The following is a 72,089-nucleotide window of genomic DNA, read 5'->3' as shown; positions in this document are numbered from 1 at the left end:
GATAGAGGACTGCAAAGAAAGGAGACGTGTATATGATACACTACATTAAGTGAAGTTAGGGACAATGACCAATCCTTGTGCTATGAACCCACGATAAATTGGCTAGATGGGTCATTAATACCATTTTTACGGATATGAAGTAATGTTTATGTTATGAACAAAAAACTAGATTCGTGCACAACGCATAGTTTAGGTCTTTTGAATTATTTTTGTTTTAATAACGTCAAAGGTGCTATTTACTGTCATTACTATTAAGGAATTTCTAGATCTCTAATGAGGAAGTAGGGTGGAAAACGTTGAGCAAGAAGGTGAACAGATTTAAGAGATATGTCTGCCAACTATATGGAGAGAAGGTTTCCCCTTTTGGTTGTGTAGCAACATCGATGTATCGGTTGGCTGTTTTGTAACGAGAGTTCACTGAACAGTTCGAAATTTGATTATTTTCAAGTGATCTTAAATCTAAGATTTTTATTTTCCTAAAGGGTCAATATCTGTGCGCTTCAGCCTGAAGGTCTACTTGAATCAGTGTAGACAATCTGTGGGCTACAGTAAAACTTTTAGTTCCTATTAATTTTATTTTCATTTATGTAGCTAATAGTTAAATGTTTCGTAGGAATGATAGTTTCCAGTTGCCTCAGTTTGTCGTTAACTACGATTGTGTTCTAACGTATCTTACTCAGTAGTGCTCATAAATTCCACTGAATCTTCAGGGATGCATTAGCAGCAGGTGTAGTTCATGTTTCTTCTTTGACTCCAATGTTGCTTGCAAAAGAACGAACCATCTCCTTCTCCTCCCGTCGATTCAAAGAAGTTGTGGCGCGGTATTCTCGATCAAGTCGAGAATTCGCTCTTCGCGCGCCTCTTCTCTGTCTGTATTTCCATTATTACATTATGTATTCCGAAAGTTTCTCACTTAATATTCCAAGCCTTTGATAAATTTACAGGGCGTGTAGATAGCACACTCTGGAGACTGCAAAAGGAAAACTTAAAGACTCGAACGCTGTATTAGCATATTGTTGCCAGAGATCAGCTCTCGTCGTTTCTCTTAGATAAGATGAGGCTTCCGTTGTACGCCAGTCTTACATTTTTTCTCCATGAGATGTTACTGAAATCCATGAAAAATTAAATGTGAGGCGGCATCAGATGTTTTCCATTTTCGTTGCAAAAGTTCTTGGACTTATCTTGGGGTACCAAGTATAACATGTATTTATGCCAAGATATCTCAATCATAACGCCTGATTGTACATATGAAGGAGAGTTTCTGATTCTGTACATCGACGATTGCATGTATGGTATCGTACTCACTAATCAAATTCTAGTAAAAATAATGGTAACTGAAAAAAAACACGTGTCATAAAATAATACCTGAATTGTAGAACAGACATCACGATATAAATGGAACATGGAAAGATGATCCTTGCAAATACAACGTAGGACACATTAAATCTAGAAGAAACGAGGAAGGAAAAGCACAGTATCGCTAGTAGCCGAAGAGAATCGTACAAATGGAGCATGAGGTAGTGTTTTCAAGGATTAGAGAGGAAATCGTTCGCCTTTTTTTCACAGCAACCAGCTTGCTATATACCTTTAGTAACTTAGGAAATCGTAAGGAATTTATATCAGTCAAGGGTGAGGTTTCCTATAACGCTATTTCCATATTAAAGTCCAGTGTCTATTGTCTGTGCCACTTCACAAAAGTGTTTGAGTCTGTTTGGTAAGGTACAAGAAATGTCACTACGGATTGTTATTACCTTGAAAAACAATACATACATGATTCATTCTACTAAAAATGGTATAAAACAATATCATTTTCAGTTATAACCACAAACAACTGCTGCAGCTGTTACCGATTTAGACGTTTTAGCTAAAATACAACCAGTCCTATTGTGGCTGAATTTGCAATGGACACTACGATATAACCGAAAACGGGTCAATGACATTTGGAAACGTCTAGGGGCAAACCGGATGCATGTCCCTGTACATTCCAACGAATTGAAACTCAGCAGGAAATCTTTATCTAGCAGTGGACATGAAATAGTTGAAGAGGATATTTTGAAGAGTTATTTTGTACGTTTCTTTTACTTTTTTCTGCAAATCAGTGCATTTGAAACAGTACATACTTTCACGTTAATAACGTTTTTACTGCGGATTAGGTTCGTATTGTTACAACGGAGCAATTGTTACAATACAGACAGCTTGTTACAATACAGCAACGTACAATCTTGAAATGACTAATGTCACTGTGTCGGCAGTAAATGTCTCCTTTTCCTACTTTCATCTGCCTCTGGTCTGCCATTGCGGTAAATCGACTCGTAAGGTAATTAACATATTTTCTTTCGTGTTTCATAGATAGTTAAGTAATTAGCACTAATTAGCCTGACTCAGGAGAACTGTTAATTTATTCTATCTTATCTCACGCGTTGAAGGTAGTTCCGTTGTACTGTTAAAGAGGTGCGACAACTGAAATGCAAATGGTATTGCAAATGTATGAGGCACGACTAAGTTTGTCAGAGAACAGAACTTGGCCAACCACCAATATTGCCTTTTCTTTCGTTTAACACTGTTACGACGAAGAGTAAGAAACAGCTTACGCATGACTTACGCGTGACTGGTGGATGGTCTTTAAACACTTCGCTGCACAGACCACCCGGTGAGATAACAGCTCGTAAAATAAATAGCAGACTGGCGGTTTAACACAGTCCAGGGATATGAGAAAGCCTCCATGAAGAGCCTGCTCAGACCGACGACACTTCTGCACAGCTAGGACGTGCCCATCACCTCACTTAGTGACTCGGAATGGACTTCACCAGTCAAACTGTTCAGTATGCAATATTTTGACAACCGCTGTAGTCTCCGAGTAACGACACCGCCTCACACTGAATGGCATCGCCACCTCACAAAAAGGAGATGGTCTAAGTTATTCACACTTTGGTCGTGAACACGCAGTGTATGTAAACTTCTGTATACGGTACGGCCCAATATCTTTATTACATTTACCCTTTGAGGATTATGCACGCTACTAATGTATGGATGTGCCAAGGTATCCAAAGAACAATGACGTTTCATCTCAAGCAAGTGCAACAAAAAGAAGCTTCAGAGTTAAAAGAACACCAAGATCATCCTGATCTGATAATAAATAACAATAACAGTTTCTTAGTAGGTGAGAGCCACAGCGTTCATGATAGTGTAGTCACTGAGCTAAGTGAACTGTCGTTCCTAATAGGGTAGCAATATGTAGTCAGGAAATGCTCATATGTGGACATAATCCGTGGTTGATGCACTCACGAAGACTCGGCGGTTTGGATGCTGTATTCTGGGCTGATGATTCCGATGAGTGTCTACTGATTTCTCGGCAAAGAAAGCTCTGATTGTGTGAGCGCTTGCGCAGTTGACGTCAGTCACAGAGTACCGTAAATTGTCGTCTGACTGACGAGCCGTTCGGCTGCGCCCCATAAAGCCGTCTGGCGGAAGAATACCAGGATATCGTAGTAATGAAGCGTGACTCGCGGAGGCGAGTAAATTCCGACGATAGCAGCGGTGCGCACGACGAACGTAACGCAGCACCAGCAGATAACGAAGCGGCTGCAGAAGCCGCCATTACTCGTGGTAGTGTTGAAGGCGCCTTGAGTTGGCGGCAACCCGCGGTGTATCTCTATGTGGGTGGTGGTTGAGCTGAAGGCGCCAACCAAGGTTGCAGCACTTTTAATGTTAAAATTTTACAAGTGATTAACATTTTTTACAAACGTAACAACATTCATAATACACTGCAATTTCACCCCACAGCAAATATTCAGAGAGGGAACCGACATTCTCAGAGCATGCATATAACTGAAACGCTCTCCTTGGTTAATGTTAGATATATGAGGCACATCATGGCTCTAAGCACTGAGGGACTTAACATCTGAGGTCATCAGTCCCCTAGGCTTAGAACTACTTAAACCTAACCAACCTAAGGACATCACACACATCCATGCCCGAGGCAGGATTCGAACCTGCGACCTCAGCAGCCGCGTGGCACATTATGACCACCTGCTTAATAGCTTGTTTGTCCGTCTCTGGAACGAAATACAGAGTGTCCATAAAGTCCCTTTACAACTTCGAAATTTTATTAAAACGGCAGTTGTTGAAATATTTTATCAACATTTCTTTTTTTGTAAACAATGTTTATAAAAGTTTTCTGGACAGTGTTTAATAGACCTCTATATGGGTGCCTTTAGTTCCACGAAGCACATCAACATGGTACTCGATTTCTTGCCAAGTTCGCTTTAGCACAGTGTCATCAATGGTGGTAATGGCATTACGAATCTTTTGCTTCACTTCAGCAATGTCCCGTATCTGTGTTTGATACACAATATCTTTCATATACCCCGATAAAAAAAGTCCAAGGTAGTGCTATCTGGCGAAGGAATTGGCCCATCCCTCCAAATCCATTCGTCTGGAAATGTTTCATTGAGGAACCGACGGACATGCAGTCCCCAATGTTGTGGTGCACCATCTTGCTGGAAAATGATAGTTGGTTGTAAGTCAGTCAGTTGTGGTGCTACATATTCTGTTAGAAGGTCGAGGTAAACATCTGCAGTAATTGTTGACTCGTTGATGAAAATGGACCAATTATTCGGTTGCACATCATTCCATACCACACATTCACTTTTGGACTATCCCAGTGAAGCTCCCTAGTCACATGGGGGTGTTCAAATGCCCAGATTCTCACATTGCATGTGTTTAATGTCCCAGAAACATGAAAAGTTGCCTCGTCACTGAAATAAATTCGCCTGAGGAATGCTTCATCCTCCGAAAGGCGTTCCAGCATGTTGAGTGCAAACTCTGTCCGTTTTGGCTTATAATTTGGCTCAAGTGTCTGTAACAGTTTCACTTTGTAAGCGTACAACCGTAAGTTCTTGTGGAGGACCATATGCACAGTTGAACGTGGTAGTTGCAACTGTCTGACAGCAGTGCCGATGGACATCGTAGGTGAACGAGTGGAGACGTTCAAAACGCGATCGATGTTTTCCTCGGATGTTGTTAGTCGCCCGCTCCTCCCTTTATCCAACACTGTCCCTATCTCCATAAATTTTTTGTGCCGTGCACGGATTGAAGAATGCGATGGTGGATTTCTTCCATACTTCGTTCTGAAGTTTCGTTGAGTCTGAACATCCTATTTTATCTCAATAAACCAGGACACACGTTGTGCCTTCTCTTGAAGAGTTGCAATTTTATATAAGTTCAGTTGCTTCCATCAACAGAGTATATGAAACACCAAATTGTATTATATATAAAAACTTTAGTAAACAATGATTACAATAAAAGAAATTTTGTTAAAATATTTCATCAGCTGCTGTTGTAAAAAAAATTTGAAGTTGTAAAGGAACTTTATGGACACCCTGTACATCACTTATTCTGCGTATCAGGGATACTACCGTTTGTTGGCGGGTTTTTGGAGGTATGTGGCATTATATGTCTACGCACAGGTCATGTAATTCGCCAAAATAACGGGCCGCTGATTTACGTATACGGTGATGGTGTCCGACAGAAACCCAGATGGGTTCCAAGGATTTACACCAGTGAATGTGGTCGACGGACATTAACGTGAGTTCACTATGATGCCCCGCAAACCACTGTAGCACGATTCTGGCTCTGAGAAGACATGTAGCATGAAGGGATGCAGGTGGTTCACAGCTGTCAGCGTGTCTTCGATTACTATCACAGATCCCATGCAAGCGCAGGAAAATGTCTCCCACAGCATAATACTGCTCCCACCAGCCTGCGTCCGTGGCGCGCTGCACGTTTCAAACCGCCGTTCACCTCTTTGGCTGAGTTTCTGGAGTAGACCATCCGACCTAGTGTAGCAAAACTGTAATTTACCAGAAGACCCAACCCGTTTCCATTGATCGACGGTCGAATCGTGATGGTGCTGTGCCCACTGTAATTGTAATTGACGATGTCGTTGGGTCAGCATATGAACTTGTAGGGGTGGTCAGCTGCGGAGTTCCATGTTCAACAATGTACGATGAACGGTGTGCTCCGAAACATTTGTGCGTGCAGCAGCATTGTGCACTTTCGGCAAAAATGCCACAGATTATTATCTATGATACTGTACAGAGAAGACAAGCCTTAGAACCCCGCCTTTTGTGAAGAATCGTAGACGTCCGACCATCAACCATTTAGCTCCTAGTGGTAGTTTCACTGTCCTAGATGCTCTCGACAGTAGCATGGGAAAATTCGACCAACTTCGACCTTTTCGAGATATTCGTTCACAGGTTCTGCGTAACAATAGTCTGTCATTTGTCAGAATCGTTTATCCAAATGGATTTCCCCATTTCAAGCCCATATCTTCGCCAGGGCGATTCCTCGTCAATTTGCACTGCTCTTACGTACTGTTGTTGCCGTGTCACGTCTCCGCAATATCACCAGGTGGCATCCAACGTCTCGGTGAGCAGTGTTTATGATGAAACTTCCTGGCAGATTAAAACTGTGGGTCCGACCGAGACTCGAACTCGGGACATTTGCCTTTCGCGGGCAAGTTTGGAAGGTAGGAGGCGAGATACTGGCAGAAGTAAAGCTGTGAGTACCGGGCGTGCGTCGTGCTTCGGTAGCTCAGATGGTAGAGCACTTGCCCACGAAAGGCAAAGGTCCCGAGTTCGAGTCTCGGTCGGACCCACAGTTTTAATCTGCCAAGAAGTTTCATATCAGCGCACACTCCGCTGCAGATTGAAAATCTCATTCTGGAAACATCCCCCAGGCTGTGGCTAAGCCATGTTTCCGCTACATCCTTTCTTTCAGGAGTGCTAGTTCTGCAAGGTTCGCAGGAGAACTTCTGTAAAGTTTGGAAGGTAGGAGGCGAGATACTGGCAGAAGTAAAGCTGTGAGTACCGGCCGTGAGTCGTGCTTCGGTAGCTCAGATGGTAGAGCACTTGCCCGCGAAAGGCAAAGGTCCCGAGTTCGAGTCTTGGTCGGACCCACAGTTTTAATCTGCATAATAATGATATTCAAAAAATTATTTAGTTTTTTGACCGAAACACTGTCGAACAGTTCTGTTTTTAATCCTCATAAAACTATATTTAACCTTTCAAGAGTTAATGAGGCCCGGGCTGAGAAAAATTGGATTAGGACCTTATTGCAATCAGTGACCACTCGTAACGACTCAATCACAACTGCCTCGAAGATCGCACGTGTGGGGTTTTAAGTACACTGAAACGTTCTTCTTTGTTATTTATTTTGTTATTGTTTGCTTTAACCTGTGGCAGTCTTCTGTTGTAATTATTAAGGTCATTCAAACACAAACAAGCCGGAAGCTGTAAAGTGAAAACCGCTGATGGGATTGTAACACCGTTGCCTACTGATGAAAGGGTGTTTCCTAGAAGAGCGCAGAGGCTCCAAACTCGCTGTTAGAGGAACAAGCGAGCAACGCAATTACTCTATTGCTCAAATCAGCTTCTCACATTTGGGAATACAGACTGAGCTCTCTACACTTCTGCTACTTTGAAATAACACAAGATCTTCTTTGCCTTGAATATTTAGTTGGTGAGCTTCTTCTGTTGAGGTGATATGGCAGATGCATTTTGTCTTCAGGTCTCATTACGGGTGTCCATTACTGAAACAAGCCATTGTGCTTGTGGACGCCATAATGGCAGCACCCAATGTTTCCGTCAATATTAGTTTGGAAACTTAAACAATTGAGACGACTTTTCCCCACCGTTCGCTGCTGCTGCATCTGAATATTAGTAATGGATGCATGAATTCATCATTCTCAACATCACTGAAAATATAAAACTTGAGTTGTGTCCACACTTCTGTTCTGTCACTCAGCAACTGTCTTTTCCTTCACTTTGAAGTCAGCTCGGCCACAAAAAATCACATTATCTGCCAAAAGGAGCGAGCAAGTGTACTTGCCGAACCCCCAATGCACTCAGTAGGCCTGAAAACAGAGAAATGAAAGTCTCAAAAGAAGAGCGAAGGGGTGTAATTCGATTTATTATAGCTGAAGGAGTACGAAATCGGAAATTCATCGAAGAATGGCGCTGAACTTCCATTGCAGTTCTGGGGTAATGGCTGCCATCGCAACTCGTCGGTGTTCAGGAATGAGGGCATCTATCTCCTGGACGACGATATCGGTACCGCGTGCGTCATCGACCAACGATATCCGCCTTATGTTGTATCGCTTGTGCCACGCTTTGGCCCGTGCAGCGGACGTGTAGTGCTTACCGGACACTTGTGCCATTCTTTTATTTATTTCCGTTCAAAAACTCATTCAGCTGTCAGGAAACACACTCATATGCTCTTCTTCCGAAACCTCCATTTGTCTAGTTTCAACGTTACTGACTGCAGTGGACGGTGCTCCAATATCCCTGTAGCAACGAGTTTTGGGCCTCGGCGCTCGTATATGGGCAACAGCTTCTTTCGAAGACAGTGGCATTACGTACCCTTCAGTAGTATTCATTTTACAGCCTCCGGTTCGTTCCCTTCTTGTTGTTGTTGTTATGATCTTCAGTTCTGAGACTGGTTTGATGCAGCTCTCCACGCTACTCTATCCTGTGCAAGCTTCTTCATCTCGCAGTAACTACTGCAACCTACATCCCTCTTAACGACCCGAAAATGATGCTTGATAACCTTTTGTAATGACCCTACTATGATCCTCTGGCGAAAAAGAAATGCTACGGGACCAAGTAGATTACAGATGCAGCAGATTCACAACCAAAGCCCCAATAAGCCACGGCGAATTATTTGATAGAGGAAAAATAACAATAATGGCATTAAGGGGACTGGTTCATGAAAACAACTGGAAATTTTAGAAATGTGTGTCAGTTTTATAAATAGTGTAGAATAAGAGTTGTAAGCCCGTGTAATGCTTAATATTTTTAACAGATCTCTTGGGAAAAGATTATGTACATACAACAGATTTTAGTCTCACATCTTTTCTGATTTGTCTTCCCTTTTGCAATTGAAACAAAACATGTCAATTGTTTGTGTACAGCACAGGTACACAAACTCGAAACAAAAACAAAGCAGAAGCTTCATTTTTTCTGGAAGTTACTGATACTACAACGTTTAAAGTAGAGTTTTGAACAGATGTTGCTGTCATAAATTATGGCTCACACTTTTTTAATAATTATTATAAAAATTTCAATAATTAACTCATAGTTTTTCTTTAAACAATTCTTTAATTTTCAATTTTAACTAATAATAATAATAATAATAATAATAATAATAATAATAATAATAAACGACTTAGAAGATACAAAAAAAGTGAAAATAGAAGGAAACAAAACCAAACATTCAACACAAACCAAAAGAAATTTTACCAAACAATAGATAACACACACATAAAAATAGACAATCCACCAAACATAAGAGACATGGAACACTTCTGGAGCAGCATATGGTCAAACCCGGTACAACATAACAGGCATGCACGGTGGATACAAGCAGAAACAGATACATACAAGATGATACCACAAATGCCTGAAGTGATAATTTTGCAACATGAAGTCATCCGAGCAATTAATTCTATGCACAATTGGAAAGCCCCTGGAAATGATAAAATAGCAAATTTCTGGCTAAAGAAGTTCACCTCAACACATTCACATCTAACTAAATTATTTAACAGTTACATTGCAGACCCATACATATTCCCTGATACACTTACACATGGAATAACTTATCTGAAACCTAAAGATCAAGCAGACACAGCAAACCCAGCTAAATATCGCCCCATAACATGCCTACCAACAATCTACAAAATATTAACTTCAGTCATTACACAGAAATTAATGACACATACAACACAGAACAAAATTATAAATGAAGAACAAAAAGGCTGCTGCAAAGGAGCGCGAGGATGTAAAGAGCAACTGATAATAGATGCAGAGGTGACATATCAAGCTAAAACTAAACAAAGGTCTCTACACTACGCATACATTGATTACCAAAAAGCTTTTGATAGTGTACCCCACTCATGGTTACTACAGATATTGGAAATATACAAAGTAGATCCTAAATTGGTACAGTTCCTAAACATAGTAATGAAAAACTGGAAAACCACACTTAATATCCAAACAAATTCAGATAATATCACATCACAGCCAATACAGATTAAGCGTGGAATATACCAAGGAGACTCATTAAGTCCTTTCTGGTTCTGTCTTGCTCTGAACCCACTATCCAACATGCTAAATAATTCAAATTATGGATGTAATATTACTGGAACATACCCACACAAAATCACACATTTGCTATACATGGATGATCTGAAACTACTGGCAGCAACCAATCAACAACTCAACCAATTATTAAAGATAACAGAAGTATTCAGCAATGATATAAATATGGCTTTTGGAACAGACAAATGTAAGAAAAATAGCATAGTCAAGGGAAAACACACTAAACAAGAAGATTACATACTTGATAACCACAGCGACTGCATAGAAGCGATGGAAAAGACAGATGCCTATAAATACCTAGGATACAGACAAAAAATAGGAATAGATAATACAAATATTAGGGAAGAACTAAAAGAAAAATATAGACAAAGACTAACAAAAATACTGAAAACAGAATTGACAGCAAGAAACAAGACAAAAGCTATAAATACTTATGCTATACCAATATTGACCTACTCATTTGGAGTAGTGAAATGGAGTAACACAGACCTAGAAGCACTAAATACACTTACACGTTCACAATGCCACAAATATAGAATACATCACATACATTCAGCAACAGAAAGATTCACATTAAGCAGAAAGGAAGGAGGAAGGGGATTCATCGACATAAAAAACCTACATTATGGACAGGTAGACAATTTAAGAAAATTCTTTCTAGAACGCGCAGAAACTAGCAAAATACACAAAGCAATTACTCATATAAATACATCGGCTACACCACTGCAATTTCATAACCACTTCTACAACCCTTTAGATCACATAACATCAACAGATACGAAGAAAGTAAATTGGAAAAAGAAAACACTTCATGGCAAGCACCCGTATCATCTAACACAGCCACACATCGATCAAGACGCATCCAACACATGGCTAAGAAAAGGCAATATATACAGTGAGACAGAAGGATTCATGATTGCAATACAGGATCAAGCAATAAACACCAGGTATTACAGCAAGCATATTATTAAAGATCCCAATACCACAACAGATAAATGCAGACTTTGTAAACAACAAATAGAAACAGTAGATCACATCACAAGCGGATATACAATACTAGCAAATACAGAATACCCCAGAAGACATGACAATGTCGCAAAAATAATACATCAACAGCTTGCCTTACAACATAAATTTATAAAACAACACGTTCCTACATACAAGTATGCACCACAAAATGTACTGGAGAATGATGAATACAAATTATACTGGAACAGAACCATTATAACAGATAAAACAACGCCACATAACAAACCTGACATCATACTCACCAATAAAAAGAAGAAATTAACACAACTAATCGAAATATCCATACCCAATACAACAAATATACAAAAGAAAACAGGAGAAAAAATTGAAAAATACATCCAACTGGCTGAGGAAGTCAAAGACATGTGGCATCAGGATAAAGTTGACATCATACCAATTATACTATCAACTACAGGAGTCATACCACACAATATCCACCAGTACATCAATGCAATAGAGCTACATCCAAACGTATATATACAACTACAGAAATCAGTAATTATTGATACATGTTCAATTACCCGAAAGTTCCTAAATGCAATATAACACATACCATACAGTTAAAAGGAAGTGACGCCTGATCAAGGTCCGCGTCACTTTCCATTTTTAACCAGACTTAACGTCTGAGAAAGTAATGAATAATAATAATAGTCTACCTTTTAGTTATCTATGTTTCAAAACAGTACACAAAATTTCAGACCTCTATCTTCAACAGTTTTAACCAGTGTGTACCTATCCTCAAAAAAGTGAACTCCGGAAAATTCAGGTTAAAATTAAAGGTAGTTTTTCTACCTATCTCTAATAACACTAACGCATCCCAGGTTTATATTCATCTTGCTTCTGTTGCTTCTGGTGCTGTTCTACCACGCTTTCCTTTATCAGACTTCTTCGCCTTCTTCTTCTTCTTCTTTTTTTCCTTGTTCTTGCTGTTTTGGTGGCTTCCAACACTGGTCTGTCTGCTTCTAAGAGTCTCCTACAGTCAGCTTCTTTGCATATCTAGTCACTAGGCACTTTCATAAATTCCATAACTTAAATCATTTCCACTGCAGCGTCATTGAAACATAGCAGCGCATCCAGCACACCTATTTTCAAATGATTTGAACCTAACAACAGTTTTTGGTGTCAGTTCCCACATACAGTCGTCAAAATTCTCATTTGGTTGATGAGTCCTACCAAGTAATTACATCTCTAATAAATTTTGTCATTAAGACATTAGGGATAAAAATTCATAAGGAACTATCAAGACAGAACAAAATTATCTTTTTAACTAAGCTGTCTGCATGACATGGTGTCATTGTCACGTGTGCAGAAACTTTCAAATTCCTCGAATTTTGGGCCTTTCTTCTGTACAATTTCCTCGAAGTAATCTTTCCTCTTTTTAAGATAAAAATTGAAAAAAATCGACTTTTAGCTCGTATTAACGTGCTAGTGCCATTAAAAGGAATAAGAAGAGAAAGGATTCATTTAGACAGTTTCTCAGCATCATTGTTTATGAAAGCTAAAGTGAAGTTGATTCCACTGGAAATCTATCCTTCAATGCCGTGCATTCGTCATGTTAGCGTTACTGGAGTATTACGCTATTTAGAGAAGTGAAGTGGTTAACGGGCGGAGAGTTCCGCTGGATTACGGCTGCCTGCTCCAAACCGCCTACACGTCAACATGTAGGCAACCCGGTGTACGCTGATGTAACGTGTAGCTGTCAGGCAGCTAATGGCGCCACGTCAGCCTTGCTGTTCCGAGAATACACCCTCAGTCCTCGCGGCGCAGATACGCAAGTGCAACGTAAATTCAGTTCCGAGGGATGTTGTCTATCAATATCTGCAACGTTTATGTCTGAAGCACACTCATTTCAATTTGCTTAATCACTGGTGACGAACACATTTCTATTTTCAAAATTGTAAGGGGGGACGGGGGGGGGGGGTTGAAAAGGAAAAGGAAGGAACTAATATCAGCTGCATCGAAAATTTGTGCGGAATCAGCGGCGACAAGTGAAAATGTGTGCTGGATCAGGAATCGAACCCGAGGTCTCCTGATTACTAGGCAGCTGCATTAACTAGTGCGTCAACCGGACACAATGTTTGGCGCAAATGCGAAGACTATATTGGCACTGTCCCTCGTCGATTCACACTTTCACCCAACTCCACCTGTCCTCAGGTTCCGTCCATGTCCTCCATGCTCACTAATTTTAGTTTCCCAATGGATATCGAGCGTAAATGTGCGTTTACATTAAAAGTTGTGGATTCATTGCCCATCGAGGTGAATTATATGACTTCGTGGTGTCTGTTCTCTCGAACCCAAGTCGGAACAGCATGGAAGATGATTGATGACAGTGAATCCCAGTGATTGTTAGAGACGTCGCAGCGTTAGTATCTGGTCTGGCTTTTTCGTGCTAACGGAGAAGGTGCTCAGTATGTGGACGAATTCTTAGAAATCGAAAGTTCGTAACAGCACGCTGTTTCTCACGCACCGACATACTTACATCTACATCTACATCTACATCCACACTCCGCAAACCACCTGACGGTGTGTGGCGGTGAGTACCTTGAGTACCTCTATCGGGTCTCCCTTCTATTCCAGTCTCGTATTGTTCGTGGAAAATTAAAGATTGTCGGTAAGCCTCTGTGTGGACTCTAATCTCTCTGATTTTATCCTCATGGTCGCTTCGCGAGATATACGAAGGAGGGAGCAATATTCTACTTGACTCCTGGGTGAAGGTATGTTCTTGAAACTGCAACAAAAGCCCGTATCGAACTACTGAGCGTCTCTCTTGCAGAGTCTTCCACTGGAGTTTATCTATTATCTCCGTAACGCTTTCGCGATTACTAAATGATCCTGTAACGAAGCGTGCTGCTCTCCGTTGGATCTTCTCTCTCTCTTCTGTCAACCTTATCTGGTACGGATCCTACACCATGAGCAATATTCAAGCAGTGGGCAAACAAGAGTACTCTGACCTACTTCCTTTGTTTTAGGACTGCATTTCCTTAGGATTCTTCCAATGAATCTCAGTCTGGCATCTGCTTTACCGACGATTAATTTTATATGGTTGTTCCATTTTAAATCATTCCTAATGACTACGCTCAGATAATTTATGAAATTAATTGCTCCCACTGTGTGGCTGGTCTCGGCGGAGGTTCGAGTCCTCCCTCGGGGATGGGTGTGTGTGTTTGTCCTTAGGATAATTTAGGTTAAGTAGTGTGTAAGCTTAGGGACTGATGACCTTAACGGTTAAGTCCCATAAGATTTCACACATTTAAAAATTGTTCCCAGTTGCTGACCTGCTATATTGTAGCTAAATGATAAAGGATCTTTCTTTCTGTGTATTCGCAGCACATTACACTTGTCTACATTGAGATTCAGTTGCCATTCCCTGCCATGTTAAATGCTACAATTCGGAGCCGTCTAGCGGCAGAGGGCAGCAGACATGCGCACATGAAGAATAAAGTTGTAGAATGTTAATAGCGGTTGTTTCATTTCAAAAGCTCTAACGGTTTTCACATAAAAAATTCGGAGGCGTTACTTTTCAGCACGCTCACATATATTGCATGCTGAATGCTGAAATGTTACTATGCTTTGGATGAACTGCTTTGCTGGCGTCATATAATAATGGAATAAGGAAATGAGCTGTAGAATCCGGCCGTGCAATTGAACAGATATAAACAGCGTGGTCGGAAACGGTCTGGAAAACTTGTAAGAGTGTTGCCGAGTACGGGGTGCTGAGAAATAATTGTTAAGAAAAAATTTCTGTACTTTGCGCTGTTTCCGAGTTAAATAGCATTGAGTTAGCCAATAAGATCTCTCCGCACGCTAATTGAAGGGGCCTGCCACATGCAATTAATGTCAGTTGTTCTCATAGCGTGGACGTCAGCAAACTAGACTGCTCAGACTTCAGCTCGAGTTGATCTCTACTATCGTCCTACGTCCAATTTTTGTGTCGCTCTGTTGTTCGGTTTCAGGAAACCAAACGAAGAACACTTTTGGCACTATCTCTGGCGGATGGCTTGAATTTGCGCGCTCAATCATTATACTGGGGAAGTTCAATGCTAATTAACTCGTAAACAGCTAATTAGCTCGTAAACAGCGCACGTACAGATTCTTCTCCCCAGGACAATATATCCTGCAACACCCTTACAAGCTCTTTAGACTGTTCCTGAACATCTTGTGCAACCCGAATGGATTATAATGGCCTCATACGAAAACAGCCGCAGCAGTCAATATAAGCAGTGCTTGACGCACTTCTCGTCACTGTTGCCATTTTAATCTTGCAATCTTTTCACAAAACTGTTTCATTCATACCTACGTGAAACACATACTAGATTATTAAACTTACTTCTACGACCACTTTTAATTTCTCACGTTTAGTCCTTCACTGTTTCCACAACCCACACTCGTATCAGATATGTTTCCCGCGACGACATCATTGTGTAAGACATTCTCGGTTTAGATGCTGAGTCAGATCTGGATAAAGCTCGACCTTTCGACGAAATCCTTCATCGTATTCAGGGAAAACAACTGACTTTCGCGGTTGCTGTTTTAGCGACAATTTGTAGTACATAGACATCTTGTAATTGGTCGGCGTACGTCGTCATTACGTCATGCTGCCAGAGAAAAGCACTGAACTGTTTTCTTTTTTACGAGAGTTGTGGTACCATCAGTGCAGACATGTACACAATTTCTGACAGCATGACGTAATGATGACATGCGTCTATCGATCACAATCCATGTATGAGTTATGAATCGTTACCACAGTAGCAGTCACTTGTTCCTGGTGAAGACGACGGAGGAATTACTCAGGTCTGACGCGCCAACTAATTCGAGAATGTTTTATAAACTTTCATGTCTCCAGTCTTCTAAGCCCTACAAACCTCGCCTTGCCCCTCGAAAAAACCGGCACGGCCTGTCTCCCCCAGACGGCGGTGTTCATCCTCGTAGTTACCCTTCTCGTGATCGGACTGCTTTATTTATTCTCAAAACATCCTTAGGCATATTTCCACACTTTGCCTGGGTTCCAGTTTAGTATGAGTCACCAACTTCCGCTATGTTTTCTTATCATGACTGTTCCACCTACACTTACTTTTCTTCCAATTTCCATCTCGTCAGCTCATTCAAACCCCTGTACATTCTATTCTACATTACAGCAACTTTTCTGTCTTAAATCTTCCGACTAGTTTTATGTCATGCTGCTTTCTAAACTGTCGGATAAAAAGTATACAAAGACCCTTATTTAATGCGGAATTGATGAAAGGAGACAGGTAGTTCTGTGTTGTCAGTAAAGAAGCAGTAACAGAAGAATGGATAGGTCAGGAGAGATCAGCCACTTCCAACGTAGAGTACTTATCGGATGTCACCTGAGCAACAAACCCATCACACACATTTCAAGCCTTCTAAAACTGCACTTTGCCTGTCAGCTATGTGACTGAACTGAAGATGCAGAGGAGCAACTACAGATAAACCAACCCCTGGCAGACCTCATGTATTGATCCACAGGTCCAATCGAGAATTGTGAAGGGTAGCTTTGCAAACGAGCTTGAAATCTACCGAAGGAATCATTCGTGAAATTCAGAGTGCTTCCATCACTCCATCTAGGATAATGTTTGTGCGTGGGGAGTTAAAAATAATGGGGTACAATGGACGAGTAGGTCCTTATAAGTGATACATTTCTGTATTCATTGCTAAGCGACCCGTGATGTTGTCTAAAGAGGCACATCTCGTGTTAATCTTTCGTCTTTGTACAGGAAATGACGGATATAAATGCAGATATTTTTATTGTTGTCTGAGGACAGAGTACTGAACAACATTATATCAGTATTTATTTCATTAGCAGACTCAGAATTATATCTATTACGGATAGTATGATTTTATGTTGGTTAGTACCTGCAAGTACATGTGGTAAGAGCAATCCAGTATTGATTATTTTCCGAGGGGCAGCACGTCAGATGTTAAAGTGTGGATGCATGGACGCAATAGGGTTGGTCTATACTGGAGGCTTAGTCCACCTATTGACGCAATTACGACTGCGAAGACAACATCATGTAGTAAATTAGGTAATGTGTTTAAGGGACAACTGTTTGACAGGTAACTCACTGATGTGTGTTCATATTAAGAAGCCACATATAAAATTATTTGCGCTTACGCCCTTTACACCCTGTATAACTGCTACATACAACGTCCCATATTATCCGTTTACTATATGTTAATCTTTGTACTCCCCTAAGTTTTTCCCGTATATCACACATCCAGTGGTATGTGATCTGTTCCCTAATACCGTAGACGATGGCTCACGGTCTTGCCCATTCTTCTTGACTGGATTTCACAACTACTCATTCGTCTACATTAGTCTGAAGAACGTATCCGTATATGGGTGCACCGAGAAGTAGGTACGTTGGCAGAGTGTATTCTTCCAGCTATAAGATAAGCTATGTACAGTAGTGTGTATTCTAAAATCTGTCTCGTGCAGGCCTGAATTATGACTGTACAAAGTACCAAATCGGTGACTGCTGATGTAACGATTCATTTATGACAGTCTGTTGCAATGGTAGCAGGTGGGGCAGGAGCGCTCACTTCAGCGGCTTGAAACCCGGGTGGTGCAGGACTACCAAATCACTGCCCCCTCACCGCATGAATCCCAAAATGACACAACAAACCGTTTTCAGACAATGACTGCGATGATTCGTCTTGGAACCACTTAGCTTCAGTTAGATGAGAAATCTCTATTTATTGATAGGGATGGACGTCCACCATGTCTTTCATGTCACAAGCTAATTAATTCTGATGAGAAGTACATTACACTCATTTTCATGCAATCTGTTGTTAGTGGGGCTTATCGTAAAATCGTGTATGGGACCATTGCTATCAATTAAAGGGGTTTGCCTGTCGTTGCGAACAGTGTCTTGTGGAATCGCGGATATGGCTGAATCATCCCTGTAATTTAAGTCAATTGAATTAAATGCTGATTACATGATATCAAGTGCATTTTCTCCGGCAATTAGGGACCTTCGTAGGCTTGGCTAACCACGGAACTAACGTCTCGTGAAGAGTTTTTAATTTTCTGACACCTGATTTAATTACTATAGAAATTGTGCAGTAAGGCGTACTCCAGTAAGACAAAGGTGGCCAATAGTTTGAATTTCATTCGTTCTTCACCAGCAGCTCAAGGACACACACCCCAGCCATTTTCGTAGAAGACTTGCTATTTAAGGCCAGCCAACCCGTAGGCCGCAGGCACTGCCTTCGAGGACTGCAACACGTTCACAAGAGGCCCACCTTTTGGGTTGGTCACAGAGCTCCTCACCTATCCGGTGAAAGCATACATTGGCATTGGGACTTCATACACGCAAGTGACGAGGGACACTATCGACGTCCCAGACGAAGTCAGTTCTTAGTTAGAGCACGTACGTAACCATCGTCAGCTAATGAGTTGCCGCCAGTATGCACAGTTGTGCATGCTTCTTGCATCAGTAGCGGCGATTTATCGTGCAACTCTCTACAATATGGTCAGTGATCAGTTTCCACGTGCTAATCGGTAATAATATTCCGACACAAAGCAAAAGCATGTGTACCGAATCGTAGGCGTGGTGGACTTATCGTGTTCCCAGAATAGCAATCTAAACCGCCTCTGCCTGGGCTGGTCTCCTCAATTATCCTGACTATTAGTATTTCAAGTATCTCTCAGCGTACTAATTCAGGGGTTTGACCATGAAACACGATATCCATAATTTTTTCCTTTTTTAATTTTTCTTGTGTTTTAACCCGCAGCGAGACTAGTTCTCGCCAGTTCTTTGTGCATTAACCATTATTCACTTGTAACAGGCTACTTCTCATTTGATGTGTTCCTCTGAGGTAATATAAGCAACATTTTATCAGATCTGTCTGTTGTTTCTTGGTCTGTGGCTTCCCCCTGTTGTCACTTTTTATTATCAATTGAAATGGCTCTGAGCACTATGGGACTTAACTTCTGAGGTCATCAGTCTCCTAGAACTTAGAATTACTTAAACCTAACTAACCTAAGGACATCACACACATCCATGCCCGAGGCAGGATTCGAACCTACGACCGTAGCGGTCTCGCGGTTCCAGACTGCAGCGCCTAGAACCGCTCGGCCACACCGGCCGGCTCAGTTCAAGTACTGAAACCCCAGCTAGACGTGATGTAGCCTGACGACAGCTGCAAAAGGGACAACTGCAGTTGAGATTTAACATCACCAACTCATTAATCTCATCCCAAGAAGCATCAGTCACATATGTATACCAATATAGACTATGTTCTGCAAAGAGGACCATTGATGACCTGATATCCACAGTCTATAAAGCCGTAGTAACTGCCAAATACTGGGCCTAAGTTGCTTCGATTGTCTTTATTCCTATTGGTTTAGCATTCTTCAATGCATACTTCAAATTTCAAATTAGCACTAGCTTATAAGCGGTCGTCACTGGGGAGTTCCACAAACTATGCCACTGAGTAGAGTGTCCTGTAAGGAGTAACATTTCGTTAAATTTTTAAAGTAGCAGTCAGTTACAAATTGTTTTGTGTATAAAAATAATAATAATAAATGAAAAGCACCAGTTTGCTTTTGTTCTACAATATATTTTTTTTATTGTTAACCGGTTTTCGGCTTACAAGGCCATCTTCAGACATTTACTGAGTATTATCACCAAAGAAGTTAAATGTTAGCAGACAACATTGGAAGAGAAGTAACACATCTAGAGTGTAGTAGAAACATACAGTGTCTAACATCTTTGCAATGAAATAGTAAAAACTGAACAGTACATAAATAACAATGGAGTTGACAGGAAAACCTTTAGCACAAAATAGGAATAGCATGCCTACATAACAGTTTCTATTAATAAACAAAACTAATGAAATAAGATAAAATTAGTACTAGACAAGGCTGCATCAAGAGGTATGAAACATGGAGAGTGATACACAACCAATTAGAAAAGAAGAGACAGTTGTCAATGTAAACACAGAGTACACGAGGAACTTAAACAATATCAATAAGATAAATAGAAATTAGTAAATGAAGGAAAATTGAGGTGTTTGAGGGAACCTACAGTTTGAGAGTGTGGTGGTACTGCATTTTAACATTAACACTATAATCAAAGCAGTGGCTGTATACCAGTTTACATTAAATAAATGAGCAAAGTAAAATATGAACAGTATTTGATGAGACAACTACAAGGGGAGTTAAACATGGACAGTAATACAAGTACAAGTTAAAAGCAAACCCTTAAATATTGAAACTACAGCATATGTGGAATACAAGGACAACTTCAGTATGCTGAACTTTGGTGGTTTTGATACGAATAAATCAATAGCTCTCAGCTATGAAAAGAATATAAACCAGAGAACGATATTTTCTTGAGGATGCGACAGTGACGAGCATCCTCCACATTAACGCTTCTCGTTCTGAAAAGCAGTTGTCAAATTTCAACAGCCCAGTATCTTTAACGAGCCAAAAGTTACTCGAGGCTACAACTCAGTCGTCTTGCACCAAGCCGTGGTGCAGGTGGAATGTCGTAAGGTGTCGCTCCCTCCGAGTCGCAAGCAGAGCTGTGTGTGCAACAGGTGCAGTGGTATGTGTGTGTTCGCTAAGTCCTGGCCCGGCGCGTCGACAGGCAGAGGGAGGGAGGCGGCGGTCAATATTGGTGCCCCGCGTGGCAAATGTTGGCGCAGCGCCGCTAATGATCGGCCGTGAAAAATCCTCACACCCAGACTCCCCTAATAGGCTGCCGCCTTGGTTGCCCGTAGAGACATTGTAGCTGAGCGCTTCGGAGTACAAGTCATTGTTACTTTGTGCTCGAGACTTGAAAACGGCAGGATTTCACATTTTCATGAAAGATTTTTTATTTTTTATATTTCAATTTTCAGAGTTTCGTGTCTGTTTCTTTGTCTGTCTGTCCCATTGTTAAGACCTCTTTTTTCTCTTGAACCGGCTGCAGCATCAAATTCAAATTTGTGTCACATATTAAGGTATTTGGTCCCTTGACGATGTCAATACGATGAAAAGATTCGGCCATGTACGTCACACATTTTGATATTCGCAAACTCACTTATCAAAACCTATAGGGTACTTCCAGTTGATCTAGAGTCATGAAGTTCAGCAAGAAGTAAGATTTCACGGTACAAGTAAAAGAAAAACTCCGAGAATTGTTAATTATGTAACACGAAAAAACATTTTGTTGTCACTTTTTATCCGTCTGTTGTTTTGTGTGTTCGTGTGTTAAGACCCTTTTTCTCTGGAAGTTCAAATTTATGTCACATACTAAGGTCTGTGCTCTCTTGGAGGTGTAAACATTGTAAACTTCCAAGTCAATACAATCAAAAGACATTGGCCGATTTCCGGCAAGTGATGTAAGCGATGTGTTGAAACAAATGTGGGTGAAAGAACTCCTGAAATCGGCCAGCTGGATAATGGAGACTAATGAAAACATTTCCAGGAGCACTAACATGGGCTAGCAGCACGGGAAGTCGTACGTAGCACCGAACGATAATTTTGCATCACAGAAATGGTGCTGCGAAAGTTTAGTCCAACCTGAAAAACAAGAGAACAAACATCACAAAATGTCACATAGTAACAAATTGTAACTACCAAATAATATATTTATTATGTATATAAAAGGAAAAATGTATTACAGGACACTGAAGATGATTGACAAATAGAAGAAACGACACGAGCATGTTAATAAATAAACTGCTTTCAATTAGTTGCATGGACGGAACAAACCTTCATGAATCCATGAAAATATAAAGTATTTTATAGAATTTCAGATGATCCCATTCAGCCATCAACAAACGTAATTGACCTGAAGGAAATATAATAAGATGGTCGGTAACGTGGTGGATTAGTAAACATTTCACATGGGCTGCTGGAGTGGAAGGCTGAACCCATTTGAGGATAGAAAAATTTATTTTCACCACATTAATTAAAACAGAGCACTGGTAACAACCCAATAATTAATTAGTATTCGCAAATGGCGATGATCTACACCGATTATTCAAATGTATAAAAGCAATGAGAATAATTCTAAAAAATTCCATGAACTGAGCTCACTAGTTGCGAATATGAAAAATAAAAATTTGTGACAGCTATTAGGTTTAAACAATACTCAAATAGCAAGATGTCATAAATACGTGAATTAACTATTATGGGAAGCTTTCGGCAATTTGATGTTATGATAGCTTGAAAGATCGCAATCGGCACATTTTCGATGTTTGGCGTTCACATGGGCCGCGCGTCTGAATTCCGTGCAAGAGAGCTCAAGTGAAAGCAACAGACAGGAGGGCCTGCGCACAGCAATAACGGCTTCTAGATCACACAAACTCAGTCCAGAATGAGATTTTCACTCTTCAGCGGATTGTGCCCTGATGTGAAACTTCCTGGCAGATTAAAACTGTGTGCCGGACCGAGACTCGAACTCGGGACCTTTACCTTTCGCGGGCAAGTGCTCTACCAACTGAGCTTGTTCTGCAAGGTTTGCAGGAGAGCTTCTGTAAAGTTTGGAAGGTAGGAGACGAGATACTGGGAGAAGTAAAGCCGAGTTCGAGTGTCGGTCCGGCACACAGTTTTAATCTCCCAGGAAGTTTCATACAAACCCAGTATTCACTAAAATACTAAAACCAACAGCCAAGCACTGGGTAGCGCCACATACAGGAAGAGATGTTAAACGTTATAGTTTGACAACGGCAGTTACTTATTAAAGCAATAGTTGATTAAACTATCTCCAGTGACGTGAAATTTCACTTTATAAATGTATAAACCACAACTAGCTCAAGGTGATAATGACCAGACAATTCGCACACAACCTTAAATACCAAAGCACCGTTTGACGGCGGAAAATTTTTACTATGATGATTGGCAACAAGGAGTTTGCAATTCCATTTTAAATTGGTGGCTGAAGTTTTATACAGAGAATAAACTTTGATTCATAAAATTCGTCACTTAACATATCAATAATAACAAATAAAAAAGGGAATCGCCGAATATCGGTCACACTTTTAATGCAACGGAACCAGGGCACAGCGCAGCTATATGGACTTGCAATACCAAGTATTCCGGGCTCACGTACAAGTGGTTTAAGGATTGACTAGCGAAACTCAAAGCGACTACACGGAGCAACGACATCCAAAGGTTCCACCATTTAAAGTTAGCCCAGGAGCTCGCCGTTAACATGCACGCCAGGGTAAACTCCCGCGCACTCCTCAGGATTCGAGATAGACAGAACTCTTAAACAGAGCCTATGTTGACCGGTGACTGGTTCCGCACTCCAGTTCCGTTCGCAGCCAGACCCAGGCGCCGGAACGTCAACACCATGTAAAAATTAAGAAGCTAATGAAATGAGGTTTTTTTAATTAATTTTTGTTTGGTGATAACTTAATTTCGTGATTTTTCGGACTATGAATGTGAGACCTCAGTTGTTTCCTTTTAAGAACAGTTTTGACAGACGTCTAGCTTCGTTGCAAACTAAAAAGTCATGACGCACGTATCGTCGCGTGGAGGCTACGAGGATCCTCAACGTTGTCAGATAGCATGTGTGATCATCGTATACGCCCAGTACCTGGCGTGATGGTGCGGGGTTGCATTAGGTGCATAACAGGACCATGCCTGTTTCGTATCTTTTATAATCTGGACAGAAGGCGTTTCACTTGTCCTGTGCTACGGTCGACCTCTTCAAGCTCTCAGCACTGTTCTCTTTCAACAAAACGCTGCGAGGCCACGTGCTGGCCATGCCGTCCCTCCTACCGCGATGGAAAGGGTTCAAAATGGTTCAAATGGCTCTGAGCACTATGGGACTTAACTTCTGAGGTCATCAGTCCCCTATAATATAACTTAAAACTAATTAAACCTAACTAACCTAAGGACATCACACACATCCATGCCCGAGGCAGTATTCGAACCTGCGACCGTAGCGGTCGCGCGGTTCCAGACTGTACCGCCTAGAACCGCTCGGCCACACCGGCCGGCGATAGAAAGGGTGCTCGACTGTTAGAATATTGTACAGATCTCTCAACCACTGAAAATATCTGGTCACGGTTCCCTGATAAACTGGCACTCCACCACTCTTCGGCTTCTACAGTTTACGAACTCTGTCTCACACAGTTGAAGCAGGCTGGAATGATGAATCCATATCTGTCATCTAAGATCAGTTCCACTTGATCCTCAGCCATATCAGAGCCTTTGTTACTGCCAGAAGTGGCGGGTTTGTGTGCTCAAGTTCACACCCAGCGCACGCCAAATCGCCTACTAATTTAATGACGTCTTCTTCCTGCTATACGGTATATGCAGAATGTATAAAATCTGGTTATTTCTGCAGCTGAAATTTTAATGATAAGTGGTGTGGACAGGCAGATTTTAATCATACCAGTCGCTTTTGCATGTCAAAAATAAACATTCATTATTGCTGCAAAAACCGCTCTGTCAACAAGCAAGGAGCAACGTCTAGACTGAACTCGAATTTACCGAGACAGAATAAACATAAAACGCCTAATAGCGTTTTGTATCAAGGAGTAAAACAGTACAATAAATTGCCCAAGGAGGTTAAAGAGACTACCAAAACGAACATTTTTAAAATGCAGTAGGAAAGTTCGTCTTAAGCAATACATTCGAACAGTGAAGGATTACTTAGATAGCGTAGGGCTATGGTGAAAAAGGGACGCAAATAAGTTATAACAACGATAAAATACATCGATTATTTCACACTATCTCTTCTATTCTCTTCTCTTTTGTTTTCTGGGAAAGCTTATTCCCAGAGCAATGAAATATTTAATATTAGCACCTTATCCTCTTCCTGAGATCTCTGTCTCGCTCATTGAACAGAGACGCTAACGCAGTTTTTCAGGCTAGCAAATGCGAAGTTTCGAAACGCGAAATGAAAACCAAACACTGCCATTATTGCCCTGACGTCAGATGAAGTATGTATAGTGTTACATTACGAAATAACGTTGTATAGTATATATAATGTGTGGAGTGACTAGGAATGAGAAATAAATGAACAGTCTAACCTTAGTGTCTTACATTATTACTTACTTACTTATTTACTAGGTTGGCCACACAAACCGCATTCGGTGACTGCCCTCGCCAATCAGCCTCTTCCACTGTCCTCGGTCCACGTAGTCTTCTGTAGCTAGTCCCACTGTACTCACACCTCTCCGATCCCGTCAATCCATCTCAGTCGCGGGCTGCTCCTCGGCCTGTTGCCTCTGATGTCTTCTTTCACCACCTGCCTGGTGATTGGCCTTCTCGGCGTGTTACGTGCCTGTACCACCTTTCTCCTCTCCCTAATCGCTGCCACAACGCCCAGCGACTTATACAGCTCCTGCAATTCGCGCTTACTTCTTTCTTATTCTTTATCCAGTCGTCTCCATCATTCACTAGCCCAAAAACCTGTCTCAGAAAACCATTCTCAAATGTCAGTACTATTCCATCTTTTGGGTCAGAGTCCAGGTCTCTACTCCGCATACAAAGACGTAGTATTACAGTCCTGTAGATCCTAATATTCCTGGATCTCGATAGAAGCCCGGGCTTCAGCAGCTTCCGAGTGCAAACCTTGACCTGTTTCCTGCCTGGATCCTTCCATTGTTTCCTGGCCTCTCTCGTGCCTTTCACTGAGTACTGCTTCAAGGTATGTGAAATCCTTTACCCTTTCAAAGATGTTACCATCTACATCTAAAGGTTTATCATTGTTCTCTCTGCTCACTACGATGTATTTAGTTTTATCCATATTAATCTCCAATCTTGCCCTCTCTGCCTCTTCCACTAACACTCTCGCCACCTGAACCAGTTCCTGCTCATCCTGTACTATTAAAACTACATCATCTGCATAGGCCGGAGTGTTGAATCTTTCATCCATCTGTATTCCCGTCTCCCAGCTTGTTACCTTTCTCGGTGCTATTTAATCAGAAGGGTGGACCGGCAGTCTCCCTGTCACGCTTTACTCTTCAACTTGAATTTCTCTGACAGTTTTCCGTCCACTTTCAGCGTGCGTGTTGTCTCTTGTATACAAGCTTGTGATATTTTAGATTATTAAATAACTTACTTGTGAAACAGTCTTGCATATTAGGGATAAAACTAACGTGGCAGCCGTATTTAAAAAGACTGGGCTTATCTTCGGGAGGATGGAAGCTCCATTCCTCATTTCACCATTCTGATTTAGATTTCCTACGGTTTCCGTAAATTACTCCAAGCAAATGCCGAGATGGTTTCTGCTTTAAGGCAACGGTCGCTTACCAGTTTCGTCCTTGTGTAAGATCTGTTGCTTGATCTCTACAATTGTAATGTAACACAGCAGAGCATTTTCATTTATATCAACAAAGTAGAAAGTAACTTCCTATGTTGACAGTGCAAGAGTATGCGGATGGTAACCGCCTCTGCGCGCCAGTGGCACTTCTTCTGTCCGAGCTCTGTTGCTTTGGCGTGGCACGCTCTCGGTTTGATGTCTGAACCACTTTCAGTAGCGTATCCGGTATAAATATTTATAGAAATGTTTCTTTCCTCTTAAACAGTTATTTATTTGCACAATATATGACCGACGGATGTGGCGCAGTGGTTAACACACTGGACTCGCATTCAGGAGGACAAAAATGGTTCAAATGGCTCTGAGCACTGTAGGACTTAACATCTGAGGTTATCAGTCCCCTAGAACTTAGAACTACTTAAACCTAACTAACCTAAGGACATCACATACATCCATGCCCGAGGCAGGATTCGAACCTACGACCGTAGCGGTGGCGCGGTTCCAGACTGAAGCACCTAGAACCGCTCGGCCACTCTGGCCGGCTCAGGAGGACAACGGTTCAATCCCGCGTCCGGCCATCCTGATTTAGGTTTTCCGCGATTTCCCTAAATCACTTCAGGCAAGTGCCGGGATGGTTCGTTTGAAAGAGCACGACCGACTTCCTTCCCCATCCTTCCCTAATCCGATGAGACCGATGACCTCGCTGTTTGGTCTCTTCCACTAAATCAACCCAACCCACAATATATGAAACTGACCAAAATTGTTAGTAAAAATCGCAATTGTAATTGTACTACAATGCTTCTCTTCTTAATCAACCCCAAGTTATCAAGATTCAAGTTATAGGTACTACAAATCATCCTGCTGTGGACCTTCTGAACGTAGTCAACACATCTGGGAGGATTAGGGGGTTTAAGCATGTCAAATCAGATCTGTAAGCACGTATATGCCCATGTACAGGGTGTCCAAAGAGGAATCGTCAGTGTTCAGGTACGTGACAGGAACGATCATTTCAAGGAAAACCGTCTTTTAAACATGGGCTCTAAAATGGATACCTTTAGGGCTATAAGCACTTGTTCAGTAGAAGATATGTGTTTCACAGTAGCGAACACGAACAAGTGCTTGCGACTCATAAGTTGTACACTTCAGAGAATATGTTTACTGGACATTTGGGTTTGGTCCATACTACAACCAGGAAAATTATGGAGAGCAAAGAGAAGATGAAGAAGTGCTCATAATCTCCTGAACTGTGCAGTTTAGAGACCATGATTACTACGCTCTTTTTTCTTCGAATGTTTTTTCATGTCATATCCTTGAGTGTTGACTACTCCTCCTGTGACAATCAGTATATGAATTATGTAACTTCAGTTATTCTTAGCCGGCCGGTGTGGCCGAGCGGTTCTAAGCGCTGCAGTCTGGAACCGCGCGACCGCTACGGTCGCAGGTTCGAATCCTGCCTCGGGCATGGATGTTTGTGATGTCCTTAGGTTAGTTAGGTTTAAGTAGTTCTAAGTTCTAGGGGACTGATGACCTCAGCTGTTAAGTCCCATAGTGCTCAGAGCCTTTTCAACCATTTCTTTGTTGTTCTTAAATAATAATAGCATGAGATGTGCAAGATCCTTGTAAAAGTGATGTATGGATGAATGAAGCTACTGCTTCTTCTAGCACTATTCCATAGAGGGTGACTCATCTGCAACCTGTAACGCCTTCAAAAAGCACTTGCGAGGTTTTCATATTCCCTCGCTCACTATGTGCAAACTATTAGTCGTACAGAATAAAATGAACAGGACCTTTTTATATAGTTAAATCTTCTACTGGGATACGTTTTCGCTGGTGGTCACGGTTTTAGGATTATTAAAGAAAAACGCACGTGAAGGTCGCTTTTGTACGTTTTTCTTGTATAATCCTAAAATTACGGTGTCTAGCGAGAAAGTGCCTCTGTAAAAGATTTAACAACATTAAATCTACTTCAAAATGTCCTGTTCATTCTTTATTGTATGAATAATAGTTTTCAGTGAACGAGCGAGAGAATATGAAAATTTCGCGCATGGTGTTTGAAGCCGTTGCGAGTTGCATAAAAGCTATCGGTAGGGGCAGCTAAATCACGCAGTGTGTTTAGAGTGATCGAAACAATGGATGACTGACAGAGCAAATGCAGAAAAGGAAGTCAGTGGTATGAAATGCGACAAGTGAGCTATGATCACATGTGGGGAGTGAGCGTGATGGCGACGCCATGTGGTGATCTACTGTGCAGTGGTTCCTGCGCCCGGCCACCAGTCCGTCAACGGGCCGTGCGCAGTGGGAGGAAGTGGCGGACCTGTTGGCGCCTGACGGGAGCGCATTATTCATGCGGCCTGCCACCGTCGCCTCATCTACCACTGCCACCGCCACCGCCACCGCCGAGGAGCGCTCTGCCGGCAGACAAATTCAATTACGCGGACCGGGTGGCAGCAGCGCTCTCTCCTCGTCTCGTTTCCGGCCGGCGGCATGGGCGGCTGCCACGGTTTTACGGATTGCGTGACGGGCCCCTGTTGTCGCCCTGCCCTGGAAACGAGTCGCGCGGAAGCAGCTACTCCACTTCTCCATTAGCGCGCGGGTGGCCGACGTCGCCGGCAGAAATTTCACGCTTGCCCTCATACGTGCAGCGAGGAAAACAAATCACTATTCTGCTCGCGGCGACAGCCCTTACGCCACGTCAAGCGGCACGCAGTCTCTGCTCTGTACGCCGCAAGTGTGCTTATCGATGCGATAACCTAGACCTCGTTTAAGAGCGATTGACACGTTGCTGGAATGGCAGTGGCAGTACGGGATAGGATCGAAAAAGACTGAAATTTCCTCGTGGATTAGAACTGTGTGCTGAAATGGGACTCGACATGCGAACCGTAACCTTTCTCAAGCAATGATCCTGCCCATTGTGCTACTCAGCTACGGCTGACGAGGCGCCCTTACAGCTTCCACCGCTAGCTTTCTTCTACCATCCAAAATTCGCAAAACTTTTCCTTCATTCGCCGCCTGACACAAAATGTAAGCACTGAGAATACATGGTCGCCTGTCAATGTAACATCGTTCACTGCCGGTGGTATAAATGATTGGAGTTACAGTTCTCAGTGCCAGGTAGATCGGTCACAAGAACGCAGTGCTTAAGCAGCCGCGGACGAGACATACTCCCATAGTTGGCTTGCTATAGTTTAGTGATTGGTTTACAGCACTGTAAATTGGAGATTCGTACTGATTGTGGATGTGTGATCGCTCCAAGTTGGCTGAACATTACTGGCCTTGCCTGGAGCGAATTATCGATGCCATCACGCTGCTTGGGAACTTGGCTGTCTTGTACCTGACCGTTGAAAGAAGCAAGCCTGATTGGGAAACTGTTGCCAGTCCGTATTGTGGGCTATGGTGAGGTCGTTTGGTTAATTTTGTGCATACCTGTTTCTGTCGCGCCTTCTTAATGTTTATGTCATTGTTCCGGTTTGATATTGTGGCGTCAAAGCCGCTCGTTGGTACAGGGCGACAATTATTGAACTACATGAAAAAAATAAAAACGTAAATTACGAGGGCTATTCCGAAAGTAAGGTCCGATAGGTCGCGAAATGGAAACCACGGTAAAAATCAAAAACGTTTTATTTGCAACAGTTAGATACACCTTGCAGCTACTTATCTCCATAGTCGCCGACCCGACTTAGACGTGTATCGTAGCGTTGTACCAACTTTCCCATACCCTCGCTATAGAAGGCAGCCGCCAGTGCTCTCCGCCAATTCTCTACGCTGGCCTACGGCTCGTTGACTTGTGCCGAAATGTTGTCTTCATAACCAGCGGTTCATGTGACCTGAGCTGAAACTCAGAGGGAGACAATTACGGGCTGTATTGTGGGTAATCTCACATTTCCATTTGAAAACGATGCAGGAGCATCTTCATTGCCCCTGCAGAATGCGGCTGAGAATTGTCTTGAAGACGAAACAGCACGACAGTTATGTAATGTTAGCTGCATAGCTTCAGGGGAAATTTCTCACCAGGCCCCCGTACTTGGCGGCAGACACTATTTTCTAGACATCTTTACGCACTCACTGCGAGCTCAGAAATGAGAAGAGCGACGTGATGCTAACTGGGGTTATACTAGAGACACTACCCAACACATCTGTGCAAAGCTTTATCGGATTTTCATAGTCGTTTCCATTTCGTGACCGATCGGACATTACTTTCGGAATAGCCCTCGTAGTTACGAACTATGGCACGCACACACCGGGCATTCGCCATACCCACACCCTGCCATGCCATCGGATCGCCACATTGTATACCGTGATTCTTTACTCCATACAACGTATTTCCACTGTTCAATAGTCCAATGTTTACGCTTCTTACACCAAATGAGGCGTCGTTTGGCATTTGCCGACGTGATGTGTGGCTTATGAGCGGCGGCTCGACCATGAAATCCAAGTTTTCTCACCTCCCGCCTAACTGTCATAGTACCTTCAGTGGATCATGTTGTAGTTTGGAATTCCTGTGTGATGGTTTGGATAGATGTCTGCCTATTACACATTACGACCCTTTCCAACTGTCGGTGGTCTCTGTCAGTCAACAGACGAGGACAGCCGGTACGCTTTTGTGCTGTATGTGTCCCTTCACGTTTCCACTACACTGTTGCATGGGAAATAGTGGACCTAAGGATGTTTAGGAGTGTGGAAATCTCGCATACAGGCGTATGACACAAGTCGAAGTCAGTGAGTTCCGCGGAGCGCCCCACTCTCTTCTCTCACGATGTCTAATGACTACTGAGGTCGCTGATGTGGAGTACCTGGCCAGTAGGTAGCAGCACAATGCACCTAATATGAAAAACGTATGTTTTTGGGGGTGTCCGGATACTTTTGATCACATAGTACATCATCTGAAATTTATTGCAGAATTCGAGCTTTCTTTCTCTCTTCCTACCACCAAGCTCCTTTTCTCCAGAAACCCGCTCGTCTAATGTTTTTCCCTAAAACCGCATCCAAAATCCCATGATTAGTAGATTTTTATCTCCCTTTAAATACTGAACTACACTTTCTATATTCTGATACATTTTCTCTGTCTCTTCAACTTCTGCCTGCGAAGTCAGCACGTATACTTCATCTATAGTGGTCGGCGATGGTTTTCTATGGAATCTGATGAGAACAACCATGTCACTGAAATGATCACTGTAGCTCTGCCTACTTTCCTATTCACGAAGTATCCTACTCCCATTATACCATATTCTGCTGTTGTTGGTATTACTCTATATTCATCTGACGAGAAATCGTAATTTTCTTTCCAATTTCACTTCATTGAAGACCAATGCATCTGGATTGAGTGATTTTCATATCCATTTTAAGATTTTCTAGCTTGCGTATTCTGTTCAAACTTCTGATATTTCACACTCCTACTCGTATCCATCTCTTCTTGGTTATTGTACGTTTTTTCTGATGGTTAGCTCCCCCTTGGAAGCCTCCTACAGGAGAACCTAGTGAGGAACTTATCCGGAATCCTGTGCCAAAGAAGACATCATGATGACACTTTTTCAATTACAGGCAACTTATCGTGTAGATACACTTTATCTGTATTTAATTCAGTGGTTTCCATTTCCATCTGTGTCCCCATAACATTGATAACTGCTTCAATCAAAACAAATTGCAAAACGATTTAGATAAGATATTTGTATGGTGTGAAAATTGACAGTTGACCCTAAATAATGGCCGGCCGGAGTGGCCGTGCGGTTCTAGGCTCTACAGTCCGGAACCGAGCGACCGCTACGGTCGCAGGTTCGAATCCTGCCTCGGGCATGGATATGTGTGACGTCCTTAGGTTAGTTAGGTTTAATTAGTTCTAATCTCTAGGCGACTAATGACCTCAGAAGTTAAGTCGCATGGTGCTCAGAGCCATTTGAACCATTTTTGAACCCTAAATAATGAAAAGTGTGAGGTCACCACGTGAGTGCTGAAAGGAATCTGTTAAACTTCAGTTACACAATAAATCAGTCGAATCTAAAGGTCGTAAAATCAACTAAATGTCTAGGAATTACGATTACAAACAACTCGGAAATAACACACACAAAATGTTGTGCGGAAGACGAACCAAAGACTGCGCTTTATTGTCAGAACACTTAGAAGATGCAACAGTTCTACTAAAGAGACTGCCTACACTACGCTTGTTCGTCCTCTTTTGGGGTGCTGCTGCGCAATGTGGGATCCTTACCAGATAGGATTAACGGAGTACTTCGACAAAGTTCAAAGAAGGGCAGCGCATTTTGTATTACTGCGAAATAGGGGAGAGAGTGTCAGTGATATGATACAGGATTTGGGGTGGACATAATCAAAACAAAAGGGTTTTTCTTAGCGGTGGAATCCTCTCACGAAATTTCAATCACCTACTTTCTACTTCCAATGCGAAAATATTTTGTTGAGACCGACCTAGATAGGGAGAAACGATCATCGTAATAAAATAAGGGAAATCGGAGCTAGCACGCTATTCGAGATTGGAATAACAGAGAATTATTGTCAATATTGTTTCTATGAACACTCTGCCAGGCACTTAAATGTGATTTGCAGAATGTTCATGAGACGAACGTTTGCTTCAGACGATCGCAATAACGTTTGCATTTCACGTTGAGGATGGTGTCACTGAAATTGTTGATGGGTGTCAGTGAATTTCCGTCATGCAAAACCCAACTGGGGCTTTTCACAAGTGACATTCTATGGACCCTGGATCAAGGCAATCTGGTGAAGACAGTACGTGATCATGAAACCATGCCGCACCAACGCTTATTAGTGAAATTACGGATATACCGAGAATCGAACGTCAGTTGGGACTGAAACGAGAATTTATGGGTAGGGAAGAAGCAGCATGTCATCACGGATTGATAGTCATCGGCAGATGCAGAACTAGTTCAGACGTGCGTCAGGGTAGTTCGTTGAGAGTCTTATTATAGAATTGAGCTGACAAACAACATGGTTTCTTGTAGGTGATATTTTTTATTTATTTTTATTTTATTTTATTTTATTTTATTTTTACTATGGGACTTAACATCTGAGGTCATCAGTCCCCTATAACTTAGAACTACTTAAACGTAACTAACCTAAAGACAGCACACACATCCATGCCCGAGGCAGGATTCGAACCTGCGACCGTAGCAGTCGCGCGGTTCCGGACTGAAGCGCGTAGAACCGCTTGGCCACCGCAGCCGGTGTAGGTGATGTTCGCGTGATGTGACAGTGCCTAGTAATATAGCTCGATGAAACTTGGGTCATACATGGAAATAACCGCTACCGTACAGTACAAAGGCAACAGAAAGAAATACTCAAGGAAACGAACGGAAATGACACTTTTGTTCAAAAACAATAATTGCACTGAAGTTACCGCGATTTATGACGATCCCCTGGACAAAGAAAAAGACGGGACATAGTTCTTTTAATAGGGTGTGTAATTATCACGGAAAGAAACGTGCTAACGTGCTGGCCACATGCTCGGTATGGACTTTTTGTGCTAGCACGTTTCGTTCCTCCACGAGCGCGGAAATACTGGATGATCGTTGGTGCATGTATACCCGCTCCAGCACGTCTCCTAATCTCATTACAATGTTGCTAGATGACATTTAAGTCGAAGGAACGCGCAGGTCAGTCCATTAGGAGAATATTGAAGAATATTCAACAGCACCTCCACGTTTTCTGCTTAATGCGGTCGCGCATTGTCGTTCATAAGAAAGAAGACAGGGCCGAATACCCCCTGAAAAGGCGCAACATGGGAAGAAGTACAGTCTCAAAATAATGCTGATCAGTGAGTGCACCGTGTTCAAAGATTTGGATGTTAGTAAGCACATGGAGTATTACGCCTCTCCACATCATAACACCTGGACAACCAAAACGATTATGTTCAACAACCTGGATGCATTCTGCCTCCGCACCTCTCGCCATGTAATTGTACGTCCGGGATCACTAAACTGACTCTGCTCTCAATCGAGCACGGTACCCCAACTCTCGTTGGTCCAGTCACTATGCTCTTGGCACCATCGCAAACGGTGCAGTCCAGTTAAGTGTGTTTCTAGCTGTACCGGCTGTTTGACGTGGGTTCCTTCTTCCTGCTCCACAATGTAGCGGCCATCTCCTGCTGTAATACACCGTAGCGCGGCGACTGCATGGGGGTAGTGTGTTTGTCCGACGACTAGTACCTTGCGTTCCATGACGTCCAGTTTTCTATGCACGACTGGGAGACCTCTGGCAACATGTTCCCGCACATCAAATCGTTTCCTTCTAGTTGTTAATATATTATGTTACTTTATCTCGTCCTTAAGGTCTGAAGAACAGTGTACTTATCCACACTGAGGTGAGAAAAGCCATGCGATAGCGATACGCACGCATACACAGGGTTATTACAAATGATTGAAGCGATTTCACAGCTCTACAATAACTTTATTATTAGAGATATTTTCACAATGCTTTGCACACACATACAAAAACTCAAGAAGTTTTTTTAGGCATTCACAAATGTTCGATTTGTGCCCCTTTAGTGATTCGGCAGACATCAAGCCGATAATCAAGTTCCTCCCACACTCGGCGCAGCATGTCCCCATCAATGAGTTCGAAAGCATCGTTGATGCGAGCTCGCAGTTTTGGAAGTGCGGTGGTGCACCATCCTGTTGAAAGATAAAGTCGGCGCTGTCGGTCTCCAGTTGTGGCATGAGCCAATTTTCCAGCATGTCCAGATACACGTGTCCTGTAACGTTTTTTTCGCAGAAGAAAAAGGGGCCGTAAACATTAAACCGTGAGATTGCACAAAACACGTTAAGTTTTGGTGAATTGCGAATTTGCTGCACGAATGCGTGATGATTCTCTACCTCCCAGATTCGCACATTGTGTCTGTTCACTTCACCATTAAGAAAAAAATGTTGCTTCGTCACTGAAAACAAGTTTCGCACTGAACGCATCCTCTTCCATGAGCTGTTGCAACCGCGCCGAAAATTCAAAGCGTTTGACTTTGTCATCGGGTGTCAGGGCTTGTAGCAATTGTAAACGGTAAGGCTTCTGCTTTAGCCTTTTCCGTAAGATTTTCCAAACCGTCGGCTGTGGTATGTTTAGCTCCCTGCTTGCTTTATTCGTCGACTTCCGCGGGCTACGCGTGAAACTTGACCGCACGCGTTCAACCGTTTCTTCGCTCACTGCAGGGCGACCCGTTGATTTCCCCTTACAGAGGCATCCAGAAGCTTTAAACTGCGCATACCATCGCCGAGTGGAGTTAGCAGTTTGTGGATGTTTGTTGAACTTCGTCCTGAAGTGTCGTTGCACTGTTTTGACTGACTGATGTGAGTGCATTTCAAGCACGACATACGCTTTCTCGGCTCCTGTCGCCATTTTGTCTCACTGCGCTCTCGAGCGCTCTGGCGGCAGAAACCTGAAGTGCAGCTTCAGCCGAACTAAACTTTATGAGTTTTTCTACGTATCTGTAGTGTGTCGTGACCATATGTCAATGAATGGAGCTACAGTGAATTTATGAAATCGCGTCAATCATTTGTAATAGCCCTGTAGCTGGATGTCACATCGCCTACACATGGTATGGAAGGGTAGTGCATTGGCGAAGCTCTCAATTGCAGTCAGTTGATTAATGTGAAAATGTTCCCGACGTGATTATGAACGCACAATGGGAATTAACAGACTTTGAACGCGGGATGGTACTAGGAACTAAACGTATGGAACATTGTATTTCGGAAATCATTAGGGAATTCGTTATTCGGAGATCCACAGAGACGCGAGTGTGCCGAGAACACCAAACGTCAGGCATTACCTCTCACCAAAGACAACGCAGTTGTCGACGGCCTTCATTTAACAACAGAGAGCAGCGGCGTTTGCGTAGAAGTGTCAGTGCTAACAAACAAGCAACATCGCTAGACATAACTGCAGAAATCAATGTGAGACGTACGACAAACGTACCCGTTATACTCACAAGGGTATCGACGGTAGTGCCTTTGTTAACAGCACGCCTCCGTCTGCAGCTTCTCTCCTGGGATCGTGGCCATATTGGATGGATCCTAGACGACGGAAGTCCCTACTTCAGTTTGTAAGAGCTGATCGTTGGATTCGACTGAGGTGCAGACCCCCGAAATCATGGACCTATGTTGTGAAAAAGGCACTGTGCAAGCTGGTGGTGGCTCCATAATTGTGTGAGTTGTGTTTTCATGGAATGGAGTGGGCCCTCTCATCCAACTGAGCCGATTATTGATTGAAAATGGTAATGTTTGCCTGCTTGAAAACCGTTTGCGTACATAGATTTCATGTCCACCAATAACGATGTCACCAGACCACAATTGTTAGCGACTGGTTTGAAGGACATTGTAGACAATTAGAGCGAATGATCTGGCCACCCAGGTCGTCCAATACGAACGTTTATGAGACATAATTGAGAGGTCAGTTCGTGCACAAAATCCTGCACCGGCAACATTTTCGCAAATATGGACGGCTATAGAGGCAGCATGGCTCAATATTTCTGCAGGGAGCTTCCAACGACTTGCTGGGTGCGTGCCACGTCGAGCTGCTGCACTACGCCAGGCAAAAGGAGGGTTGACATTATATTAGGAGGTATCGCATGACTTTCGTCACCTCCGTGTAACTGAAGAATAATCAGGAAAACATGGACAGATTTTCAGTCAGACCTTGAGAAGACTTCAAAATGGACTAACATTTGCAACTTATTTTAAATGTTCACATGTGTAAATTTATCCACTTCATAAAATGTAGCCGGCCGGTGTGGACGAGCGGTTCTAGGCGCTACAGTCTGGAACCGCGCGACCGCTACGGTCGCAGGTTCGAATCCTGCCTCTGGCATGTATGTGTGAGATGTCCTTAGGTTTAAGTAGTTCTAAGTTCTAGGGGACTGATGACCTCAGAAGTTAAGTCCCATAGTGCTCAGAGCCATTTGATCCATAAAATGCAATAACGGAGTATCTTATAATAGCTCGCATAGTATCAGTTAACCAAAATAGGAAATGAGTCAAGTGATAGCAATATTTGGGTAAGAATGTCTTGGCATATGAAATGGAATGGTCACATAGTGGTGGGTAACGCATGTGTTGGACCTAGCTTTGGTAGTACACTGGGGGCATGCAACATGTCTACAAGCGGGTTACTTACAAGGCACTCGTGCTACCAGTTATACAGTATTTCTCAAATGTGTGAGACTCATGTCGAAAACAAAGAATGGCAGCACAAATGGCCAAAAGTTTGTTTGACTCGTGAGCGAATTATGAAAAGCCTGAACTGTCAGATAGTTAAAGACAGACGCAATTTCAACCTAGAAACAATTACAAAGACTCAAAAATTGGTATTAAGTGAGGAATCTAGAAGTATACTGCAGCGCCTTACACATCGCTTTCATAGAGACCACAAAGAAAACACAAACGACTGAGGCACTTAAACAGTCCTCCTTCCCACAATTTGTACGCCAGCGGGACAAGAAACAACCCTACTGATATGGGTAGTGCCAACTGCCAGGCATTGCCATCTATGTGTCGCTGACGGTGATAAAGTTCGGAACCAAAGAATTGAGCAAGCTTTGAGGTGTAGTTGACGAGCCTCACATCAAGTCAAACACAACAGTCACTTTGCTTAAGCCTAAAATCCGTGCGTCCATGTGACGAGGAATCCATTGTAGCAATCTGCAACATTTTCTGTGTTTATCCAAATATTAGTGAACTCGTTATCTAGGGGTGGCGTCTTTACCAGTAATCAAAATGTGCTGGGTCCCGGGTTTGAGCTCAGTCAGTGCTTCAGTTTCGTATAAAAATCATCAACAATGATGGCCAAAGACTTCCGGCGTAAGAATTCATCTTTTCTCTGCCAACTTCACTAGAAGATAAACGATAGCATTGTCTGCAAACAACCTAAGACGGCTGGTCAGATTGTCTCCTGGATCGTTTATATAGATAAAGAACTGCAGAGAGCCTGTAACACTACACCGTCAACTTCTTCTGACAGATGAACGTAACGATTCCGACGTTTTAGCGTTAAGTAATGCAGTGATAGCGCTATGCACGTTAATCTGCTGGCTACGAGTAAAATTTATAGAAAATTCACAGCTGATACTGCTGAACTTTGACTAAGTCGAGCCTCCCTCGTACCTAGACATGTACGCGTTGCATTAGGTTGCCATAGACATTCACGCTGTCCCGTTTCGGATTCGCGACGTATCTTGTACAAATTCAGTTTGACAGGATATTACGTGACAATGAATTAATTCCACCGTCAGTTGTGCGTGCGGCAAGTACCGTCTAAGCTACATTTTTAACCCAAGATTGTGGTCAGTTGCTGCACATCGGCCTGTAGTTTAGTGCCCAGCACGAGACCTGTGGTGTAGACGGGGCTCTTGTTGTGTATCGCATCGGCCATGGCGGTGGACCAACGCTAAAGGCAAATTAGCTGTTGCGGCACGCCTCTGTGGGTGACCGGGAAGACAGGAAATGAAGAATTAACTGCGCTCTTGTCGCGGCACAAAGCGGCTTCCGCCAGGTGGCCGCCGCACGCCAACGCTAGTCCCAGGCTCTGCTGCCGCCACGGCAGCGGGACAGCATTGCTGCCCACTGTACCCACGCAATGTACTGTTCATTTCCGTCACAGGGGCGCTGTATGCTTCTTTATTTGCGAGGTTAGCAACCGTACATTACCGTCATTGAACCGCGAATGATAATAATTAAAATATAACGTGCTTACGTAACCATTGTTGAAATGGCTCTGAGGTCATCAGTCCCGTAGAAATTAGAACTACTTAAACCTAACTAACCTAAGGACGTCACTCACATCCATGCACGACGCAGGATTTGAACCTGCGATCGTAGCAGTCGCGCTGTTCCAGACTGAAGCGCCTAGAACCGCACGGTCACAACGGCCGGCATAACCATTGTCTCTAACTTACGAGACAGTGCTTCGGTGCTCGGACTCTAGGGTGGACAGTTCAATCCTTGCGATCTTAGAAATTTTATTCTGCTGAATTTGACCGGGACAGATAGTTAGCGTGGTGACATAAAGCTCGAGAGTAACGACCTTCCTCCTTTGTCCTAGCGTAGATTCGCCATAGGAGAAGACTGGTCATTGTCTCTACACAGGGTGGTCCATTGATCGTGACCCGGCCAAATATCTCACGAAATGAGCATCAAACGAAAAAACTACAAAGAACGAAACTTTTCTAGCTTGAAGGGGAAAACCAGACGGCGCTATGGTTGGCCCGATAGATGGTAACAGGTAGGTTTTTTAAATTAAAATACAGAACTTAGGTACGTTTGAACATTTTATTTCGGTTGTTCCAATGTGATACATGTATCTGTGTGAAAAAATGGGTGTGAAATCTTATGGGACTTAACTGCTAAGGTCATGAGTCCCTAAGGTTACACACTACTTAACCTAAATTATCCTATGGACAAACACACACACCCATGCCCGAGGGAGGACTCGAACCTCCGCCGGGACCAGCCGCACAGTCCAGGAGTGCAGCGCCCAAGACCACTCGGCTAATCCCTCGCGGCTATCTGTGTGAACTTATCATTTCTGAGAACGCACGCTGTTACGGCGTGATTACCTGTAAATAACACATTAATGCAATAAATGCTGAAAATGATGTCCATCAACCTCAAAGCATTTGGCAATACGTGTAACGACATTCCTCTCAACAGCGAGTAGTTCGCCTTCCGTAATGTTCGCACATGCATGGACAATGCGCAGACGCATGTTGTCAGGCGTTGTCGGTAGATCACGATAGCAAATATCCTTCAACTTTCCCCACAGAAAGAAATCGGATCCGGGAACGTGCGGGCCATGGTATGGTGCTTCGACAACCAATCCACCTGTTATGAAATATGCTATTCAATACTGCTTCAACCGAACGCGAGCTAAGTGCCGGACATCCATCATGTTGGAAGTACATTGCCATTCTGTCATGCAGTGAAACATCCTGTAGTAACATCGGTAGAACATTACGTAGGAAATCAGCATACATTGCACCATTTAGATTGCCATCGATAAAATGGGGGCCAATTATCCATCCTCCCATAATGCCGCACCATAAATTAACCCTCCAAGGTGCCTGATTTTTCACTTGTCGCAGCCATCGTGGATTTTCCGTTGCCCAATAGTGCATATTATGGAGGTTTACGTTACCGCTGTTGGTGAATGACGCTTCGCCGCTAAACAGAACTCGTGCAAAAAATCTGTAATCGTCCCGTAATTTCTCTTGTGCCCAGTGGCAGAACTGTACACGACGTTTAATGTCGTCGCCATGCAATTCCTGGTGCATAGAAATATCGTACGGGTGCAATCGATGTTGAGGTAGCATTCTCAACACCAACGTTTTTGAGATTCCCGATTCTCGCGCAGTTTGTCTGCTACTGATGTGCGTATCAGCCACGACAGCAGCTAAAACCCCTACTTGGCCATCATCATTTGTTGCTGGTCGTCGTTGTCGTTTCACATGTGGCTGAACACTTCCTGTTTACGGAGCTAAATGTTGTACTGGGTGCGTTTTCGCTAGAGGCAACAGGTTTTTCAACTTACTCAGGAAATCTTGATGGAACCACTGTGATATTTATGTGGTTACATGGTCACTTCGGTCTGATGGGAAACAAGACTGCTGACGCTGCTGCCAAGGCTGCAGTCCTCCAACCTCGGCCCGCTAATTCTTCCATTCCTTTCAATGATCTCTCTGTTGCCGCCTGTAGGCAGGTGGTATCCCTTTGCCGTCATCACCGGCATTTCCGTCTTGGGAATGAGCTCCGGGGAATGAAACCTCTCCCAGCGGGTTGGCCGACCTCCTCTCGGCCCTCTCACCGCAAAGGGATCATTTTAGATAGGATGGGTATTGGGCACTGTCGTTTTAGTGGTTTTGTTAAGCGGTTACCCCCTACCGCTTTAGCTCATTGTCATCAACCTTTGACAGTTCGCCATTTCCTGACCAAATGCCATTTTTTTTAACAACTTACGTTCTAATTTATGTTTTCCACCAGAGTTATCGGCCATTTTAGCGTACGACGCGCGGGCTATCGACTGCCTTCTACTTTTTATACGTCGTAGCAATATGGCGAAGGACATTTAGTCTTTAGTCCAGGACCTCCATTGTTTCTACGGCTTATTTTACGGACCTTTCTAGGAGAGGAAGTCCCTGTTTTTAGCTGTCTTGCCTTCCGTCGATTGGGTTTAACGTTTAGTCGCTTTTAACTCCTTTTTCGCCTTAGAGTTCTACGGATCTAACATGTGCGCGTATGACCTTAGTTGCTTTACGCCCTATAAAAAAAACGCATTTTGATTAAATAACTCTAAAACCCTGGCCTACAGCGAAAACGTGTCCCAGTACAAAATTTAACTACCTTCACCTTCCTACAGAAAGGTCCTGTTAATTTTATCGTAGGACTAATAGTTTGTGAGTAGCGAGCAAGAAAAGGATACAAACTTGAAATTTGGTGAGGGTGTTGATCTTATACTGTAGGTATCATTTCAGAAGATGCTTTTCGGAATTCCATTTCAGGGGTTGAAATAAGGAAGGAAACTTTTTTTGAAAATATGTTGCTATGAACACAATTTTGAAGCTACAAGTACGAAAAAAAATCGTGTTTCTGAATTTTTGGAAATTCAACCCATACGCTGGTGATATAGTGGGTGAAAGATGTTTTTTCTGAAAAGAAATCATTATTAAAGAACTACCAAAGCCCTTTTAAAGCTATATCCGTGCAAATCAGTATTTGGCTTCTCGGTTAAAAATAAAAAAATTATGTGTATCAGTGTTTTAGAAAATTTAACCCCTAAGAGAGTTAAGTAGGGGATGAAACGCTTCATGAAAATGATCAGTATGAAAACGCAATTGCTTTTTGGTGAGAAATACATTTGTTAACACCATGTTTCTATGGTATTAATTAGCGTGAAGAGCTTAAAAGGCCTTGTAATTTTTGAACTAAATAAGCGAAATGTATTTAACAGTCGCCACGACAGATTGGCTTCGTCAGATTTGCTTAAAAAAGGGACGGATCTTTAAAACACAAATTTTTTCAATAGGCATGATATTGGGGTTGTTTTGGGAGAGGAGATCAGACAGCGAAGTCATCGGTCTCATCGGTTTAGGGAAGGATGGGGAAGGAAGTCGGCCGTGCCCTTTGAAAGGAGTCATCCCGGCATTTGCCTGGAGTGACTTAGGGAAATCACGGAAAACCTAAATCAGGATGGCCGGACGCTGGATTGAACCGTCGTCCTCCCGAATGCGAGTCCAGTGTGCTAACCACTGCGCCACCTCGCTCGGTCAGGCATGATATGAAACTGACAGTACGTTTAAATGCGATTTCATGTACAGGAATATCCGTTTGAGATGAGAGAATTCAGTAAAAGCTGTAACAATGGCGCTAGTAACTACAGAACCACATATCCGACTTGTCACTTCCTTTTTTTTTTACTCTCTACATATCGTTCCCCAGCGCTCTGTCAAGAAGCATGGGACTTCATTTCCGTTCCATGTTATATTAAGTTAAACCAGTTGGAATACTTCAGTTATACAAACGCTAGCAGCCACGTAAAGTGTCACTAACTCTTTTATAGTGTGTAGATTTACGCATGAGCAATGGGTGTAAGAAAATAAAATTAGATTAAAGAAAAACAAATCGGTGCAGACCATGCGGTCTACGCGAGCGAAGCCGCGAGTCATAACATGGTTATACAGTACACATACAATTATCGAAAGGGAACAATGAGAATGGAAGACGAAGGTAAAAGAATCATGATTGAAAAGGGTGTAATGATAGGAAGCAATATGAACAATAAAAATGGAAGACAAAGATAAAAATTTGATTGAAAAGAGCGTAAAGCAAGGATGCAATTTCTGTCATGTGGAAGTATTTGACTGTTGGAGGTTGTATCCGCTGACTTCCTATCTTTGAACAGACTTACTCAGCCAGTGTTTGGGGACCTACAGACTAACGTCAACTCCGAACCGCAATGCAATTCGCCGTTTTTCACAAACGGCGAATTGCATTGCGGTTCGGAGTTGACGTTAGTCTGTAGGTCCCCAAACACTGGCTGAGTAAGTCTGTTCAAAGATAGGAAGTCAGCGGATACAACCTCCAACAGAACCACGACTATTGAAGCGGTGTGCTTTTCAAACAAACCTATATGTTGACGTGGACTTAACTTATATACGTTTTCGTAGCGTGGTAGTGTGTATATATTGAAGAAGCAACGAAGGAAATTTCTAGCACAACATGGCTAAAAGAAGTGTCCGATTAATAGGACAAATCCTGAGGCGTCAAATAGTCATCGATTTGTTAATGAAGGGAAGAATAGAGGAATAAAATTGTAAAGGAGATCACGGATTGACTACAGAAAGCAGGTAGTTTGCGGTATTTATACAGAGATGAAAAAGACAGACTACCGCGGAGTACTGTAGCAAACAAGTCTTCGGAATGAAGAACAGCTACATAACAGGACGCTTTATGAAAATCGCTAGAAGGATATGAGCAACATAGCTAAGAACATTGATAATACTGTTTGTCATACTGTTCAACCACTTCTTGGTCTTCGGCATCCACAAATTTTTGTCTACTGAGCACAGGATGTCGTAAGCCCTGTTCAGAGTTAGACTCTGGCGCAGGCACTTGACTGTGTATGGACGTTGTTGCAGGGAAAAGAACGGAATTTATATGAGGACACAATACCAGGACACTATAATGCACTCCAGGAAACGGGCCAGCGCTTGAGCAGAGCTGTTTATCTATCAAAGACAACTTTATTCATTTGTGCCAATGTGTTTCTTCTACACGGTGTCCAGCGAAGCAGTCTCTGATTTCAAAATTAAATATCTCGAAAACTAAGACCGACAGACGAGTGAAACAAAAGGTGTGCCTGTTCAAACAGCTGTAAGAATATTATACAGACGTTTCGAAACGGTTCGTAAAGCTGCTAACAGATGGTGCTGTAAGCTGTGCAGTTCTTATAGCCCTGGCCAAGCAGTTTTTGCAGACACAGCACCAACTTTTCGAAATGTCTACCACTCGTAGTACGGAGGTGGCGCAAATGAATTATGAAATTGGCCACTACGTACTGGAGTGGCTGAACGGAAATGGATTCAGATGCTACACAGAATGCCGATTCAAGCTTGCATATCGTGAATGGATGGTTCCCGGAGACCGTGTCCTTCAATGTGCCCCATAAAAAGTAGTCACAAGGAGCTATATCGGGAGAGTATGGAGGACAGTCCATCCCTGCGCCACTAAATTTGCAATAATCCAACGCAGTGACTCTGTTCCCGAAGTATTTATCAGGGAAGCGAAATAGCTGTTCGGTGTGATGTGCGCTGCACCGATCTTGCATGAACCAGCCAGCGCCTCGTCGACCCTCCAACGCCTCGTCTGTGGCAACAAATTGTTCCAAAATTGCAACGTAACGTTCACTATCGCTCATTTCTCAAATGAAAAAAGGCTCAGTAATGCCTCTTCTGTATACCAAAGACCGAAGAGTAACTTTGGGAGAATACACTGGTTTCGCTTCCCACAAAGTGGGATTTTCGGAACCCAAAATGGCCAGTTTCTTTCTTCACAACTCAGTTCAGTTGGAAGTCTCCTTCATCTGTAAACCAGATACAACCATCGTCCTATCTGTTCATTATCAATCACTGTGAGAACCTGATTCGCGAAGTCATCCGTCTGTCTCACAGCTCGTATAGGTACGGCCTGGTGGCTTTATATTTTAAATGGAAACATGCGTAGGCCCCTTCGCAATATTTCCTGCATGCTGGAACGCTTCAAACCAGTCCCTGCAGAAATTCCTCGGACGGATTTCCTTGGCTTTTGTTCAATTATCCCAGAAGCCGTGACGACATTTTCAGAAGAACTACGCCGGCCGAAGTGGCCGTGCGGTTAAAGGCGCTGCAGCCTGGAACCGCAAGACCGCTACGGTCGCAGGTTCGAATCCTGCCTCGGGCATGGATGTTTGTGATGTCCTTAGGTTAGTTAGGTTTAATTAGTTCTAAGTTCTAGGGGACTAATGACCTCAGCAGTTGAGTCCCATAGTGCTCAGAGCCATTTGAACCATTTGAACCATCAGAAGAACTACAAAGTGCCTCGAGCCAGCTTTCCCAGCAAGGTCATCATCCCCGCTGTCTGTCCCTTGTAATCATCTGAAGAACATGCAAAAGGGCTTCTCATAGGGCTCTTCTGGAACATTAAATCGTGTCTGAAAACGGTGCTTCTTTGCCGTTGGACTGTGTTCTAATTTGTGGTGTTCTAGTACCAGAAAAAAAAGTTTTTCAATGGAATACGTGAACTTCTTCCTCTTGGTATGCTAGCCTCCTTTCACGTTACAACGTTGCAACTTACTGCTCGGAGCTGCGGCGCACTATTAGGCACTACGTATTGTGTTTACAGCTCCATCTCCTAGCAGAGCCTCGAACCATTTCGAAGCTTCTGTATTACTCCTATGTAAAATTCTTACAGCTTTCGCAATAATCATACCGTCTGTCGCACTCGTGTAGGGGACTCCTGGTTACTCTGTATAAATAACATGGTAGATAGCTTCTGTGACCAAATTCAAATGGCTCTGACCACTATAGGACTTAACATCTGAGGTTATCAGTCCCCTAGAACTTAGAACTACTTAAACCTAACTAACCTAAGGACATCACAGATATCCATGCCCGAGGCAGGATTCGAACCTGCGATCGTAGCGGTCGCGCAGTTCCAGACTGAAGCGCCTAGAACCACTCGGCCACCACGGCCGGCTGTAACAGTTCAGTTAGTAACAACAAACATTGTCGTCTGTATGATTACATGTTTCTATTCATTGTTTAGGTGTCCCCATGCTAACGCCCTTTGATCTCTAAGCATATATATCTGTCCGTTCAAACGAAAAGCTAATCGAACTGACTTTTAAATTTCTTGATGAACGCCCGTTAAGAAATTGAAATATTCTGATAGTATCCTTATCATTTAAAAATTACTTACTTGTCTTCCTGTAAAGTTAAGTGAAATCTATGTCCAGCTGCAGACCATACTGGCCTGCCACCTTTTCCGTTACGTCTGAATCACCTTCCCTCTTTTACGTATTTTCTGAATCTAATTTAGTAGAAACCTGATACTGTGTTATATCCGTATTACTTTTCATGCTCATTATTGTCTTGAGGATACGATCTGCTTTTCGGAAAGCCGGAACTAGCAGTAAAGTTTGAGGGCAACTTCTTAAATTTTGTTTCATCTTATCTTGTCCCATTCGTCGTGAAACATTTGTCTTCAAGCTAGTGTCATTCTGAGACCTCTTCGTGTAGGAATGGCTTCGAAATTTCGGTCGATCGAAAATGTGTTCACTATGGAAATGACAGTACCTTTTGTGTTCCTACTGGTGATTCCGATTCTCTCAGATTCCTTATAATTTAAATGAAGAGAAAACCGCTCAGCTAAACTTTAAATCTTTCGTTGTCGCTTAGGGAATCCTCACGGAAAAAAAATGAATTGAAAGACTTTCATTTATGATTGAATTTTGCTACAGGGATTTCAGCCAAGTATTGAAGAAGGCATGGAAAAAGTATTTACAAGCCTTTCCTTAAATCCGCCATTTGCATTTCCAGTCTTTCGTTTGCAAACTGGAGAAATTATTCTTACAGAAAGAGATTTAGTCCTATAGTGATGTAATTTTTCTGTATTATGAATACGTTGCGTCTCTGTCTTTCTTTAAGGCAGGTTCTTAAATTATTCAAAAAGGACGGCGGTGAGCTATTAGCAGCGGCCGGATTAAAAGTGTAATCCTTAATTATGAGTCAATGTACACTTATAACTTCCAAAGGATTAACCTGCTGTAAGTAGATCTGCTGGGATATTAACGGCTTATCCATCCGTTGAGTATTCTGCCTCATTTCTCTCAACTGGCGGGTCTTTCGTACTTAACAGAGCGAAGATTTTTTATTTACTTTTTATTCCATTGCTCCTTTTTGTCTAAAGTGCATGGAACGAGAAGTTATGTATTCATACCTTTTCTTAAAGTCGAAAATATCTTAATTTGGTTATGGTAATAATGACAGTAACTGCAATAAAAATGATTACTCAGCTTGAGAATAGCCAGCCGGTGTGGCCGAGCGGTTCTAGGCGCTTCAGTCTGGAACCGCACGACCGCTACGGACGCAGATTCGAATCCTGCCCCGGGCATAAATGTATATGATGTCCTTAGGTTAGTTAGGTTTAAGTAGTTCTAAGTTCTAGAGGACTGATGACCTCAGATGTTAACTCCCGTCTCAGAGCCATTTGAACAATTTTGAGCTTGAGAATATACTGCACTATCTAACTCGGCACTACTTCACAATTGCTAAATATGTATGGGACTCAGATATACGTATTAATCTTCTGCCCCGTCTCTCTGTGTATCTCTCATTCATGAAAGTGGCAGGATTGGACTGAGCAAGGGCATTTGTATGGGCGCTGATACTCGCGAAGTTGAGCGCTCCACAAACCAAACATCATCATCATCATCATCATCATCATCATCATCATATGTGTATCACTTCTTCCCATCTATTTTTTCCCTACTCCTCCTCTTCCCCCATTCTCTGTCCATCTCCTCTTCTCCCCCATTCTTTTTTCATTTCCTCTTATTCCCCCATTCCTTTTCCATCTCCTCCTCCTCCTCCTCCCCCTTCTTACTGTCGATTTCCTCTCCCCCCCCCCAAAAAAAATCTCTCTCCATTTGCTTTTCATCCCGTTCTCTCTCCATCTCCTCCTCCCTCCTGTTTCTGTCCATTTTTTTCCCCTCCCTTCCTCTGTCCATCTCCTCTTCCCCTCTCTCTCTGACATTGAGTCTTGTTTATTGTTATTGCAAACGAAACCTGAAATAATTCGCCTTAAATGAATGGGAAAATTACTTGAGATCAATAATGTAAGGCCCACAGGAGAGACCTCTCTAGCTGCTGTATTTGTGAGGATAATAGCTTCAGTGACAGTATTTTCATAGTTTCAATCTGTGAACAGGTAAGATAATGAAGTTTCGGATGATTGAGATTCCATAGTAGTATTCTACTCAAAACTCTATAGGTTTTAAATTTACTTTTCACCTTAAACCTGACTCGACGAGGAAAACAAAGCAGAAAATTGCTGTGTACACAAATGGTTCAAATGGCTCTGAGCACTATGCGACTCAACTTCTGAGGTCATTAGTCGCCTAGAACTTAGAACTAATTAAACCTAACTAACCTAAGGACATCACACACATCCATGCCCGAGGCAGGATTCGAACCTGCGACCGTAGCGGTCGCTCGGTTCCAGACTGTAGCGCCCAGAACCGCACGGCCACTCCGGCCGGCTAAGTTGTGTATACATTTTTTTCTTTAAAATTATGTATAAGAAGGAAGACTGTGTGTGGAAGAAAAAAATTCTGTTATGCTTTAAACGCCCTGCTATCGAAGTTAAAAGTGACCGTAAGATAGGAAGCAAAACCGTACATTTTGACAGCACAGCACTTTCTTTCTCGCAGTCGGTTCTAACAGAAGATCTGTACCTTATTTAACATACAGGGTGATTTTTTTCCACCATTTGCATTGATTGATGAGAGAGTACGGAACAAAACAGGTCTGATATACTCATGTCCGGAAATGCATGGTTTCCATGCTATAGACCTTTTATTCAATCATACATTGTTACAGAGACTACGGTCTAATACTCACTGTACCATGCAGGCACAGTTACAGTATGTGCTGCAAACGGTTTGCATGTGCCTCAACGCATGTTTATAAGCGCCGTAGCATGTTCTGTCTAACACGTTCACATCGGCCAGGCTGCATACGAAGAGTGCCAAAGGCAGCATGAATACGCTTCTCCAGTGTCTCCACATCCGGAGTAGGCTCTGAATACACGTTACTTTTAAGATAGCCCTACAATCAGAAAGCGCACCGGCTGAGATACGGTGAACGAGCAGGCCATGCAACTGGACCCTCTCGTACGATCCATCGAACAGAGAAGACACGACTGAGGTGCGTCCGGATGTTAACGGCGAAATGGGCTGGAGCGCCATCATGCAGCAGTCACATAACCCTTCGAATCATCAGTGCCACTTCTTCCAGCAGGGGAGGCAAAGTCACCCCCAAGAAACGCCGATAGTTCCGGCCTGTTAGGCGACGTGGAAGGAAGACTGGTTTCAAAATACGGTCATAATTATTCCGGCCCACACATTCCACCTGCACCGTTGCTGATGATTCGCTGTCATCATACCATGGGGAGTCTGCCTACTATGCCACAGGTGACTGCTATGAAAGTTGAAGACATCACTCCACGTAAAGCTGGCCTCATCTGTGAACAGGATGACTGAGACAAATGCCGGAATCGTTGTCACCTGGTGAAGAAACGAGTGACAAAATTGTTCCCGGTGTGGAAAGTCTGTCGCTAGTGAGCCCTGAACACTCTGTAAGTGATGAGGATAGTAACAACTGTCTTGGACAAGTGTGTGATGTCCTTAGGTTAGTTCGGTTTAACTAGTTCTAAGTTCTAGGGGAATAATGACCTCAGAAGTTGAGTCCCATAGTGCTCAGAGCCATTTGAACCAGTTTGAACCTGCTTCCTGAAACGACCCTGTCTCAGCCAAGCAGTGTTGCAAATATTGAATGCCGTGGTTGTCATCGGTGGGGATAGGTCTCCTGATACAACCTTGCTTCCCGTTGCCATTTGCCTTTCCGTAAGTAAATACTATGTCGGCAAGCTGTCGATTCGAATACGGAACCGCTGTGTAAAACGCTGTATCACATGCATTACAATGTGAGTCATCAAGAGAAGTGAATCGAACACAACACTACCAATTACTATGGCAGGAGAGGGAGCAAGGGCATACGTACGAGGAACAGTAGCACCCTGTGTGAGGAAACCATGCATACTGTAACTGTGGCTGCATTCTATAGCGCATATTAGACCGCAGTCTGTACCAAAGTATGACTGAATAAATGCCCCCTAGCTTGGAAATCATGCATTTCCAGACGTCAGCTCATTAGACCTTTTTGTTCCGCATCCTCTCATCGATCAATGCCTAGAGTTTGTATACTGTGGAGAAAATTTCCGTTTATATCTTCCATTTTTAGTGCAGATTGATTCCACGGCAAAATCTACGAATGTCTTGTCTAAAGCTTTTTCTTCGTTTCGCACAGATGGCGCTATAATCGGAGGAATAGAAATCGGTACATAATCGTAATTTACGACATGCTACTCAGTGGCCCTTGGATTTCCAATGACACGTGGGATCCTGCCTCCATGCTGCGAGAATATGACAGGCCAGTATTTCATAACTTTTAATTGGAAAGGCATTCGCAACGTTGTATTCCCCCAACATTTCGAACAGGGGACTACTTCACGCGCCACTGTGGCCTTGGCTAGAGGCGAACGCTATTAGTGTAAGTGTTCAAATGTAGTACCGCCAAGTTCAGAACACTTAGTGATATGCTTTACAACTGACTGTACACAGGACAGAAGCAAATTAGCGGGAATCTCAGAATAGGCGTTTCTGATGCGGTCGACCATGTCTTCATGGCCTGTTGGCACTTGCTGGTACACCTTACCTTTTAAATATCCTCACAGAAAGAAATCCTGTGACGGTAACCCAGCTACCTAGCGGGCGAAGTAATAGAGTCACCTCTGCCGATTCACCGACCAGTGTAAACACGGTGTAATACGTCCCATACTTCAATTACGTAATGGGCTGGGCAGTCGTCATGCTGAAACCACATACGTTGTCAGACGTCCAGGACAACATCCTGCAGTGCTACCAGTAGTTGCTGTTCCAAAACCGTTCGATATTTGCTTCCACTCAATGTGCCCTTGATAATACCAACGAGTTGGTTCCCCATGACGCCACACCATACATTACCCGACCTAGGACGTTAATGGTCAGTAGCCGTAACCAGTGGAGATTTTCTGCACTCTAGTAATGCATGATTCCTCCACCATTCACCGTAAATCAGGATCATTTCAATTTTTTGTTCTCTGGTTTCAACTCCCATCGTCCACTTGCACGCCTGTCCTCCAGATGATAGGTGGGTGTACAGGCAATAAACATTGCTGAAGTATTATAACGTTTAGAGCCGCTGTATGTTCTAAGTCTGCAGGATACGTGAGCTCTGGTCGCACTGTACTGCCTGTTATGATACTTTTTGATTCGCTACATGGTCACAGTGGCGCATCCAGTAGTCCCCTATTCGTTATGCCGCAAGAATACATCGTTGCGAAAAGGGTGTCCAATTAGAAGTTATGAAACTTTGGCCTGCCCTATCCTCGCAGTATGGAGGTGGGGTCCCACATTCCATTAGATATTCAAGGACCATTGAGTAGCATGTCGTAAATTACGATTGTGTATTCATTTCTATTCCTGCAATTCCAGCGCCATCTGCGGCGAAACGAAGAAAATGCTTCAGACAAAACGTATGTAGATTTTGCCGTAGAATCGTAATCTGCAATAAAAACGGTGGTTCCCTCTGAAGATTTTAAAGTTTCTCCCGCCACCCACGCACGAGGTGGAGTGGCGGATCGAGTGTGGTATCGTTGGATGTCCCCCTCCGAGACAAACAAATTGGAATTACAACATTTTTTTGATCTGATGTGTAGTTTTCGAGATTTTTCAATGTCTCCAGTTAAAGCGAAGAAATTATATATATATATATATATATATATATATATATATATATATATATATATATATATATTCAGTAAATCGGTGAAGAACTTTTCGAAATTTTTGGTAACGATGTTATACTACAACTTTTCTATATGTAATAGAGTAGATTTCACGGAATTGGGAATCAGCTCACTATGACCTATCATTATGAACCATTTGCTCGATTAGGGAAATCAATAGCAAACCCAAATTAGTATTGCTGGATCAGGAAGACCAAAATGAATCATTATATTGACCTGAAAAGTTTGTCAGACGTAAGTTGTTGACAAATGAACAATATTCAGCTTGTTCACAGTTATTAGTCATAGTTTTCACAATACGGTTTCGTGGATCTGAGATATTCATGCATGTACGCTAGGATTCGAGCTGCCCATTCCTTTCAGCTACCGCGACACAATTACTGGACGTAAATCACTCGCGCGGGTGATGGAAGGCATTTGCTCGTGGCTCAAGGTCACATTCGAATAGAGAATATTATTACATGTTACACGTTGTATTGAGACGAGGTGCTTTGTCTAGAGGTGTTACACTGTGAAAGACATCAGACGATTATTTGGGAGTTACAGGGTTCAAAGACCAGTGGAGGCATCCAAATTAAGGTTTTAATAAGGTTTCCTCGAATAATTTCTTGAGAATGGACGCATAGTTACTACAGTAGAAACATTCGCTTGCGGATCATCGTCAGATTTGCTATTTTGCTTACGAACTGCACGTCGATGAAACGTGAAGCTTTATATTTTGAAAGTCAGACTTCTTGTTATAGGACCGCAGCAACAGGTATGCTGGCGACTCTGGCCAACAACAGACGCAATAGCTTCTAGTCTCGACACAGAAGTTGATGCACTGCGGTGCTTCTTGTGTCTGCGGATGAAATGGATTAATTGCAGACATTTACTTTATTGTACATCCACTATTGATTAATGCCCTACAGCTACTTACATGCAATTTTTCCAATTATTTACTATATTATACAAAAATAACTGTCTGTTGGAATAAAGTATCTTGAAAGAACTACAGAATTGTTGATAAACGAAAATATTACAACGAATTTGCGTTTTATACCATGTTCTATTGTTTGAGGCTAGTTACAAGACAATATCTGTAAAGAATGCAAATAAGGAACTCATCCCAATTCAAAGTGGCTCCTAAAGCCCACAATTGTAATCGGAATGCAAATTTGCATTTGAGTTAACGTAGCATATGTGAATGAAATTCACGAGACGCAGTAGCTATATAGATTCGACATGTACCAAAACAATTGTGTCAAGCACGTTGTATCACAAGTCAGTAGACCCATTATATACTTCATTTATGCATTATCTTACCTGGAAACACCGGAGTATTCAAAATACTTCCCACACATTGCAAGCAGTCTTTGGATATTCTGTTGTAACTGTGCTCGCTTGTAATGTTTTGTGTTCGAAAATGATTTAAATGGCTCTAAGCACTATGGGCCCTAATACGAGGCGCATTCAAGTTCTAAGGCCTCCGATTTTTTTTCTCCGGACTGGAAAGAGATAGAAACATGCGCATTGTTTTAAAATGAGGCCGCGTTCATTGTCAATACGTCCCAGAGATGGCAGCACCGTACTGCAGATGGAATTTTACCGCCAGCGGCGAGAATGAGAACTGTTTTTAAGTACTTAAAATTGCGACGTTTTCCTCACTTGAACAGCGTGCAATCATTCGTTTTCTGAATTTGCGTGGTGTGAAGCTAATTGAAATTCATCGACAGTTGAAGGAGACATGTGGTGATGGAGTTATGGATGTGTCGAAAGTGTGTTCGTGGGTGCGACAGTTTAATGAAGGCAGAACATCGTGTGACAACAAACCGAAACAACCTCGGGCTCGCACAAGCTGGTCTGACGACACGATCGAGAAAGTGGAGGGAATTGTTTTGGGGAATCGCCGAATGACTGTTGAACAGATCGCCTCCAGAGTTGACATTTCTGTGGGTTCTGTGCACACAATCCTGCATGACGACCTGAAAATGCGAAAAGTGTCATCGAGGTGGGTGCCACGAATGCTGACGGACGACCACACGGCTGCCCGTATGGCATGTTGCCAAGCAATGTTGACGCGCTACGACAGCATGAATGGGACTTTCTTTTCGTCGGTTGTGACAATGGATGAGACGTGGATGCCATTTTTGAATCCAGAAACAAAGCGCCAGTCAGCTCAATGGAAGCACACAGATTCACCGCCACCAAAAAAATTTCGGGTAACCGCCAGTGCTGAAAAAACGATGGTGTCCATGTTCTGGGACAGCGAGGGTGTAATCCTTACCCATTGCGTTCCAAAGGGCACTACGGTAACAGGTGCATCCTACAAAATGTTTTGAAGAACAAATTACATTCCTGTACTGCAACAAAAACGTTCGGGAAGGGCTGCGCGTGTGCTTTTTCACCAAGACAACGCACCCGCACATCGAGCTAACGTTACGCAACAGTTTCTTCGTGATAACAACTTTGAAGTGATTCGTCATGCTCCCTACTCACCTGACCTGGCTCCTAGTGACTTTTGGCTTTTTCCAACAATGAAAGAACACTCTCCATGGCCGCACATTCACCAGCCGTGCTGCTATTGCCTCAGCGATTTTCCAGTGGTCAAAACAGACTCCTAGAGAAGCCTTCGCCGCTGCCATGGAATCATGGCGTCAGCGTTGTGAAAAATGTGTACGTCTGCAGGGCGATTACATCGAGAAGTAACGCCAGTTTCATCGATTTCGGGTGAGTAGTTAATTAGAAAAAAATCGGAGGCCTTAGAACTTGAATGCACCTCGTATCTGAGGTCATCAGTCTCCTATACTTAGAATTACTTAAACCTATCCAATCTAAGGACATCACACACATCCATGCCCGAGGCAGGATTCGAACCTGCGACCATAGCTGCAGCGCGGTTCTGGACTGAAACGCCTAGAACTTAATGTTTTGTGTTCCTGACTGGATGAGGAGAGGGTGGTATGATAGGTGGGTGACCAGTTTCCTCTCACTACAACGTAAAATGCACACATGGTTAAAATACGCTGTATTACAGGAACCAATTGAGTTCTTAACTTCAGTGATAATTCTTGAAACTTGCCCATGTCCATATAACAACTATATACAAAGACTGACGTGCCCTCACAACTAGCTAAGGTGCGAGGCGACGACTATCACTGTGGAAGACTAGAGCACATTGATAAGCATTGAGGTGCAGTGCGAACTGAGTCCCGACGCGACGTACCGATGCGATGCACTGAGGTAATGAGGTGGAGAGAACTGAGGCAGCTCGGTTTTTTTTTTCTTTTTTGATTTTCAATTCCCCCCGAAGGGGGCGGGCTGGCAGCAGCTTTCTACGCTGCTCTACAGCCTACAGACTTTTTTTAAATAAAGGAAGAAGAAAGAAACAAGGTAAAACAGGCGATAAAATGGTGATTTAAATTGTAAAATGGCGTAAAAATGCGGAAAGTTAAAACAGAAAGCAAAATGGGTTGGCAATGTAGATAAAATACACAGGAATCAGACAAGTAACATAGTAGACACACAATTAAAAAACACGGCGACAGTCTGGTTTCTGTTCGCAAGAGATGAAAGGCACACCCAGTGACAGTATGATGGCTGTTTGCAACAAGTCCCAAAAAACACAACACGGAACACTCACTGTAAAACACACACTGTAGAACACTCACTGGAGAACACTTCACGAAAGTGGCAGCACAAAGATGACACTCCTGAGCCAAAGGCAGATGGGGGGGGGAGCCTGTAGGAGGGGGAAAAACAAGGAGGGAGGAGAGGGAAAAAAACGAAAGGGGGGGACAAAGGAGGGAGAGGACTAATAAAGGGGGAGAAGGGCAGACGTGAGAGGGAATGAGAGGAGGGAAATGTAAAAGGACGCGGGGGAGAGAAGGGGGCAAAGAGAGGGGAGGTGGGGAAGAAAGAGGATGGAAGGGGGGGAGAGGGAGCCCGGGAAAAGGACAGAGGAAAGGAGGGGGAGTGAGGATCAGAGTTGATAGGAGGGATAAATGGAGGGAGAGAGGGCATCATCCGGGAAGGGGAATTGATGGAAGCCACCTTGGGAAAGGAAATGTAGGGTGTAGAGATGGAGGGTAGGCGGGACACAACGGTGAAGACGTGGCAGGGGGCGGGGATCGGAGAGGAGAGGAGCAACCAGGGGTGAGGGGGTTCAAGACGGTGGGAGGTGTAGAGGATGCGGATATGTTCGAGGAATAGGAGCAGATGGGGGAAAGGAATGAGATCATAGAGGATTCACGTGGGGGACGGGAGGCGTATACGGAAGGCGAGGCGGAGTGCATGACGCTCAAGGATCTGGAGGGACTTATAGAATTTGGGGGGGGGGGGCAGATATCCAGGCAGGACTGTCATAACAGAGGATGGGACGGATTAAGGATTTGTAGGTGTGGAGGATGGTAGAGGGGTGCACCCCCATGTCCGGCCGGAGAGGAGTTTGAGGAGTCGGAGGCGGTTGTGGGCTTTGGATTGGATGGAGCGGAGATGATGGTTCCAGGTGAGGTGACGGTCAATGTTGAGGCCAAGGTAGGTGAGGGTGGGGGTGAGGCGGACAGGACGGGCGCAGACAGTAAGGGAGAAATCCACGAGCCGGAAGGAGCGAGTGGTACGACCTACGATGATTGCCTGGGTCTTGGAAGGGTTGAGTTTCAGGAGCCACTGGTTACACCATGCAGCAAAAAGGTCAAGGTGATTCTAGAGAAGGCGTTGGGACCGTTGGAGGGTAGGAGCGAAGGCGAGGAATGCGGTGTCATCAGCATATTGCAAGAGGTGTACTGGAGGGGGGGGTTGGGGCATATCTGCCGTGTACAGGAGGTAGAGGAGAGGGGAGAGGACAGAGCCCTGGGGCACACCTGCATAGGGGTAGAAGGTGTAGGAAGTGGCATTATGGATGGTAACATAGGAGGGGCGGTGGGATAGGAAGGAGGCCACCAGACGGATGTAGTTGATAGGAAGGGCGTAGGTTTGGAGTTTAAACAGGAGACCGGGATGCCAGACACGGTCGTAGGCCTTTTCGAGGTCAAGGGAGACAAAAATGGCGGAGCGACGGGAGTTAAGCTGCAGGGAGAGGAGATGAGTGAGGCGGAGGAGTTGGTCATCAGCAGAGAAGGAAGGTCGAAAGCCACATTGGGTGTTTGGGAGGCGGTGGTGTTGGCGGAGGTGGTGATGGATGCGCCGGGAAAGGATGGATTCCAAGAGCTTGCTGAACACCGATTTGAGACAGATAGGACGATAGGAAGAGTCATCAGATGGAGGCTTGTTGGGTTTGGAGAACATCAGGATACGGGAGGTTTTCCACAGGTTGGGATAGAAGCCAGTGGCAAGGATGACTTGTAGAGGGTGGCAAGGATTGAAAGGAACGAGGGAGGGCAGTGTTTGAGGTGGCGGTAGGTAACGCAGTCGTGGCCGGGAGCAGCGTTGCGTTTGGTGCGGAGTGTGCAGCTCGGTCGACGGCGGCGGCCTATATACACGTTGCCCAGGGGATATTATCGGCGCGTAGTCTGGGGGCGTGTCTTAGTTTCCTCTTGTCACAGGTGGGCCTAGTTCAGCGCCTGCTATACAATGTTTCCTAATTCCGAACGCTGTGCTGACGGAGGTGTACGCCAGCACATATTCCTTGTGCCATGTGTGATCTGAACAGCACTAGAAATAATGTATCCACGTAGCACTTCAACGTTGCAAAATGTAATCATGCCAGATTGGTCCACATTCTAATTATAATAACTATAACAAGTAATAAAATCATAATCAGTTCATTATGAAACCGTGATGTGAGAAACTATAAGACATAAAAGAGACGATTGTTTCAGCTTTGTCGTCTCTCTGAAATCAAATAAAAAACGTTACATGCAGTGGTCAAAATAAATATTTCACATTGCTTTATTGTCAATACTGGACGTAACAGGAAACGAAAGTGTGTTTTTTTCTGTCAGATACAGTTACAAGAAAACGAAAATCAATAAGATAAATACACTTCGCCGCGCGGGGTAGCCTAGCGGTCTGATGCATCTTGTCACGGCCCGCGCGGCTTCCCCCGTAGGAGGTTCGAGTCCTCCCTCGGGCATGGGTGTGGGTGTCGTCCTTAGCGTAAGTTAGATTAAGTAGTGTGGCAGTGGCAGTGGAACATAGTTGACAGTGACATAGAATTGCTAGGAAAAAAGTGAAGGAGACGGTTCCAGTAGGAGAGGAATAAAGAGAAGCTGAAAGAAAGAGGGAGATAGTGTCAGTGAAAACAGACAGAAACAGTGGGAAGCCATGACTGGAGTAGTAGCAGTAAGATGAACAAGACGGAGACAGCGGCAGTGACAGGAGACAGTAGTAGAAGCACAGAACGAAGGAGACTGTGGGTGTGAGACAGTTAGATAGACACAAAGAGGTTATGACGATGAGCTGGTCTAAATGAGTGAGTGAGAATGAGGAAGTGGGACTGGATCGGTATGAGCGACTTAACAGCAGTCGAGTGGTGGATGTGAGTGTGTTACAGTTAGGGGAGTTTGTGGGAGTGAGAGGGGAATTGTATGTTAAAAAGAGTGTGAATATGTTTGCACGCCAAATGTTTTGGGAAAATTTTTCAAGATGGCGAGGAAGGTAGAAGAGGCAGCTGGTACCCCACTTTTAGTTAGCCATTTAAACAGTTCCGTATTCGCCTTTGCTGATTGACAGATGCAGCGCCAACTGCGGCTCGTAATGTGTCTGTCTTCGCGAATGATAGCGTCAGCTCGCTGCAAAGTGTCAGGTGTAGGAGCCGTGGACGGTCTCCCCAAACGCTGCAAATCGTTGAGCTCCGCCGAACCGCCTTCTAATTACCTCAGCCTCCGGACCCAGTGACTTCTTTCTCTGCAATTAGAGATTCAATGACAGCACGTTGCTTGTAACGTATATCACCGACAGACGCCATTGGAAACTTTCCTGCAGCTACGCTGTCTGTCGGAAGTGACGGAAACTTGGAGCGCTCACTCAGGAGACTTCAAGTAACACATACGTAACGTTTCGCATTCGTAGCATTGTTTTCGGCTGAGAAAAAAAATGCGGTGCATTACTGTCTGGACAACCCTTGTAGTTTTCAGTACTGCAGCTTTGCAATGGTGGCCTGGTTGGCTCTGAGCACTATGGGACTTAACATCTATGGTAATCAGTCCCTTAGAACTTAGAACTACTTAAACCTAACTAACCTAAGGACATCACACGACACCCAGTCATCACGAGGCAGAGAAAATCCCTGACCCCGCCGGGAATCGACCCCGGGAACCCGGGCGCGGGAAGCGAGAACGCTACCAGACGACCACGAGCTGCGGACTAACGGTGTCCTTTATACGATCTTGTGATATGCTACATGAACCTGGGAACTGTGTCTGCGTTTATGACAATTATTTTCTGATGAAGTCGTCAACACGATTCAGATGAATCTCGTTTGTTGCCGTACGTGGTCGTCCAATCGAAGCTCTGTCAAACGTAATGATGTTAACCCAACTGTTTCCTTAATTACGAGCACGAACAACCCGACGTCGCACGTTACTGATGTCGAAACAATCATCACCGTAAATATCTTTCATTCTTCTATAGATTTCAATTGGAGGTAGGTTTTCAGAAACTCTATTACAGAACGCCGTTTCTCACGCACCAACATACGTTACACACCGCCACGTTACACGCTACCATTCACCGAAGCAGTTAAGTCGACCGAGCCTTACTCATTACTTAATACTCCGATATTGAGACCAGAATAAAAATATCGGGGGCGTTACTTTTCAGCATGCCTTGCAGGTATTAAAACTTTTACTCTGAAACAGAAGAAACGAAAGATGTCAATATATCCAAAACAGGAAAGATCGTGGCTGATATATACAATGCCGTAGTTAATCTGAAAGGCCAGCCATGTTTATCAGTTCCTAAACAGAAAGACCTCTTGACGAAGCTGCATTTCTTCCTCAACAGGTCAGGAGTCCCACAGCAAACTTTGCAACATCTAATCTCAAGACTAGATTGATGTGAGAACCAGACCTCAGTATAAAGAGACATCTTGTTACAAATGAAATGAACACCCCTGGCTCCATACAGGTGTTCATGTAAGTCAACGGGGACAGTTGGAAATGTGTGCCCCGACCGGGAATCGAACCCGGGATCTCCTGCTTACATGGCAGACACTCTATCCATCTGAGCCACCGAGGACACAGAGGATACGCCTCCCGTGAGACCCAAATTCGCAACTTATTGTCCCGCACTATATTCATAGTGCCCCTGCCCGTTATACTCATTACTCGCAGCGTTACTGACAATTCCCGTAAGAGTTCGGGCACTGTTTGTGCATCTGCAGAGAAGAAGATAGTAAAACGGCCGGTGAGCCTTAACTATATATATGTATCAAGATGGTAACTGTTCTTTCGGACATATATATAGGGTGGTCCATTGATAGTGACCGGGCCAAATATCTCACGAAATAAGAATCAAACGAAAAAACTACAAAGAAAGAAACTCGTCTAGCTTGAAGGGGGAAACCAGATGGCGCTATGGTTGGCCAAATAGATGGCTCCCCCATAGTTCAAACGGATAACAACTGCGTTTTTGGTCCCGACGGAGTTTCGAGTCCTCCCTCGGGCATGGGTGTGTGTGTTTGTCCTTAGGATAATTTAGGTTAAGTAGTGTGTAAGCTTAGGGACTGATGACCTTAGCAGTTAAGATGCATAAGATTTCACACACACTTGAACACTTGAAGTCGACTGCGTTTTTTAAAAATAGGAACCCCCATTTTTACTTCCATGTTCGTGTAGTACGTAAAGAAATATGAATGTTTTAGCTGGACCACTTTTTTCGCTTTGTGATGGATGGCGCTGTAATAGTCACAAACACATAAGTACGTTGTATCACGTAACATTCCGCCAGTGCGGACGGTATTTGCTCCGTGATACATTACCCGTGTTAAAATGGACCATTTACCAATTGCGGAAAAGGTCGATATCGTGTTGATGTATGGCTATTGTGATCAAAATGCCCAACGGGCGTGTGCTATGTATGCTGCTCGGTATCCTGGACGACATCATCCAAGTGTGCGGACCGTTCGCAGGTTCAAAATGGTTAAAATGGCTCTGAGCACTATGCGACTTAACTTCTGAGGTCATCAGTCGCCTAGAACTTAGAACTACTTAAACCTAACTAACCTAAGGACATCACACACATCCATGCTCGAGGCAGGATTCGAACCTGCGACCGTAGCAGTCGCGCGGTTCCCGACTGAGCGCCTAGAACCGCTAGACCACCGCGGCCGGCCCGTTCGCGGGATGGTTACGTTATTTAAGGAAATGGGAAGTGTTCAGCTACATGTGAAACGTCAACCACGACCTGCACCAAATGATGATGCCCAAGTAGGGGTTTTAGCTGCTGTCGCGGCTAATCCGCACATCAGTAGCAGACAAACTGCGCGAGATTCGGGAATCTCAAAACGTCGGTGTTGAGAATGCTACATCAACATCGATTGCACCCGTACCATATTTCTGTGCACCAGGAATTGCATGGCGACGACTTTGAACGTCGTGTACAGTTCTGCCACTGGACACAAGAGAAATTACAGGACGATGACAGATTTTTTGCACGGTTCTTTCATTCACCAACAGCGGTAACGTAAACCGGTATAATATGCATTGTTTGGCAACGGAAAATCCACGACGGCTGAGACAAGTGGAACATCAGCGACCATGGCGGGTTAATGTATGGTGCGGCATTATGGGAGAAAGGATAATTGGCCCCCATTTTCTCGATAGCAATCTAAATGGTGCAATGTATGCTGATTTCCTACGTAATGTACTACCGATGTGACTACAAGATGTTTCACTGCACGCCAGAATGGCTATGTACTTCCAACATGATGGATGTCCGGCACATACCTCGCGTGCGGTTGAAGCAGTATTGAATAGCATATTTCATAACAGGTGGATTGGTTGTCGAAGCACCATACCATGGCCCTTACGTTCACCGGATCTGACGTCCCCGGATTTCTTTCTGTGGGGAAAGTTGAATGATATTTGCTATCGTGATCCACCGACAACGCCTGACAACATGCGTCAGCGCATTGTCAATGCATGTGCGAACATTACCGAAGGCGAACTACTCGCTGTTGAGAGGAATGTCGTTAGATGTATTGCCAAATGCATTGAGGTTGACGGACATCATTCTGAGCATTTATTGCATTAATGTGGTATTTACCGGTAATCACGCTGTAACAGCATGCGTTCTCAGAGATGATAAGTTCACAAAGGTACACATTGGAACAACCAAAAAAAAATGTTCAAACGTACCTTCGTTCTGTATTTTAATTTAAAAAAACCTACCTGTTACGAACTGTTCGTCTAAAATTATGAGCCATATGTTTGTTACTATTACAGCGCCATATATTACAAAGCGGAAAAAGTGGTCCAACTAAAACATTCATATTTCTTTACGTGCTACACGAATATGTAATAAAAATTGGGGTTCCTACTTAAAGAAACGCTGTTGGTATCCATTTGACCTGTGGCAGCGCCATCTAGCGGGCCAACCATAGCGCCGTCTGGTTTTCCCCTTCAAGCTAGACAAGTTTCGTTCTTTGTAGTTTTTTCGTTTGATGGTTATTTAGTGATATATTTGGCCCGGTCACGATCAATGGAGCACCCTGTATAGCATCCACTGTGCAACACAAAGGCAGGCGTATCATTAGCAGTTAAAACGCACATTGTGCACTCAGAGCGCCGGCGGAATGCGCAGCACGTGGGGCTGCCGAACTGCACGGGAGATGCGCAAATGCCTCTCGCAGTATAAAACAGGTGACGATCTAAGCCGGAGCTGGAACAGGTGGTCCGCGCATGCCCCTGAGTCGGGCTTCGGCTCATTCCTATTCCCGGCGATTCACACGACTCTGTAACGATTACCGCGCGGAGGCAGCCGGAATAAAATCCCACGGGAGACAAAGCAGCCTGCTGGGATAATGGCGCACCCCGGCGGCCTTCAGCGCTGCAGACGGGCTTTACTTTAGATCACAGAGCCGCCTGGAACCTATCTAGAATGCGAAGAGTAATATTAGACAGTGAAAAATATAAATAAACAGTAACGTGACAGACGGTTAAATTCACTGACACAGGGCATCGATTAGAAAGGGCCATATAAAAGCAGAATCGTAGGGTGCTGAGATTAATGCTCCAGCCGTAAGTGATTAGAGTGGCCGAGAGATAGCCAACATGCAAGCTGAACAGCGCCGTTTTTACAGTGGTCGGAAGGATCACACCTACACCAAGCTCAGTGTCTAAAGGGCTGTGGAAGTATGTGTAAATATTCCATTTCGACATCAAAGTGTGAAATTCTGCGTGTGGTTGAGTGACAACGGGATAGAAGAATCGCTCTCAGGGTATTCTATTTCCCGTAGCATAGATCAAACAGGGAATATAATCCAGGGCATTCATGTGTGTAGGTTTAACCGTGATTCTTTCCTTCAAAAACCTGTACACATTAGCTCTTTCGGGTATTTAAGGTTATAATGCTCATATATTATTAAAAGTTATTGCAATTTTAAATCTGGATTCTGTTTGTTGCCCATGTTTCATAGTTTCGGAAGTATTTCCATCCAGTTTCACCACAGAACTCTTACATCATTTCTGTGGTATTATGGCTGTAAAGATGGCTCCATCTGTTCTAGATCCCATAGATGTTTTGTTGTTTGTACACACCAGCTAGTAATATCAATTCAGCATGCACTTACGAAGGACGTTTGAAAAGTCCGTGCGAAAATAAAAACTACTTACGTGTTTGGGTGAACTTTTTTATTTCTCGACTTAGTCTCCTTTTAGGCTTATACAATTCGTCCAACGCTGTTCTGATTCGTCGATTCCTTCCGAATAATAGGAATTGTCCAAGTCTGCAAAATAGCTATTAGCTGCTACAAACACCTCCTCGTTTGAATTAAATCTTTGTTCCGCCAACCATTTCTTCAAATTGGGGAACAAACAGTAATCCGAGGGAGGCAAATCTGGAGCACACGGGGGATGTGAAACGAGTTGGAAACCTATTTCCATTAGTTCTGCGACCACAACTGTTGAGGTGCGTGCTGGTGCATTGTCGTGATGGAAAAGGTCTTTTTTGCGATCCAATTGCCGGCGTTTTTCTTGCAGCTCGATTTTCAGACGGCCCAATAACGACTAATAATATGCACCCTTTTCCACTTAGTCGATGAGGATTGTCCCTTGCGAATCCAAAAAGACAGTCACCATAACCTTTCCGGTCAAAGGAATAGTCTTCGCCTTTTTTGGTGCGGATTCTCCCTTGGTAATCCATTGTTTAGATTGTTGTTTGGTCTCAGGAGTACAGTAATGTATCCATGTTTCATGCACAGTGAAGAAACGACGCTTAAAATCATGCGGATTCTTCCTGAACAGCTCCAAATCATCCTCGCAACACTTCACACAATCCCGTTTTTGGTCAAGTGTGAGCAGTCGCAGAACCCATCTCGCGGATAGCTTTCTCATGTCCAAATGTTTATGCAAAATATTATGTACCCGTTCATTCGAGATTCCCACAGTACTAGCAATCTCACGCACCTTAACTCTTCTGTCATCCATCACAATATCATGGACTTTTATCAATGATTTCTGGAGTCGTAACCTCCACAGGGCGTCCAGAACGTTCAGCATCACTTGTGCCTATATGGCCATTCCGAATATTTTGAAACCACTTATAAAGTCTTCCAGTTGAAAGTGCAGAGTCACCGTAATGTTTATCAAGCTTCTCTTCAAGCTTCTCTTTAGTCTCCTGAGGCGTTGTGCCTTTCATAAAGTATTGTTTAATCACCACACGAAATTCTTTTTCGTACATTCTTTGACAATCACTCGACTTCCTTGGTTCACACGGACGCCAAGCACAAAGAAATAGACCAATATGGCTGAAACTTGGCGTGCGTTCTTTCCAAAGATGCTACTAACATGATTTAGATAGTCGCCAGTGGTGCCATCTCTCGGACTTTGCACGGACTTTTGAAACGCCCCTTGTAGGTGAAAAAAGTCATGGGATCGCACACGTGCAGATGGCGGTAGTATCCCGTACATAAGGTATGAAAGGGCTGTGCATTGGCGTAGCTCTCATTTGTACTCTGGTGATTCACATGAAAAGAGTCAGATGTCACTATGGCCACACAACGGGAATTAACAGACTTTGAATGGGAAATGGTATTTGGACCTACACGCATGGGAAAATTCCATTTCGGAAATCGTTAGGGAATTCAATAGTCCGAGATTCACAGTGCCAAGAGTGTGCCGAGAGTACCAAATTTCAGGCATTGTCTCTGACCACGGACAACACAATGGCCAACTAACTTCACTTAACGGCCGAGGGCAGCGGTGTTTGCACGGAATTGTCAGTGCCAACGGACAAGCAGCAGTGCGTGAAATAACTGCAGAAATCAACGTGTGAAGTACGACGAGCGTATCCGTTACGACAGTGCGGCGAAATTTGGTATTACTGAGATAAGGCAGCAGACAACCGTTGCGAATACCTCTGTTAACAGCACGACATCGACTACAGCGCCTCTTCTGGTCTCGTGGCTGTATCGGTTGTTTTCCAGACGACTGGAATACCGTGGCCTCGTCAGGTGACTTACGATTTCAGTTGGTAAGAGCTGAAGCTAGCGTACGACTGTGGCGCAGACCCCATGCAGCTGCGTAAGCTGGTGGTGTCTCTATAATGAGGTGGGATGTGTTTCCATGGATTCGACTGGCCGGCCGCTGTGACCGAGCGGCTCTGGGCGCTTCAGTCCGGAACCATGCGGCTACTACGGTCGCAGGTTCGAATCCTGCCTCGGGCACGGATGTGTGTGATGTCCTTAGGTTAGTTAGGTAGTTCTAAGTCTAGGGGACTGATGACCTCAGATGTTAAGTCCTATTGTGCTTAGAGCCATTTGAACCATTTGGATTCGACTGGGTCCTCTGATCGAAATCAACCGATTATTGAACATTGGCAGCCATTCATGGACGTCATGTTCCCAAACAACGCTGTAATTTTTATGGCTAATAATACGCCAAGTCACTGGGCCACAACTGTTTGCAATTGTCTGAAGAACAACCTGGATAGTTCGAGAGAATGATTTTGTAGACTGATGTCTATTCGAATCTTCTTAGGAAATCTATAATTACAACAGTAACAGGCGAAACAAGTAAGGTTGGACATGGTAAAGCATTGGACTAAGAGTCGGAATAATACAACTTCAAACTCCGTTCCGCATCTCCTGACTAGGAGTGTTTTGTTACTAGCGCGGAATGTGGGAATGATTTTATAATGAAAGGCATGGCCGCCTGCTGCCACTCAGTCTTGGTCTGCTGAACAAGTGTTCTTTCTGCAACTGATCACCGACAGGTAAAGAAAATTAACACACTGTTTCTAGAAGAAATGAACAAACAGAAAGAAGCACTATCCAAAAATCAGAATTACGTACAAGCTTCATAGATTTAAAAGTATTTTTACCTAATGCCCGAAGAACGCCAACATATCCTTATTTACATTATCAATATAACGCCGACAAAGTCCCACAATGGCACGCTTTCGCAATTATGGGCGGCTGTAGAGGCAGTGTGGTTCAGTATTTCTGCATGGGGCTTCCGAAGACTTGTTAAGTCCTTGCCTCGTCGAGCTGCTCAAAACGCCAGGCAAGTGGAGGTCCGGCACGGTATTAGGAGCTATCCTGCCACTTCTGCCATCCCACTATAGTTTCAGATATATTTCCATCGACATTCCGCACAGAACTCGTATACGAGGTGTGGCTAGAAAAAAACCGGACTAGTACTGGTGAAACAATAAAACGAATGCAATAAGGCTGAAAGTCGCGTGGCCTGTCACGGGACTCTCGCTCCGCCTACTGCTCGAGTTTCATCTGCCTCCTTCACTCAGTCTGCCCGTGGCGTCTGTTTTAAGTAGTTGACGTTTTGCCTGTGCGTCGGAAAATGTTGAGTGTACAGAAAGAACAGCGTGTTAACATCAAATTTTGTTTCAAACTAGGAAAATCTGCAAGTGAAACGTTTGTAATGTTACAACAAGTGTACGGCGATGATTGTTTATTGCGAACACAAGTGTTTGAGTGGTTTAAACGATTTAAAGATGGCCGCGAAGACACCAGTGATGACACCCGCACTGGCAGACCATTGTCAGCAAAAACTGATGCAAACATTGAAAAAATCGGTAAACTTGTTCGACAAGATCGCCGTTTAACAATCAGAGCAGTGTCTGAGTTAACAGGAGTTGACAAGGAAAGTGTTAGGCAGATTCTTCATGAAAGTTTCAACATGAACAAAGTGTGTTCAAAAATGGTTCCAAAGTGTCTCACAATTGAACAGAAGGAACGCCGAAGAATGATTTGTTCTGACATCCTGGAAAACATTGAAAGTGATCCCACCTTCTTACAAAATGTTATTACTTGCGATGAATCGTGGTTTTTTACTTACGATCCCGAAACTAAACGCCAATCGATGCATTGGAAAACTCCTGGTTCTCCACGACAAAAAAAAAAAAAAAAGCACGAATGTCAAAATCGAAATTCAAGGCAATGATGATTGTTTTTTTGACATCAAAGGGATTGTGCACATTGATTGGGTACCAGAGGGACAAACAGTGAATCAGCATTACTACATTAGCGTCCTGGCTACCCTACGTGAGCGAGTACGGAGAAAACGGAACGATTTGTGGAGAAAAAAGTCATGGATCCTTCACCAAGACAATGCCCCAGCTCACAGTGCGTTGTCAGTGAAGACGTTTTTGGCAAAACACAACATTCCCATCTTAGATCATCCACCCTACTCACCTGATTTGGCCCCCTGTGACTTTTTTCTTTTCCCTAAAGTCAAGTCAGCTTTGAAAGGAACTAGATTTGAGACTGTTGAAGCAGTAAAAGAAAAAGCGACGGAAGTAATGTATGGGCTTACCGAAAATGATCTGCAGCATTGCTATGAACAGTGGAAAATTCGTATGGAGCGGTGTAGAGACCGAGGAGGAGAGTACATTGAAGGAGATAACATGAAATTGTAAATAATTGTAAATAAATGTTTTTTCCAGCATCAGTCCGGTTTTTTTCTAGCCGCACCTCGTAGGTGCTAACTTGTCATTTTCTCCTCACGCTCTTCAATCAGTCTTGCCATCGTAGCGTAACACACCTGAGTCGCAACAGGATCGTTCTTCTGGCATTACGGTTGCTTTGTAGATCCTGTAGACTCTGTTGATTCATTATACGTTTTATACACGCCAACCAGTAATATCAAATATCAATCCAACAGAGACGGAAAGTGAAAGTGCATTAACACTATCACTAGCTGCTCTTCCTGTTTGTGGGAAAGATTTTACGTTCCTTATGATACAGTTTTCTTTTGACTCAATCACTTGGATCTACTGCACGAAGCCATGTGAGGTATCAATGTCTGAAGTGTCCCCTGATCCAGATGTGGGATGAATGCTGTCGTCACTGGTGAGATATTATCCCTCAGAATGATTCTGCTCACTGTGAGATACATTTATTAATGCTTCCAGCTGCTCGGCAGAAAGATATCGTTTCGTTATAACAAACACGGAAATTATTCCATCAGATACATGAATTGTGTCCACACCACTCTAAGTCAATGAAACGTTGCTGGTGGCGATAACGCTTTAATGATTTGAAAGTAAAAAGGAGCCTGCATTGTTGTGAACTCGACACATTTAAACAATAAACAAGCAAAGACCTGCACTATTATCCATGTACAACCCATGGGTCGTATAAACACAAGCTATAACAAATTATTCTTTAATAATGGAGAGAAAATCTAGTGTTTTCGTTTCAGGCCTAAGCTATGTAGCATGTACAGAAAAATTATGTCAGCCGCGTGGAGCGGCCCCACGGTTTGAGGCGCCTTGTCACGAACTGAGCGGCCCTCCCGCAGGAGCTTCGAGTCCTCCATCGGGGAATGGGTGTGTCTGTTGTTCTTAGCAAAAGTTAGTTTAAGTAGTGTGTAAGTCTAGGGACCGATGACCTCAGCAGTTGGTCCCTTAGGAATTCACACACATTTGAACATTTGAAAACTATGTCATTAATTTTAAAGCGCTAGCGTTTAAAAATAAACGCTTTATGGTAGAAAAAACTCCTTTCTAGTCATAATGACCTGAAGATAAAATGTGATAAGTATTGGACCTTCGACGAGGTGAACGAAAATCCATTTTGTGCGGCAGAAACGGGGGGTACAGTATTTTCCGCGATGCAGTCTTTTTCGTATGGTCGTAATATGCTTCGCCTACAATGTTAGCTACACGCTGGAGCACCACTATGGGTGTGAACTTGGCCGACATCGAAAGTCCGGTCCGGTCTTCAGCTCGATGGTGGCTGTAACTGTCCACAGAACACAAACGCCTTAGAGTGCAATCCGCACCTGACAGTACGGCCTGGCTCGATGAGCGGCAAAATATACCATTTTCAGATGAGTCCAGCATCAATCCGACCTACTCGGATAATACCATGCATTTATGAACGGCACAGCCCAAAAAGGGGGAGTCCAATGTGTTTATGATTATCTGAACAGTGTGGTCAAAATTTATACAGTTTGTTTATTTATATAATGTGTTCAAGGATGGTTTTACAGGACGAGTTACTGCCTCTCTTCAGGAAATTCCACGTGCTGTATTTCAGTAGGACGTTGCTCGACCACGTAATGCGACATACGTGTAAGTCTTCCTGGAAGATGAGTGGCTGGTAATATTGCTTCCATAGTCCAACCAATCTGGTACATGGCTGATACAGAAGTGTTCAGAAATCGTTGCCCGCTTTTCGTTCTGTGTGGAAAGGAAGATTCAACTGGAAATCATTGGGCTATCTTCACTTCCACGACAAGCAGGAAGTGGCTGATTCATAACATACGGGGTCTCAAATCGTAAACAATTCTGTTATCTACCTAATATGTGGAAGAAAAAAAAATTTAGTCACATTTATTGCTTTTTGGTATTGAAGCTTCTACAGTCGCCAGTGAGCATTCGCTTTATTAATTGGGCTGCTGTAAATAGATATTATAATGCAGTCGCCTTTGATATTTACGTGGATCTTGCGTGTACAACATGTTCTTAAAATATTTCATAATCTTTCCCGTTCGTTACATCATCATTTGGTCCAAAGAAGAAGTCTTTTACCATGTTTTCGGTCAAGCACCATATTTCCACGTAAACAAAGCAATAAAATTTTTCGCGAGCACATCCACATACGTTTTTCTTTGAAATTCAGGCCACAGCTGGATTTGTAAAGATATTTCACACGACCTCATCTTAGTTATTGGTTGACATTATGGCAAACTTGGAATGCTTTTCGGAGATAAAGCAGAATCAAATCCATTTGCTCTCCAGCAGATGTGTGTTACTCCTATGTTGTTTTTCCTGAAGGACTGCTAATTCTTTTAAAGCTCCTTGTCTTCCGGGAAAGTTAGAATATGCTGGCTTAAATTATATTTCGAAATCTTATAGTTAAATGGACATTAAGCATTCTGGTTTGTAATTCTGTGCATTAGTTCCGTAACACTTTTCACTAATGCCACGATGTATTCATTGTTATATCTTAAGAATTCCATCAGTGCCTGACGTCTAATTCACTTATACGTAAACAGATTTTCAATACCAAGGATGCTTATTTCAATGTCTTTCATTTGTGGGTGTATGCGGTGATCAAGCGCTGGTGCTGTTGAGTCCTTCTACATGAATACGTTGTTGAATGAAGAATTTAATGTTTCAGCTGTTTACGGCTTCAGTTGATGCATGAGATATTTGATGAATAGTTGGGATTTGTTCACTGAATTTACATATTTCTAGAACGTATCAGGATTTTCTCGTAATCTGTAGACAAAGGAAGTTATTGCAAGTTTTATGCGCATTGTATCATATGGATGTGCAAGTTGCCTTTACATATTTTCTATCAGGCAGTCGGGAAGGAAGGGTGGGAAGGAAAGTAGATTGAGCTTCAACGTTCAGTCGGTTACGTACTCATCACGCCCGTGTTATGCTGTCAAAGCTCTTTGATAAAACGCAGACATTTATAAATCACATCATGAAGTTGGTCCAGTACAGTGTCAAAGAGTTTTCAAAATGTTTATAAAAGGTTTTCAACAAAGCTGTTTTACGGTACAATACAGACCGTACAGTAGGAGCAGAAAGTCGGACAGATGAAGGAAATCGGTCTTGCCAGTTCCCGGTATTAACATACAGCGCCTTAGCGGTAACCTCGAGGAACCTAAATCTTGGTGTCTCAACCGGGACTTGAGCCGCTATCCTCCAGAATATGACTACGTATCAGGCTTTTTTGTATCGAGAGTGTAGGCGCCTCCGTTTTAGCAAGATTCCGCGAATGATAGTACTAAAGTGGATCTTTCCTGTCTTGCATTAACGCAGTTGGTACATATTTATCAGGTTGGGGGTTTATAAAGTGGCTGAACTGTAATTAAATTTGTTTTATGTTTGTAAAATTTGAACTAAATCTTCTCAGTTCCAGTTATAATTAGATGCATATTGGCAGTCAGTTCGGTCAGACGCAAATACTCATCTTCCTTCTTGATAATATTTTCGCCTTAGGCGACGATAGTACTTTTAGTTCCCTAGCACCGCTAATTTTACCCTCATCAGAATTATTATTTTAATATTTGCGATGACTTAGTTTAAATATTTCGGATTAATATTTTAATGTTATTAACATGGTTATAGGCAAGAAAATTCAAATATTCGATGTTTTCTACACGGAAGATTGCCAGCAAAGATCCAGTGTCTTCCCTGTGGATCATTGTACTCGTGCATACATTTCGGCTCTGCTGCACACACCTGTAGAAGGGCAGACGAACATTGACGATTAATAAAAATTTTAATATTAGTGTTCATTTATCGGAAACATATAAATTACTTTGCTTGATTCACTATTTTTAGGAATAGCTAATGTCCGGTAATTTATGTTCCTATGTGATCATCATAAGTTCTTGTGAGTTTCATATTTATATTGAGATTAGAACTTCGTGTACGTTTCTGCACTTGTCACAAAG

The sequence above is a fragment of the Schistocerca nitens genome, chromosome 4 (assembly GCF_023898315.1).
Source record: "Schistocerca nitens isolate TAMUIC-IGC-003100 chromosome 4, iqSchNite1.1, whole genome shotgun sequence".
NCBI lineage: Eukaryota > Metazoa > Arthropoda > Insecta > Orthoptera > Acrididae > Schistocerca > Schistocerca nitens.
This window is presented reverse-complemented; position numbering follows the sequence as displayed.